This window comes from Acinonyx jubatus, chromosome X, assembly GCF_027475565.1.
Source record: "Acinonyx jubatus isolate Ajub_Pintada_27869175 chromosome X, VMU_Ajub_asm_v1.0, whole genome shotgun sequence".
Taxonomy (NCBI): Eukaryota; Metazoa; Chordata; class Mammalia; order Carnivora; family Felidae; genus Acinonyx; species Acinonyx jubatus.
The window spans coordinates 79,152,271-79,214,192 of record NC_069389.1 but is presented as its reverse complement, the minus strand read 5'-3'; the positions used below and the strand labels follow the sequence as shown (position 1 = coordinate 79,214,192).

The 61,922-nt window shown below is 36.0% G+C and overlaps 1 protein-coding gene across 8 annotated transcripts; it reads left to right on the top strand.

Annotated features, from left to right (window-relative positions):
- Window positions 1–1,342: 1,342 nt before the first annotated feature.
- ZMAT1 (zinc finger matrin-type 1) lies at window positions 1,343–39,369 on the top strand. Of its 8 annotated transcripts, none has more exons than XM_027053807.2 (8): window positions 1,343–1,669; window positions 10,367–10,447; window positions 17,453–17,559; window positions 24,770–24,871; window positions 24,966–25,140; window positions 26,722–27,003; window positions 35,576–35,675; window positions 36,878–39,369. In XM_027053807.2, the coding sequence occupies exons 1-8, from the start codon at window positions 1,393–1,395 to the stop codon at window positions 38,196–38,198; spliced, it is 2,445 nt and encodes an 814-aa protein (XP_026909608.1). In that variant the 5' UTR covers window positions 1,343–1,392; the 3' UTR covers window positions 38,199–39,369. The 8 variants fall into 8 exon arrangements, with proteins under 8 accessions (XP_026909608.1, XP_026909613.1, XP_026909612.1 ...); XM_027053812.2 differs by having other exon boundaries at window positions 1,344–1,669; window positions 26,722–26,787; XM_027053811.2 differs by having other exon boundaries at window positions 1,344–1,669; window positions 26,719–26,787.
- The last annotated feature ends 22,553 nt before the right edge of the window (window positions 39,370–61,922 follow it).

Below are 61,922 nucleotides of genomic sequence, written 5' to 3'. Positions count from 1 at the left end.
GCCCTAGGAACAACTAGTTTGTGACCTTGGCCGTAGGACTAGAGCATGTGCTAGAGCATGAGGAATCAAAATGAAAAATGAAAAATTCAAAAATCATACAAACTGTATTTTGTATCAAAAGGGTCCCAGGCTATGGAGAAGAGAGGCACACAATGCAAATATGCACAAGATATGGGTGCATCACAGAGGAGGGTGGAATTAAGTCGAAGTCGGAAAGGTCACTGGAAGAAGTGATGTATTATTATCTGGGCTTCAAAGAATGTATAAGAGCCCCTAATGTGGGGAAAGTGCATTTCAGGAAGAGGGAGCAATACATACAACATTGCATAATGAAATGACAGTCTTCATAGGAATCTGTAAGAAATTTAATATTGCTGAACCATAAAATGAAAGAGTGGTGAGGTAGGGGCAGTGGAAGGGATTGAGATCAGAAGACGGAAGACCCATAGATCAGAGGCCTTACTTCTAATGAGAGATAATGAAGACTTGAGACTGGGAAATGGAAGTGAGACTGGAAAGGAGAGCATACACAAGCGAAAGTTTTGCACAGATGCACCAGGACACATATCCATCAACAGGGAAATGAATGGGATATTGCACAGCACTCAAAGTGAATGAACTACATCTACATAGATGAATTTTAGAAACAAATCATTTAGCGAAAGAAACAAGTCCCAAATTACTACATAGAAACAGATACAAAGTGCTGTGAAATTTGAAAACAAAACTAAAAAACATTGTTTAGGCATGCATGTATGTGATAAGAATATATGTAAAAAGATCATGGTAATAAACATAAATCAAGATAATGGTTTCTTCAGCAGGGCAGTTTGGGGAAAATGTTGAGATTTAAATTATCAGTAAATATTCTAGTTCTTTGGCTGGGTACCAGATTCACAGGTTTCTACTGTAATTTAAATGGATAGATGGATAAATCGTCGTTTATGGCTCCATGAACAAAATATCATGACTACGTACTCTGCTTATTTCTGCTCTTTGTACTTAGGGCTATGAGAATTAGCATTTTGGAGGTGGAATCAATTGGTTTCCAGTCATTTTGTTTTTTACCTTAAATTGGTTTTAGATCAGTTCCTCTAAGGGAAGAGGCCTCACTATGTGAGGCCCACGTGCTTTTACATCCCGCTCTTTTTACCCTTTGCCCTTGGCCCTGCTTCCCCTCCAAAGGGAAGAGGGTGACGCCAAGCAGTTGGTGAAGGGGGAGGGGCAGCCCGTGGATCTAAAGTGTTCCTATTGGTGTGGAGAAGGAGCGAGAACGAGGCTCGAGCTGTAGCGTGGAAAAGAGGGGCGAAGGGGGCGGGGCTAAATGGGAGGCGGGACTAAAAGAGCTTAACGGGAGCGAGGCGCAAGTGCAATTGTCCGCGCTTCGCTGCGATGGCGGCGGCGCCGAGCACAGTCACACTGCTGGCGGCGGAGTCTTCCCCTCAGGAAGCTACCGTCCCTGCCGCCTCCTCCTCCTACACCGCCTGCGCGGCGGCGGCGGCAGTGGCGGCAGTGATTGTGCCTGCCTCCTCAGCCACCTCCACCCCTGCCAGCCCGCCTGCCGGTGGCTGTGGCGACGGCGGCGGCGGCTTTGGCGGCTCCACTATGGCGGCGGCGGGGAGGGGGGGCAGTAGTTTTAAAGTAGACACCCGCCCTTGCCTCAGAGAAGGTGAGTTCCCGTCCCGGGGTGTGGGGGCGGCCCCATCTCCTTCGCTGCCTCTCCAGCCCGTCCGCGATCAAACTGGGCGCGGTTCACCACCGCCCCACCCCCCCCCCCACCTGCTGTGGCGCAGTAAAGGCCAAGCTCGCCCCGCCCCGCCGTAGTAGCCCCGAGTGTGCAAGATAGACCGAAGTAGAGAGGGTCTTCCCTACTTCTCCCCACACCCCCGAAAAGGATGGGGGGGGGGTCCCCAGGAAAAGGAGCTGCAGGTATTCACAAAGCAGGAGTTTGAAGGGAAGAAAAATACCACTTAGTTTCTCTCCCAACCAGGGCGCCTTAGTATGCTCTGTGAAGTTGAGGTGTGATTTGGTAGAAAGGAGACAAGGTAGAGGTGCTGTGGAACTGGAGGGTCAGGGAAATGGAAGGGGGACTGATGGAGAAAGGGGGCAGAGATAAAAGAAAGCGCTAAAGAAATAAATAAGAGGGGGGAAACCCCCTTTGGTGAACTTCAGCATCCTGCAGTGTAGAAACTTTGAATAGGATATTTAGAGAGGAGATTAGGAATTTGGGGAGGTTAGAGTGTATACATGAGCTTTAAAGTAGGAGCTGTTAGATTTTAGGGTCATAGGGTCCGATGGAAGGGGTTGTGCTAAGAAGAGAGTAAAGGAAGTGTGGGAGAAGCACAGATTTCAGATACCACATTGGAGAGTTTTCTTTGGCTATTTGAGGGTGTGACCTTGTAGAGCAAGGTTTAGGGACCCATCTTTGAGATGGTTTTGATTTTAATAAGTGCTGTTGTACCTACCAACACATACTACTCCTAACATAAAAAAGAGATTTCTTGACTATTTCAGTATAAATGCTATTTAGTTCACACAAATACTATATACTAGTAAACAGCAAACTGTAAAATTTGCCGTTGAGATTCATTTTAAAGCAGTGTTTGGAAATGCTTCTTAGGTTGTTGAGACCAATTCCACTACAAAAGATCTTAGTAAAGTGTTTTGCCATCGTAAATTTTGTAATTAATTTCCATTATTTGTGTGTTACCTTATATTGCTAACTTGCCTCCAAAGTGAACGACGTGGACACCAAAATGGAGTTTAAGTTCCTTTTCTTTAGAACCCCCCATTAAAATTAGCCCCTAAAAATGATTTTCTCTTCACATTCTTAAGTGATATATCCCTGTGTGCTATTTATTACCTTTCACACCTTTCACTTTGGGGGAATGGCAAAGCAGTAAAAAAAATCCTTTACGATATTTGTCATAGGCACATGACATAAATGCCACTTACTAAATATGGAAGTTAGAAATACACTGCGATATGGTGATGTCTTTTTATTTATTAACTCTCTTACTGAAGGCAACCTTGGAAAGATTCTACTGTCTTCAGTCAGCCTGGATTTGTACAGTTGTTTCGGGATGAAAATATGAAACCTGGATTTTTGTTTGTTTGTTTCTGTACCAAACTTTCTATGTAACCGGAAAGAACGAGAGAACAGTTTTATAGGTGGTCAAGATCACAATTCAGTCTGGCTCTCATGGCCTTTTCACAGTAAGGTTTAGGACCAGTATCTCATGCAGCAAATGGCTTTTTGCCTGTCTCTGTGACTGGACTGGTTATAGTATTTTTTAATTTATGCAGGTATTAATGGCTTTAAGAGGTATAAATTCATAATGTAGCAACCATACCCTGTCTACACTATTACTAACTGACAAAACGAGGAGAACTCTAGCATAGAAGTCTGGTGCAGTGAACTTAGGTTCTGTTGTTTATCCATTAGATTTTGTGACCCTGAACAGATCACAAACTTCCTGGGTTTGGGTTTTGACATTTCTGAAATAGAGGTATTGAACCAGCCAGACTCTTAAGGTTGATTTCTGGTCTGACAGTATGAACCATGATTTTGCAGTTCTGCATTGATACATACTCTTAATGACATTTCCATGGCTGTGCACTAGAACAGTAATTCATAAGCCATAAGAAACTTTGACCATAGTTATCACTGGACATTCAGTGAGTAATTAAATCTGTGTTGTTAGTGTTGAGACAATTTACTAAGCTATGAAAAAAAAAATATAATTGCTACCTAAAAATTATCTCTTACTATTTCATTTTAGGTAAATATCCTTAATTATGTGTTCACTCCAAACCAAAACTTTTACCTTTCCACCTAACAAAAGATAAATATGTAATATAGTACACTGTCCAAAGCACTATTACATCGTAAAATATTTTTGTTTGGATATTTCTAAAGACTATAAATGGTTGCCAGTTATAAGATACTGGATAAAAGAGAAGAGAGAAAAATGTTTCTTGATGGTGTGCCAGTATCTTTTGCTTTGTTTTTTTTTTTTTAAGCCCTGGTTAGGAGATTACTCTAAAATGTGACAAAGAATTGTCAAGATTCCAGTTGTTATAAGTATACTCCAGATAGAACCATTAAAAGTCGTTTAATAAAGCATTTGGTGATCTTTTTTCAACTATAGCCAACACTCCTAAGGATCTCATCTGTCTCATCTGGGGTTGGTAATGAGCAAATGACAGTGGAGATTAAAAATTGCCAAGCAGGGAAAATGAGAAATTTCAAAAGTTACAACTGGGAAATTGGGCAATAAACTTAAAAACAAAACAACAAACAAAACAAATGCCAGGTGAATGGACATATGACAAAACATACCTGCCTAGAATTCATGGTAAAGGGAGTCATGAGATTTTGTAGGACACTTCATGTTTAATGGCTCAAAAAAGGAATTTTCACCCAATATTGATGTTCCAATGTAATCATAGTAAACATCAAAACAAAAATAAACAAAAACTCTCTTGTTTGTTTACCTCTTCATTTAAAAAATAAATTATTAAGTGAATTCTGTTTTAGATTGGAGGACATGCTGGCTTTTTCTTTAGTTAATAATCCATTTGTACAGTAATTACCTAACAGTTACCTTTGTCTCCGTATTATTCAGTGAAGTTTCAAGTCCATCATAAGAAAACCTAGTTAATGGCCTTTCCTTCATTTATTCGAGAATTGTTTATTGAACTCCTGTGTGTGTGTCACTATGCTCAGTGATGAGGATACAGTTGAATTAGACACAGCTGTGTCTAAGAACTCTAGATTAAAGAAGTCAATAGTATTGCTTGATAGTGAAATTATAAAATGAATAAATAAATAATTGAGGAAAATTCAATCTTAAATATCATTTGTCAGACTCTTAAACTATAGGGCCCTCCCATTGTTTATTATAAATCTGCATTCTACCCATGGTGTCTTATATATTATAGGTACACTAAAACACATTATAAATCTAATGTTGGTATCTAGGAAGGAATAATTAACAAACTGTTAGAATTAACATTTATTCTTTGCGTTTGTTAGGGTAGGAATGTCTGGAGAGAGGTTAATGACCACTTGTTAGTTTATGATCTTCTGTCTCTATGTGTCTTTAGGTGTCAATATGTGAAAATATTGAGTAAGCCTGCCCCTTCATGTATTAATCACATATTTGTTTGGATATGAACCTTGATTCTTTTCCATCGGAAACCAATCTTGGAGATCCATTCACATTTACTAACCTATTGGAATGAATGGCATGGTGACTTTCTGATGCAATGTAGCTGTCATGGGATCAAGTAAATTAGTGGATTTAAACAGGACTTGAATTCAGTTTGTAACTTCACAAGCAGGCAGGACTCCGGAGCTAACTAGCCACAGAGTGCTTATAATTATGAAGGTCACATATTTCATTTAAAGACAAAGTAAATATTAAACTTATAAGTAGTATTCCCAGTTATTTTATTAATTACATTGCATTTTGTAATTATTAATATGCTATAGGAAAGCCTTCATTATTTTTTATTGTGAGAATCTGTGTAAAACACCCAAAACTTGCTAAACTTATAGGTCAGGTACTAATCTTATAAACTGAGAAAATAAAGATACTAGATAGCATTATAACTGGGTGTTCATAATGCTTACAGGTACACATCTGCACTTCTAGCACAAATAATATTTCTGAAAACTCCTTAAATGGGTTGTGACATTTAGGGGAAACAGTGTTAAAATACCTTGGCAAGGTTAACATGGTCCATTTTCCACTATAACTTAGTGTTGAGCTCTGTTCATCTTTCCTTTATATGAATGGTATTAAAAGATCACAAAGGTCGGAGCTCCTGGGTGGCTCAGTTGGTTAAGCGTCCAATTTGGGCTCAGGTCATGATCTCACAGCTTGTGGGTTCTAGCCCCGCGTCAGGCTGTGTGCTGACATTTTAGAGCCTGGAGCCTGCTTAGGATTCTGTGTCTCCCTTTATCTCTGCCCCTCTCTCTCCCTTAAAAATAAATAAAATGTTTAAAAAAGTTTAAAAAATTGCAAAGGACAAGTCAGCTATTTAAAGAATGCTTGTAAATCAAGAACGCTTGAGGGAGGCTATCTCAAAAGGTGCGGTCATGGAGAATACAGCACGTATGCTCTTTGCAGAATTAAAATGATGATTTCTTGGATTTATTAATAGCTGACTTTAAATCTGTGACTGAGATTTATATTATTGCAGCCAACTCTTTTGAGTTTTTCATTCTTGTCACTTTATTAAAATAGGATGCAAAGACATGAGAAAGAATTAAATATGGCCTTTTGTAGCAACGTGGATGGAACTGGAGAGTGTTATGCTAAGTGAAATAAGTCATACAAAGAAAGACAGATACCATATGGTTTCACTCTTATGTGGATCCTGAGAAACCTAACAGAAGACCATGGGGGAGGGGAAGGAAAAAAGAAAAAGAGAGGGAGACAACCAAATCATAAGAGACTCAAAAACTGAGAATAAACTGAGGGTTGATGGGGGGTGGGAAGGAGGGGAGGGTGGGTGATGGGTATTGAGGAGGGCACCTGTTGGGATGAGCACTAGGTGTTGTATGGAAACCAATTTGACAATAAATTTCATATTTAAAAAATAGGATGCAAAGAGTTTTTTACAATGTTAGATTTTTTTTTGCATCAAGATCAGTTGGACTATGCAATTCCCACCTCAACAAAGCATTAAAGCAGTTAATAACTAGTTATTGCCATAAACATCTGATGGGTTATCTTGAGGAATAAATTTGGTGTTTGGTACAACTAAATCTAATTGTCATGCAAGTGAGATTCATTTTATTAAATGTAGCCATTTATAGAGTGATCTAATTTGAATAAGCTTAAATTTATCAGGGTAACCAAGTAACATTTAATTCTAGTGAAAGCAAAGTTCTCTTACTTAGAACTGAAAGATATTATAATCTTCCTTTCCTCAGAGATCCTGTGTGGTTTTTAATTTCGTTAGCAAGGGTGGACCAAATTGTAGGCATAGACTCATCAATTTTGTCTGACTCAAGCCGTAATTGTTTTTCTTTTATCACAAAAATGTATTTCATCCTAAGGTGTCTGGTGTTATCTAGTAGTATTAGGAAAAAGTTTCAAATAGGATAATTTTGATTTCACACTCAATTGCACTTTTGTATACAGAGGTTAATGATATTTTATAAAACTTTAGCATAATAATGCAGCTATTTGGAGTAGACACAATCCAACAATGGTCTCCACAAAAATGAGTTTCTAGGAAGTAAATCCTCTTTGCTTTTTATATCATCAAAGGCAGGTACTCTGGAACAAGCTGAATTGAATATTTTTATATCAACATGGGGGATTTTAATCCATAGAATGTGAATTATTCGTCCTTACATTTGCGTTTCACTTACTTAAAACATCTCTCAGCTATTACTAATGCCTCTCCTCAAACTTCTGGAACTTTTTCATAGTCCAAATCTACCTAAATCTAGAATCATATATTTTAAATTTTAGCTTTCCCAATCCTTTATTTCCTATAATCTCTCTGGGCCTTAGCTTCCTTATTTTGAAATGAGGACATTAGACTAAATCAGCTATAAACTAGAGGCAGTTTTGCCCCACAAGGGACATGTGTTAATATCTGGAGATATTTTTTGGTTTTGACAACTGGAAAATGCTGCCAATTTCTAGTTGGTAGAGGCTGGGGGATGCTGCTAAGTGTCTTACAGTGAATGGAACAGCCCCTCATAACAATGAATTATCTGGCCCAAAGTGACAATAGTGCCAAGAGTGAGAAATGTTGGACTAGATTATCTCTAAAATTACTCTGATCTGAAATAAACTGACTATATATAATACTAAGTAAAAATTTCAGCTTCTGAATTAGTAAACGAGCATATTTTATCAAGTGACTTTGTGTGCCGAACATTTTTTTTTAATTTTTGTTTCATTTAATATTCACCACATCCTGGGAGAGACAGTATATTTCTTTACTTTTTAGATGAAAAAACTGGCTCCAAGTGGTTAAATAATTTGCTGAAAGGTATATAGTTAGAGATCGAGATGGGATTTGGATATGTTTGACCAACTCAAAAGCTTATTTTTTGTTTCCCTACTACCCAGTCTTATAGGTCATAGTTTTTCCCCCCATTCCAAATTATTATGAAAGCTTTGCTTTCTCAAGTCATGTAAACACTTCTTGTAGGAAGGAAATAAAAAGACTAAACACTTTCACTAATAGAAATTTAGTTGATTCTCTCACTAAAGGCTAAAGTCATGTATAAATATAGTAAAATTGTAGGAGCACCAAATACATGAACTTTCTTCTCAGATCCTATTTATAATTTGTCACAAAACCACTCTTTGATTTAAAATAACCCTCATAGGGGCGCCTGGGTGGCTCAGTCGGTTAAGTGGCCTACTTCGGCTCAGGTCATGATCTCGCGGTCCGTGAGTTTGAGCCCTGCGTCGGGCTCTGTGCTGACAGCTCAGAGCCTGGAGCCTGTTTCAGATTCTGTGTCTCCCTCTCTCTGACCCTCCCCGTTCATGCTCTGTCTCTCTCTGTCTCAAAAATAAATAAACGTTAAAAAAAATTTTAAAAAGTAAATAAAATAAAATAACCCTCATAATTGTTATTCAAGAGGGGATCACTTAGTTATAGTAGCAAAACAAAGGTTTATTACTTACGCATTTTTCCTCTGAGTGATGGGTTGACTCTGGAGGGGAACTCCCCTTCAGGGAGAAGAAGGTGCTTTTGTCTTTTATTTTAACACTTTCAGCATTTTATTTCTTATTAAACTGCCGTTTTAAGCATTTTTAAGTGTGCAACTCAGTGCCATTAGGTACATCCACATTGTTAGGCAACCTTCACCCCTGCCCATCTCCAGAAATCTTTCATCATCCCAAACTAGTACTCTGTACCTGTAGGTCATAGTTTTGTTATATGACCAGCTTTCTCCAATCTAAAGAACTTTATGAGGTGTCTAATTCCTGTAAAATAACATATTTATAAACTATGCTTAATTTTTTAACAGTTGGCAACCTGAAGAAGTGTACCATTTATTGTGACCACAGAGGACAGCATTGCAAAGCAGTTTTACTCTCTTACACTTTGAATATAAATGGAACCATGCATTAAACATTGGTTTTATCTTTTCCATATCCTGTCGGTTTAAGCCTTTACTCCTTTATCAGCCTTAGGTTCTCTTCCCATTATGAACCTAGTTTTTGATAGTACTTTCTTATTCCTCATGGCTTTTTTTAATGTTAAAACACAAAGAAATGTTATCAGCATGAGAAGCTTCTGTATGTTTCAAAGACAGTATATCCCAGTCCATATTTGAGAGCACAGCATTGTATCATTAAGATCTCGCTATCAAGCTACCTAAACCGGGCTTTGATTCTGAGTATAAAATCTTGTTCCCCTATCCATATTTTTTTCCAAGTTTATGATGGCATAAAATCCAAATATGTCAGGTAATAAAGAACAAGTGAGAAGTACTATGCTAGGAATATTAGAACAACATGTCTATGATTAACTGGGAGGGATTTAAGTTCCCATGTTCAAAACTTTATTTGCTACAGATGAGGGATGAAATCACACATCACAGCATTTAATTTAGTCATTTGATATTCTAATGTGTAATCTATTTATATTTTTAGCCATAGCTTTCCTAACTTATAACTAAATGAGATTGAAAGATGCAGGACCATTTGCCATGAATTTGTTGTATTCATTGTCAGGAAAGAAAACTGAGCCACTTATACCTATATTATAACAAAAATAATACTATAATTTGCTTAAAGCAATTTGACATTAGTTATGATGACTAAAACATTATATTTGGTAATAGAAATTCTGTGTATGTTTTTGCAAAGAAATACCTTGGAGAGAACCAGTTTTAGGGTTAGGACAAAGATAAGGAAATGCAGATAATGGAGGAGTAGGGGGAAAATATTAGGACCTTTTGAATTTTTAGGCCCTAAACTCTGTATAACTATATAGCTGTTTAAAACTTCAAATCATCTTTTGTGTTTCCTGATAGACTTTTTATTTGGAAGCAGCTAAGATATTTGGACCCTTCTATAAGAATCCCACCAAAATTTTGCTTCTCTTTGTATTTCTCTCTAAAATACAACATTTTTTTTTTTTGGTGACTATCAACCCATATATGGTCAAGTACAAGAGAAACTTTAGAAATGGAAATCTGAAAGGTGGCATATGTTATTAATCATAAGCTAGTTAATAGCAGGGTAAAGACTGTCATGCAGTCTCTCTCATTCTGGTGCTTTTTAAAACTCTTACTGCTTTTGGAATTAAGAATCGGTGTGAAGCCCATATTTAACAACCAACCAATAAAAATATATTTGTTTCAAATTCTAAACAGTTTATGAAGAGAAAAGATGTGAAGAGAGTACAAAGAAGAAAAAAGAAAAAGGGGGAGATACAAATTGCCAAGTTTCTTCAGGTATTCATTCCTACCAGAACCAGTTCCAAAGACCCAGTTCTTTGTGAGAATACTTAACTTTAGTTCCTGGCATATAGTGAGTACACAATTCCAGTTCCAGTCATCTTCCTCACAGCCAACATCATTTGTTCACATGACTCCTAATTTAACATCTATTCCCTGATGTTTGCCTGCCTTCTAGGTCTTCCCCCTAAGACAGGCTGAAAAACATCTGCACTATCTATCACCAATTACCTCTCCCACTTTCAGAATTTGCTATAGACCATTTACTTCTGAGAGTCCAAAAATCATGTCTCAAAAGTGGGGATAAGGATAGAGCAGGGTCCAAAGGAACATTTATTTAGCATCTCTTATGAAGTAGACATGCATTTCTCATATATGCCAGACCTAGAGAGGAAGTTTCTCATTTAAGACTTTGGCCTTTTTAAAAACTAACTCTCAGGGATATCTTGGGCAGACTTAGATTGGAATCCTGGCTCTGATGCTTACTGTGTAACTTTGGACAAATTGCTTGACCTTTCCAGGCCTCAGGTATTACCTTTAGAAAGTAGATATCATCACATTCATATCAAATTTAGGGGAAATGCAGTTTGAAGAGAACTTGGCAGTGTGGGATACCCTCTGAAAAATAATACCCCATCATGTACAATTGTTGTCAGTAAGAAGCCACCTTCTACAAACCTCTTGTCTATAGTTTCAGGATATGAAAAGATCTTGAGAGGCCAGAATTATTGGTAGAATCTAACAAATGAAACTTAAATGAGACAAATCTAAGTGTATATTGGGTCTGGTTGGGGATCCATAAAAATTTCTATCTATATAACTATGTCATAGAGTGACAGTTTAACAGCTCCAGGTGAAAAAGAAGCTTGTATTTTTTTCTAAATTTTTTAATGCTTACTTATTTTTGAGAGAGAAAGAGAGACAGATTGAGAGTAAGGGAGGGGCAGAGAGAGAGGGAGACAGAATCGGAAGCAGGCTCCAGGCTTTGAGCTGTCAGCACGGAGCCTGATGTGGGGCTCAAACCCACGAACTGTGAGATCATGACCTGAGCAGAAGTCAGACACTTAACAGACTGAGCCACCCAGGTGCCCCAAGAAGCTTGTATCTTTTATTTTTTTTTTCTTAAAACTATTATCTTTATTCAAGTTAAGCACAAATTTATTATCATTGTGGGGATGGTTTATTTTTATTTTATTTTTTACTTAAATTTTAGTGAACATTCAGTATAATATTGGTTTCAGGAGTAGAATTGTTATTCATCATTTACATACAATACCCAGTAGAAGCTTGTGTTTTACAAAAGTTAGCCTGTCATGAGTCAATAGTATGATGTGCCCACCAAAAAAATTGGTGAGGCTATCTTAGGCTATATTAATAGAAGAGAAACATTCAAAACAGAGAGGTGAATATACTCAACACTACTGAACTCTACACTTAAAAATAGTTACAGTGGTAAGTTTTATATAATGCATTTTTACTACAATAAAAAAATGAGTGATGATCTCATTTTACTATTTTGTTATTGTGACCCCATTAGGGTGATTGTGCTTATGTTACACTTTATGAATTGCAGGGATTTAGGTAAACAGTGAGAGCACTGGACATTCAGCTGGATGACAGAGCTGGGATCAGTTCACTAAAAGGCTAAGGGGGGGATCAATAAAGATGTAATGGTTCTACTAAAATATTTGAGGATTGCCATTTTAGAAGAGGGATTATATTTACCATGCCTTCAAGGAATAGAACCACGACTAGTAGAAGCGCTAAGCATGGTCTGAGTCTGATCCCTAGACGAGTGTTGGAACAGTTTCACCCGTGAACTTATAAAAAACTGTACATTCTTGGTCCCCAACCCCAGAACAACTGAATAAGAAGTTTGGGGATGGGACCCCAAAATTAATCTTTTAACAGACTTTCCAGATGATTCTGATGCACACTAAAGTTTGAGACCCCCTACTCTCCAGGAAAACAAATTTCCCTTCAACGAAAATACACATGAAAATTTGGCTAGCAGCGATTCTCAACCTTCACTGTGCAACAGAATCACCTGGGAAACTTTAAAAAACAAAACAAACAAGAAACTATGATGGGAAACCACTCCCAGAGATTCTGGTTAATTGATCTGGAGTGGTGTCTGGGTATTGGTATGTTTTAAAAACAACCTAAGTGACTTTAATGTGTAGCCAGGGTTCAGAACTACCTTGTGGAAGGTTGAACAGGATCACTAGGTAGGCTGTTCAAGAGATTACTTGGGGACCCTACTTAAAACTCAGATGCTTGGGGCACCTGAATAGCTCAGTCAGTTAAGCGTCCGACTTCGGCCCAGGTCATGATCTCACAGTTCATGGGTTCAAGCCCCGTGTCAGGCTCTGTGCTGACAGCTCAGAGACTGGAGCCTGCTTCAGGTTCTGTGTCTCCCTCTCTCTCTGCCCCTCCCCTGCTCATTCTCTGTCTCTCTCAGAAATAAATAAAAACACTAAAAAATAAATAAAACTCAGATTCTTGGATTTCAACTCTGGAGATTTATATAGATAGTGCCAAGGAATACTTCTTTTCTTTCTTTTTTTCCTTTTTTTCCAAAATCTTTTCAGGTTAGACTAAAGCAGTTAGCTTGATAAGTATCATTGTAGATGACCTGTATACCAATCAGCTTAGTCACCAAATAGGTATTGGACAGCCATTACATGTAAGGATCTAGCCTGTACTGTAGAGCAGTGATTCCCAACATGATTGATTATCAGAATTATATGGATTGGACTACCCACAGAGATTTTTTAATCCAGCATGTATGATGTTGAAAAACTGTGCATGTGAATTTGATGTGATACCCTGATTGAGAATAATTTTTACATGAAGATTTGTTCCTGAAATTTTGAACGCAAATTTAATAGTATTGAATTGATTGGGAAAGCATGCTGTTTAACTAAAATTAGCATAAATCCTCCTACGTACATTTTAATGTGCATCAACACTGCAGTATCTTCTTTTTTAATTTCAGATTTTTCTGCATTTCAGTTTTGACTCACTGAAGTCAGAATATCAGCACACTCATATTACACTCGGAAATAATTTGCCATTGACAAGTAACTGTAGGTGAATTTATTGAATTTAATTAAGGCCAAAACTCCACTTCTTGCATCAGGAATAACATTGTATAAGCTTAAATGTGATAGATCTAAAAGCTCATCATATTCATAGCAAATTCTAATCTCAGAATTTAATGCCCTCTAGTTTTGACAGATATGCCTCTTATATCCATTCCTTCCTTTCTGTGCTTGCTGCCCCTCCTGAGGCTTCAAGCCTCAATGACCCATTCCTGCAACTGATTCCTAATTCATATGCCCATTGTGAGCCACTTCTTTTCCCTTTTTGAATGCAAAATTCAATCCAAATGCCCTAGTGAAGAATTTGTCTTCACTAGGGCATTTGGATTGAATTTTGCATTCAAAAAGGGAAAAGGGAAAGTGCTATACACTTACTAAAATTACTAAATTGTAAATTCCTTGAGATTAGGAATTATTTACTTGCTGTGTCACTTCCAACATGTGGATAGTTATGTACATATAATAGAAAAATTCAAGATAAACTTCAAGTTTTAGCTCCACCAAATAACAGATGTGACAAGTAATTTTGATTGTACTAAATCCCTATTTTCTAATCTTCAGAATATGTGAAATGCCACTTACCTCGCAGATTTGTTTTAAGGACTATAGGGGTAAGCTGTTGTTTTATTTGACACATAGAAGGCCTTCAATAGATGCTCATTCTTTTTTCTTATCTCTTTCCAGAATCTACCATAGTACTTTGAAACTAACTTCAATAAATATCACAAAGCTAGGGGCGCCTGGGTAGCTCAGTTGGTTAAGCGGCCGACTTCAGTTCAGGTCATGATTTCACAGTTTGTGAGTTCGAGCCCTGTGTCGGGCACTGTGCTGACAGCTCAGAGCCTGGAGCCTGCTTCAGATTCTGTGTCTCCCTTTCTCTCTGACCCTCCCCCGCTCACACTAGGTGTCTCTCTCTCTCTCAAAAATAATCCAAAAATTAATTTAAATAAATAAATAAATAAATATCACAAAGTTAAATGATGTCTAAAGGCACTGATGACCTGAACAAGGGTAGTGTTACGGGAAATGAAAAGGAAGAGATGGATATGAAATAATGTTATAAGCTAAAATTGATATGAAATAGTGTTTTTCTGGGGAGAAGAAAGGCTGAGATTTTAAGCCTGGAATATTGTGCCATTTAATAAAGAAAAACAGACCAAGAACTTGTTTGAGGAAATGAGTCAAAGGCAGTTACATCTAGGCAATACCATTCTAAAGAAAAAGGTAAAGGGGTGCCAGTAACTTCATGGGCTTCATGGAAATGATGTGGGGCACCAGTAATGAAAGTCTAGGTTAAAATACTCAGACTTGGTATTTCCAAATTTGAGTGTCAGTTTCGAACACTGAGTACTGAGACTTGGGGAAATCTGGAATTAAGTAATTCCAGATTTAATTCCATATTTAGGAGAGAAAAGAGTGTTAAATTTTAGGAATTATTGAACCTCTAAATTAGTAGTTTCCTTTTGTCTTCTTAAAAGATACATTCTCTCCATAAGTTATATTGCTGACAAATGAAATATTTACTAGTGAAAAATTTTAAAGGGAAATTTGAAATCTTACCAGCATACTCAGATTGCATATAATCGTTCATTCTGAAACAGGGGAAGTCCTGAAATGCATTTTAACCTCTTTATCTTGCTGAGTTTAGAGTCAGAGTTAGATAAATCATATATATTCTAAAGCAACCTAAAAAATTAAATTCAGAGGGGATTCTATCTATATATTACAGGGATAAATATTTAACTGTCAATCAAGGCATTTCTGACATGTTCTTAATTACAGTTATTCTTTATTTTTTAAAGTATAATTAACATACAGTGTTATATTAGTTGTAGATGTACTATATAATGATACAACAATTCTTTGTTTCTCAGTGCTCATCAAAATAAGTGTACTCTTAATGCTTTTTATCTATTTCACTCCTTCCCCCACCCACCTTTCCTCTGGAAACCACCAGTTTTTGAGCTGTATTTAAGAGTCTGTTTTTTGGTTTGTATCTTTTTTACTTTGTTCATTTGTTTTGTTTCTTAAATTCTATGTATGAGTGAAATGGTATGGTATTTGTCTGTCTCTGACTGACTTATTTAACTTAGCATTCTACTTTCTAGATCCATCCATGTTGTTGCAGATGGCAAGATTTCATTCTTTTTTATGACTGAGTAATATTCCACATCTGAATAAGATATCACATCTTTTTTATCCACTCATCTATGGATGGACACTTGGGTTGCTTCTATATTTGACTGTTGCAAATAATGCTGCAGTAAACATAGGGGTGCATGTATCTTTTCAAATTAGTGTGTTTGTTTTCTTTGGGTAAATACCCAGTGGTGGAATTAGTAGATCATATGGTAATTGTATGTTTAATTTTTGAGGAAGCTCCATACTGTTTTCCACAGTGACTGCACCAATGTTGCATTCCCACTGATAGCATATGAGGGTTCCTTTTTCTCCACATCCTCACCAACGCTTGTGATTTTTTTGTGTTTTTTATTTTAGCCATTATGACAGGTATAATGACACTCATTGTGGTTTTAATTTCCATTGCCCTAATGATTAGTGATGTTAATTACAGTTATTCTTATCTTGGACAGTTTTTTTAAATAAGCCTTTTTAGTGCATACAGTGATACTGAAAATTAAGCTTAGTTGAAGATATCCAAAATAACTTCTAAAATAAGTATATTTAAAAGCTTTTTTAAGTTTATTTATTTTGAAAGAGAGAGACAGAGAGAATGGGTGAGGGCTAGACAGAGAGGGAGAGAGAATCCCAAGCTGGCTCCATGCTGTCAGCATAGAGCCCGAGGTGGGGCCAATCCCATGAACCACAAGATCATGACCTAAGCTGAAATCAAGAGCCATATGCTTAACTGACTGAAATAGAAAGGCTTACATGTATTTTGCAAAAATTAAAACAAGATAATTGAAAAGAATAAAATGTTAAATTTTCTCCCTTTGTTCCTTTTCTAACCCCATTTCCCAAAATTAACAACTTTTAAATTTAATTTATAACTTGTCATATTTTTTCTATGTGGTGTATATTTAATTTTTGTTAGTGTTGGGAATTTGATATATTTATTGTTCTACAATTTTTATCTATTTAATGTATTATTGGCATTTCTCCATAAATACGTGGTATCAGCTTATTCATTTAAATACCAAATAGCAAGTAAAATTTGATGTTTTGTGATTTATACCCTATAGATAAGCTAATAAACTTTGTCAGAATACATTGCAGCTGTTAAGAACTTTTGATAGAAGTGTGAACCTCAAGTGTAAATGCAGAAAGTTTCAATATGTGTTATTAATACAGTGAGAAACACTATAGTGTAATTTCTAGATGTTATTATATGTACATTATTTTATAGCTTTGAGGGGCTTGTGTGAGACATGTTTGGCCAGATGAACATGCTAGTTTAAAAAAAAAAAAAACAATGGAGGATGTGTGCCTACCATCAGCAAAGTTTGTGGTCCAAATGGTTTTTAGGTAACATTGGAGCCATAGCTCTAGACAGGTGATAGTCTTAAAACAATGCTTTTCTAATAATTATCTGCTGTAAAACAAAATTCCAAGGCTATTTTTTTTAATCCTGCCTTTCATTATTGGTGCCCTAGATCATTCTACTAATTTCATGAAGTTACTGATACCCACATAAATATAACTTTCCTTTTGGAATGGTATTGCTTAGACTTATCATACTAAATAAGTAACTCTTGCTGTATCAGACATTGGAAGCATACTTAATATACACATTTTATTTAAATTGCATACTCGTTAAGCAAAAAGCTATTACTGTAGCCTCGCAAGTATTCAGATTTGAGGTGACATGTGAAATGAATGAAAATGATAACTTTAAGTATTAATTAATGTGTCTCACTTCCCTTTATTTTATTCATAGATATGACTTGGAATGAACAGGAAAAGACTGAACTTTTTACAGATAACTTTTGTAATATATGTGGAGTGGTGCTACAGTTTGAATCACAAAGGATTTCACATTATGAGGTAGGTTAAAAATAATGGGAATAGAATCTAATGTAGGCTTTTAAATGTGGCAGATAAACTTCATATTTTATCGTTTTTGGCTTTTATGAAAATCCTGTGAAGTAGGTGGAATTATTTCCCTTTGATGGATGATGAGACTGGCTCAGAGAGGGACAGTAACTTACTAGCTTAAGTTTGGGGAATTTGAGTTTAAAATCTTTTTGATTCCGAGCTTCTTTTCTTTTCTTCACACCATTCTGCCTCCCTTTGTATTCATCAAACCACTGTCTCTTCAAGTCCTTGTAGTAAATATAAGGGAGGCATTTTAAAGCTTGAGTAGGTAACTATTAATGTTAATCAAGGCATATTATAAAACTCCAGAGTCTTTGTGTACAGTAAATGAAGGCTATAAAAACAAAATGAACCTGTCTTGCATTTGACTTAGCCAACAGTTTTTTTTAATGTTTGTTTTTATTTATTTGAAAGAGATAGAGAGCCCGTGCACACACGCATGCACACAAGCACAGAAGGGGCAGAGAGAGAGGGAGAGAGAGAATCCCAAACACGCTCTGTGCTGTCAGCGCAGAGCCCAACATAGGGCTCAGTCTCAAAGTATGAGATTATGAACTGAGCCAAAATCAAGAGTCAGATGCCTAACCGACTAAGCTGCTCAGTTTCCTCTTAACCAACATGTTTTTAAGCACAGAACCATAAAATTCTAAAACTAGAAGAGGGAATATTTAATGATCTTACTCCTTTGGTTTACTGATTAGAAAACTGAGTACCAGAGGGATCATGATTTTTTGTAGCATCATTGGCATGACTAAGCTTAACAATGATTCCTTCTTTCATGTCCAGTGTTCTTTTCTCTCATTTGGTGTTACCTCTCATTTCTATACAGTGAGCTATTGGATTTATTTCATATCTAAGGTCTGGGTTACTAAAAGTACTAGATAAATTTACTCTAAAAAATATAATGGCAGCTTTACTTTTTAAAACACATCTTGTCTTAGGGATGCCTGGTTGGCTCAGTCAGTTGAGCGTCTGACTTCGGCCTAGGTCATGATCTTGCTGTTTCCGAATTTGAGCCCTGCGTTGGGCTCTGTGCTGACAGCTCAGAGCCTGGAGCCTGTTTCAAATTCTGTGTCTCCCTCTCTCTCTCTGTCCTTCCCCCACTCACGCTCTGTCTCTCTCTTCCTCAAAAATAAAAATAAACATTAAAAAATTTTTTTAAAAAGGTCTCATTTTTTCCATTGCTAATATTATTGGTAGCTATATTTCCTTCTTACGTTGACTGGGATTCAATTACTGTAATGACAGGGAAATTTTGTTAGATGTGGATTGAGAGGACATACATTCAAGCTTTAACTCCATCACTGCTGTGTAACCCTGGGCAAGTCATTTTACCTCTCTGAGCATGTTCCTTGAACCTGCAAAATAGGGGTGGTAAAATCTCTCTTATTAAACATGTGAGAATTAAATGAAATCAAATATGTGAGAGTGCCTAGTACATCTTCAGACGCCAGAGTTCAAAGATTCAGAGTTAGTAAAGAGAGACACACAATCAAGGGGCTCTGTAATAACTGTGGTTAGAACCATTTGAATTTAAATGTGAAAAAAACATCTTTTTATGGGCTTACGAAGTACTATTCAGCGTAGAAAATACACAAAATCATGAGAAAATCTCATTCAGTTATAATTCTGTCACTTGTAGGTAACCATCACTTAACTTCTCTTTTGCTGATATGATTCCAGTATGCTTTCTGAACGTGCATACACACACACACACACACACACACACACACACACACACACACACACATCTTAACAAAAGAGAATTGTATCTGTTGGTTTTTACTTGTTTTTTCATATAAGAGCATATTCTGGACAATCTGCCCTATCATTACATCTTTTTATTTTTTTCTGTAATATTTTCATGGTGATAAGGCATTATGTAATGTTGTGGCTTTTTTATTAACAAATATTTATTGAGAACTTCCAGTATTTCAGAGCTTGGATTGTTAGGGGGATTAAATTATAAATAATATACTTTCCTTATTTTCATAGACTCTACAAATAATGCAGTCAATAAAAATGCACTGTAAAAAATGTATTATACTAAAAAGCAAACAGATAAGTTTACACATTGTATGACTACAAAATGTTTGTTACTAGCCTATAATAAAAAGTTGGCACTTTATAAAATGAGATTGATATTTAAAACATTGCCAATTATAGTACTTTGAAAGTTTATACATTTTCAAAAAGACTTTTTTTAATAAGAACATTTTACAGAATTCTGAACCTTTGAAAAGCTATTCTACTCTGGAAAGTTTTGGGGAAAGCAAAGCTAAATTTCCTAAGAGCCAGGTTTGCTATTCACTATATTATGAAATAAGTACTTTTGAATGAATTTTTTTTCTTTAAAATTCCAAAATACATTTTTGAAACCCAATATAGTTTTAATAAGAATAGAAAATTGTCTACATATGTCTCTTAAAATTCCATTTATTATCAATTTTATTCTAGATTTTATAGGTTATGATTTTTTTCTTTTTTTCAAGTTTTTGTTTAACATATAGTGTAGTATTAGTTTCAGGGATAGAATTTAGTGATTTAACATTTACATACATTTGGTGGTCATCACAACAAGTGCACGCCTCAGTCCCCATCACCTATTTAACCCGTTCTCAACCCACCTCCCCTCTGGTAACCATTAATTTGATCTCTATAGTTAAGAGATCTCTCTCTCTCTCTTTTTTTTTCCTTTTGCTTGTTTGTTTTGTTTCTTAAATTCCATATATGAGTGAATTCATATGGTATTTGTCTTTCTCTGACTTACTTATTTCATTTAACATTATACTCTCCAGCTTCATCCATGTCATTTCAAATGGCAATATTTCATTTTTTTTAATGTCTGAGTAATATTCCATTGTATATATATACCACTTCTTTTTTATCCATTCATCAGTCAATGGATACTTGGGCTGTTTCCATAATTTAGCTGTTATAGATAATGCTGTTATAAACATCTGGGTGCAGGTATCCCTTTGAATTAGTATTTTTGTATTCTTTGGATAAATACCACTAGTGCAATTGTTGGACCACAGGGTACTTCTGTTTTTAACTTTTTGAGGAACTTCCATACTGTTTTCCATAGTGGCTGCACTAGTTTGCATTCCCACCAACAGTGCAAGAGGGTTCCCCTTTCTTCACATCCTCACCAGCATCTATTGTTTCCTGTGTTGTTGATTTTAGCTATTCTGACAGGTGTGAGGTGATATCTCATTGTAGTTATGATTTGTATTTCCCTGATGATGAGTGATATTGAGCATCTTTTCATGTGTTTGCTGGCCATCTGGATATCTTCTTTGGAAAAAGTTCTATTCATGTCCTCTGCCTATTTTTAAAGGAAAAGTTTTAATGTTTATTTTTGAGAGAGAGAGAGAGAGAGAGCGGGGTAGGGGCAAAGAAGGAGACACAATCCAAAGCAAGCTCCAGGGTCTGAGCTGTCAGCACAGAATCCAACATGGGGCTCAAACTCACAAACTGTGAGATCACGACCTGAGCCGAAGTCAGATGCTTAACCCACCAGGCCACCGAGGCACCCCTCCTCTGCCCATTTTTTAATTGAATTATTCATTTTGGGGTGTTGAATTTGATAAGTTCTTAATATATTTAGGTTACAAACCATTTATCAGATATTTTATTTGCAAATATCTTCTCCCATTCTGCAGGTTGCCTTTTAGTTTTGTTGATTGTTTCCTTTGCTGTGCAGAAGCTTTCTGTTTTGATGAATTTCCAATTGTTTATTTTTGCTCTTGTTTACCTTGCCTCAGGAGACATATCTAGAAAGAAGTAGCTACAGCCCATATCAAAGAGGTTACTGCCTATGTCCTCCTCTAGGATTCTTATGGTTTCAGGTCTCATATTTAGGTGTTTAATCCATTTTGAATTTATTTTTGTGTGTCATGTAAGAAAGTGGTCCAGTTTCATTTGCATATTGCTGTCCAGTTTTCCCAAAGGACTCCACCTAAAAAACTGCTGTAACTGATAAACAAATTCAGTAAAGTCACAGGATACATAATCAATATTCAGAGATCTGTTACTTTTTACAATTTTTTAATGTTTACTTATTTTTGAGAGAAAGAGTGTGTGCGGGGGAGGTGCAGAGAGAGAGAGAGAGAGAGAGAGACAGAATCAGAAATAGGCTCCAGGCTCTGAGCTGTCAACACAGAGCCCAGTGCGGGGCTCAAACCCACGAACTATGAGATCATGACCTGAGCTGAAGTCAGATGCTTAACTGAGCCACCCAGGCGCCCCAAAATCTGTTACATTTCTATACACCAATAATGAAACAGCAGAAAGAGAAATTAAGGAATAAATTCATTTATAATTACACAAAAACCAGTAAGATACCTAGGAATTAATCTAACCAAAATGGGTAAAGACTTGTACTTTGAAAACTATAAAATACTCCTGAAATGAAGAGGACACAAAGAAATGGAAAGACATTCCATGTTCATGGATTGGAAGAACAAATATTGTTAAATGTCTATACTCCCCAAATCCATCTACACATTTAATGCAATCCTTATCAAAATACCAAAAACATTTTTCACAGAACTAGAACAAACAGTCCTAAAATTTATATGGAACCACAAGATACCTGGAGTAGTGAAAGCAATCTTGAAAAAGAAAAGCAAAGCTGGAGGTATCATCACTATTCCGGACTTCAAGTTATGTTACAAAGCTTTAGTGATCAAAACAGTATGGTACTGGGGCGCCTGGGTGGCTCAGTCGGTTAAGTCTCCGACCCTTGGTTTTGGCTCAGGTCATGATCTCACAGTTCATGAGTTTGAGCCCCACGTCAGGTTCTGCGCTGACAGCTGTAGAGCCTGCTTGGGATTCTCCATCTCCCTCTTTCTTTGCCCCTCCCCTGCTCTCTATCTCTCTCTCAAAATAAATAAATAAACATTAAAAAAGAACAGTATGGTACTGGCACAAAAATGGACACATAGATCAATGGAACAGAATAGAAAACCCAGAAATAAATCTACAATTATATGGCCAATTAACCTTTGACAAAGAAGTTTTGAATTTTAATGATGTTGCAGTTATTAATATTTCCCTTTTTGTATATACTTATTTGTTTAAGCAACCATTTCTTGCACTTTTGTCATATAGATACTTCCCTCTATTTTCTTCTAATACCTTTAAAAGTTTTATTTAATATGCTAAAGTGTTAATCCATCTAGGATTGATTTTTGCATGTGGAGGAAGGTGTTGATGACATTTTTTCCATACAGAAAGCCAGGTGTGTCAGCACTGTTGATTTCACAGTCCATTCTTGCCCCATTGATTTGTAGTGACACTTCTTTCATATTCTAAATTTCATATATATGTTTGTTTTGTGGCTATTATTCTGTGTTATTGTATTGCTTTGTTTGCCTTTCTGTACAAGAGTTTTGCCTCATTGCTATAGCTTTAAAATAAGGATGTAGTCAGGAAAATTTATATGAAAAAAATCATAAAGGTAAAAGACATCACATATTGAGTGGTATTTATAGCCCATGTAGGTAACAAAAGATTAGTGTCTAGAATATATAAAGGACTATATATCAGTTAGAACAAGAAACAACCCAGTAGAAAAATGGGAAAGTAATATGAACAGGCTATAGAAGAGATAGCTTCACTAGTGATCATACAGGAAATGTAAGTTAAAGTGATGAGCTGTGTTATCAAAATCATCATGTCAAAAATTAAAATCTAATAGCACATAACACTTCAGGAGAATATACAAAGACAGATACCTTTAAATTCACTGCATTTGGAGTTGTAGGCTGCTGCAACATCTTTGGGGGCAAATTTTATAATACATATTATAGTTGAAAATCCTCAAATCTTGTAAGTCAAGAGAATTCTACTTCTAGGTATTGACTTTAAAGAAAGCCTTTGACATATATATTAAGAGATGTGTTTACATGTATTCAATGGAGAAATGCTTGTAATAGCCAAATAAACAAATATAACTGCCTTCAATATATGACTAAATGGGTAACATATAGAGTAGAATATTATGCAGCATGTAGCAGAAATGAATGAGAAGTATCTGTACCAATATGGGTAAATCTTAAAAATATAATAGAGAGTTATAAAAAGCAAGTTGAAAAGGATATGAATATAATGGTTCTATTTTCATAAAAATTTTAAATGATGATAGTATATAATACCATTTATGGGTACATGCATATGTGGTAAAAGAGGAAAAGCATGAAATAAAATGATATAGATCAACTCTAAGACAGTGGTTACTAATGGGGAGAGAGTGAAGGAGGAAGAGATTGTGGGCATGAGGAAGTAGAACTACATATGTGGTGGGTATGGGCTTCAGCTATATTATTTCCTGTGCTTTTCTATAAAATGGATATATTTCATAATTTAAAATTCTGTAGATAGTGATTGTCTCACAGCATGTGCTCAGGAATATTAGTTTCCCTTCTACCACAACACCAATACTTTTGTTATTCTTATATATTTTGTTACACATTTTTAGAGATTTTTCTAATCTCTAATATGCTTAACTAACCTTGAAGGGTTAAAATCTTCACATAAAAAAATTTGAGAGGTATCCAGTGCAAAGCTGATATGACAGTTCCATGACATCATCAGGGACCTAGGTATTTTCTGTCTTTCTGTTTTGATGAGCTAGCTTTTGTCCTCAAGATCCCCCATAGTCCCAGATGACTGTTCGAACTCTGACCTTTCCATCTTAATTCCAGAAACAGGAGGGAAGAAGGCTGGAAGAGGGGCTCATCTCCCAGACTGTTAAGGAGGTTTCTCAGAAGTTCCACCGAACAGTTCAGATTATATATTTTTGGCCAGAATCTAGTCATATGGTTACATTTTGCTGGAAGGGAAGCTGAAACATGCAGTCTTTTATCTGGGTATGTTGCCCAATATGTGTAAGTAAGCAGAAGAAATTTGATACTGAGAAGCAACCAGGAGCCTATTAAAAACAAGAACATAAAGTTATTGACCTCTAAATTATAGTATTATTTTCATTTTAACTGAGATTTAGAGATTTGAAAAAGCATGTGAAGCTCTTTCATAAACTTGGTACACACCACATACATTACAACTCACAAATGCCATCCTGAAATTCAGAGAGGTGTAAATTTGGGGTGCCTCTGTCATTGAATGTACAAAGTCATATTATATCTTTTTTCAGAGTGAGAAACATGCTCAAAATGTTAGGTTTTATTCTGAAATTCATGGGGAACAAAACGAAGTGCCTGGTAAGAAAATGAAGATGGATGTTAAGAAATTTAAGGTAAGTGGCCTATATTGATGTCATAATTCTAAACTTTGAGTTATCAAATCATTCTAACAAGATTGTGCTTATTTCAACATTGTGCTTATTTCAGGTGCATAGGAGTAATGTAGTGGACAGAAACAAATTTTGTGATCTCTGCAACATGATATTTAGCTCTCCAGTTGTTGCTCAGTCTCACTATGTGGGAAAAGTCCATGCTAAAAAACTGAAGCAATTAATGGAGGAGCATGATCAGGTATCTCCATCAGGATTTCAGCCAGAGTTGGGTAAGGTTATATTCACCTCTTTAGCTTCCATACAGGGTCTCCCTGTCATTTTTTTTCCAACCTGCTACCCATTTTTTAATTAGAGAGACTTTCACTCTGGAGCAATAACTGGATTCTTGTTCTTCTGCCCAGTAATCTCTTTCTGTGTCTTTGTCATTTAATATGGAGATTGTAATTGCTAGATGAATTTTAAGAAATGTTATGACCTTTCCTTTTCAGTTTATTAAATATAAATGAAAACAAGTTATTTGCTATGCTGCTATAAAGAAACAATAAAAAGCAGCCTGAGCTGTCCAGGTTCTAATCAAATCACAAAATCTTAGCTCCTTCTTACTTCTTCCCCTTGCCACCTATCACAGTTTTTTTCTTTAGTACTTTCTAAAGCATTCTCTCACATGTTCAGACCAGTGTCTTCATCATAATATAGTTATGGTGTAGCATTTTCTTACTGTAACTATAAGCAAAAGAAATACATATGTTATGGACTCTCCTTCAACCTTGATAGTTCATTGCTTTTTTCCTCTGAATATAAATAAAAAGTACCACCAACATTATCAATCAGTAATGAGCACTTATTTTATGCTAGATCCCAAAGATACAGAGAACTATAAAACATTCCCTCTTTCCTCCTTCCAGTGATGTTGAGTCACCAGCGCATGAGAAATCTATCACAAAGATCTCACTTCTGGCCTAAAGTGGAAGAGTATACCCTGGAAAAATCAAACTTGTGTTTTGAACAAAAAATGAGAACAAAAAATGAGATGATTAATCCTCTGCAATAAATAAGTTACCACACTCACACTAGCTTCAACACTTTAGGAATAAGGCATGCATAGCATGGAAAATTTAACAACGTTAATTTCCAACTCATATTGTAGGCCTCATACAGCATTAAAACATACTTTTATCTTAACAAATTAAATCAGAATTATTTTTAAACTTATTCTAGTCTCTCTAATTTTTGTATATTTGTTTTTCTTCCTGTCGGTCCAAAGAGGGTTGGAATCAGTATGTCCTACAATAGAAAGTATCATGTAAAGTCTTATTTTCAGTCCCCACAATTCATCAAATTGAGCTCAGAGAGGTTATGAAATATAAGAGCTCTGAAATAACTGTAATTGTGGAAACATTATTGTATAGCCTTAAATAACTGCATAAATTTTATTTTGATACAAACACCACAAATCTGGACTGAATAGGCTTACTGTGCTACTCAGGAAAGGCACCAACTTAGAAGTTGGCACCCTCTGTTTTACCCTCACTAATTTCAAGAATCATCCTAAACTCTCATGCTTTCGTTTATTTTTCAAATTAATGTAATAAGCTAAAAGCTAATGCTGAATATTCTTCCTTCCTGTACCTTTGTTGGAGAAACTTGGTGCCAGACTTGCATCCAAATTTTTGTTTTCACAGAAGGAGATTCTTTTTAACCTGAGTACCTTTATCCAACAGCCCTGTGAGGAAAAAGCCCAAAGATAGCAAGTTTTCAAAGAATTCTGAATTTCCCTAATACTTTATAATGCATGCAGATCTGATAGCTGAATACATGTTGATCACTTCTCATTACAACTATTTCAGCAGGTGTGCCTATTACTACTTCTGCAGAATCAACTTTTCTGAAGCCTCTTGCTGTCAAGCTTCCTCCAGGTGGGATTAAAGACAAGACTATGCCTTCCTCTTCCAGCAGTGCTTTGGATTTGAATAATCCAAACAAGTATTGCAAGCTCTGTCCTGCTTCCTTTAATAGTCCATTAATGGCCCAACAACATTATGTTGGGAAAAAACACAAAAGAAATGAAGCTAGGAAGAAGTTTGTAGACAAGATAAGAGAGAAACCTCTTCCAGCAAAATCAGATGCAAATGGTAAACAGTAAAAATATACCAAAACTCTTTCATAGAAAATTTATATTTTATGAAACATATTGTCTTAATGTATATATTATTTTACTCATATTGAGTAGTAGGTTGATAGTACTCATGGGATTATAGAATCTTAGATGAGTAAGGACTTCAGGGTCCATCTGTTGGTTTCTAGAAAATGAGACTCAGAAAAGTTTAGATGACCTTCATTAATTATAGAATCAAGTACAGGTATTCCCATGGTCTCATGTTATGTCGTAGGTACATAAGGAAGTATTTTTAATTAGTGACGCTGTAGTTATATTATTTAGTCACTAAGTATGGTTTAAGTGTCTCTAAGGTACTAGGCTACTTATTCTTGGGAATACAAATGAGGGTATACCATTTTCCCTGAAGGAGCAAGTGTGTAAACTAGTTACGTTAATGATACTTCATTGTAAGAGCTACAGGCATGAATTTTTGTGTACATATTTTTGGTAACCAGGGGAGTAAAACATCATGGTTCAGAAAATGTTCGTAGAGGAAGTGTATGATTTAGATTTGTAGAAGTGGGAAGGAGAGAGTATTAACAAAGGAACTAGAAAGAGTGGCAAGAATTCAGGCACAATAAAGATTCTGATCCTGACTGAAGGAATCCACTTGCTCTTCTAACCATATTTTTTTTTTCGTTTTTCCCCCACAGGCACTTTCTCACTACTAGTGTATTTTATTCGCGTTTCATATTCTCTCTTCCACCCACTTCTCTTCTTCCACTCGCTGTTCTTTTTCAGTTCTTTCCTTACTAGACCTTTTTGCTTCATGTGAAAATATTTATTACTCCCTCCTTAAAGCCCTAATCTTTGTCATATGTAACTCCTAAGGCTCTGCTCTTCTTGTGTGTTTCTGTTTCTTTTCTGTTTTCTTTGGGGGCTCTTTTTTTAATTCATTACCTAAATGTGGGTGTTCCTGTGGCTCCATTTTGCCCTCACTATACAAATATGATCTGATCTGTTACCCTGATTTCATCTTGCCTGTATGCTTATGACCTTTCTGTCAAGCTTTGGACTCATATCCAACTGGCAGCTACTGCTTTACCTGGATACTTCATAACCATTTCAATTCCATTCGTTCAAAGTAGAAACCTGTAGTTGACTGTGACTCCCCCAACATTACCTTCTTCACTTCTTTATCTAATGAAACACAGAGCTCTGACTGTTTTACCAGTTCCCTTATCTCGAGCCCTGCTTTTTCCACACTAGATCAGGCCCTCAACATCTCTCCTAGAGCTTTGCTACTCAAAGTGTGGTTTGTGACCAGCATCATTAGCATCATTTGTGAGCGTGTTAGAAAAAGAATCTCAGTCCTCACTGAAGATCTACTGAATCAGAAACTGCATTTTGACAAGATCTCTAGGTCATTTGTACTCACAATAAATTTTGAGAAGCATTGTTCTAGAACATTGCCACAACCTCCTAACTACTCTCCCTGCCATCAGTTTTGTCTCCCCAAATCTACCCTTAATTTAACCACTAGAGTGTTTCACCTAAAGTGCACATCTTTCAATGCCATTCCTCACTTTAAAACCCTTGATTGTTTCTCTATTTTCTGAGGATAAAAATCTAAGCTTCATAGCTCCTTGCCATCTTGTTCCTTCCTGCCTTCTCCAGGCGTATCCCCTCCTACTTCCTGCCATGATCTGTGTTAGGTCAGCACCTGCAAACTGCTTTTGGTTTCCAGAAACTATTACCCTATTTCTCATCTCTCTGCCCTTGTTCATGCTGCCATTTTGTCTGAAACATCTTCTCTTCAATTCCTACTCATTCATTAACATGCTACTTCCCTGGAAGCCTTTTCACTTCCTTCAAGACTTATCTTCTGTGCTTCCTTAGCCTGTGTGTCTAATTTTCTCTGTATGTGTCTTTATCCCCCACTAGAATATAAGGTCTTTGAGGGTAAGGACTTCACCTAACTTGTCTGTATTTCAAGTGTTAAAGATAGAAACTGGCACAGATTAGGCCTACTTCAGTAGAGATTAGTTTAATATATGAATCCATGCACTATTAATTTTGATATGTTGAGTGCTAACCCTATGCTTATAGTATTTAAGTTTCCTAATTAATATGATTCAACATATCCCAAAAAGTTACACAGAGATCTGTGTTTCTATCTAGGATTTTGAAGAATGTTGTCTTAGACAAGTGTAGAAATAGAAGTGGTAGGGCTTCAGAAAGTAGTAGATGTTTGGAGAAATGCCAAACTTTTACTTGTTACAGTATTTTTCCTATTGCTGGGGTGATGATATCTGAAATAAGTACCTTCTAATTTAATGGCTGGAATTAGGTAAAACTGGAACTGAGTCAGTTATGAGAAGTGTGTGTACTCTGGTCACTTCTAAAGGGAGGGTCATGTTAGCACTCTCAAATTTCAATGTTATTAGTATAAGAGAAGAAAGATTTTGGTGAAATTTTCATCTGGCCAGGGAGGGAGTGCTGACCACTAGCATAATAGAACAAATTTTCCTTACTACATTGACTATTCCATTTTAAGAAGAGTAAATATTTGAGGATTTAAAAACTGGCTGAAGAATTTAAATTAGCTAGTGAGAATTTCAAAGAACAGAACAGAAACCCATATTATAAGCAATCAAGCAGTAAGGCAAAAACAACTTGACATGTGACACCTTAATTATTTCACTTATCACCCATTTCACCCTTCTTTCTGTCTCTGCCTTATTTTCCATCCACTTTGTATGTGTTCGTACTATACCTAATCTCTGTCTTTTTTCATCATTCTCACTGCTTTCCTCATGTCCCTCATCCAGCCCAGATCTTATTAGCACAGGGATGGCTACCATAACGATATGGAACTAAAGTATGTATGCATTTTTTACTTATTGTATTTGTTTTGTTTATTTTACTAATTTGTAGCCTCATTATTGCACTTAGATGTCTCACCTTCACCTGTATCTCAACATATCTAAAATGGAATTAATAATCTTCTCTAAAACCAACTTTAATTTCCCAAGATTCCAGCCTTTACCAGTAGTACCACTACTTATTAGTCACCTACATTTGAATCTTTGAGGGCATCTTTGTCTACTGAATTTTGCTACATCCTGTCCATCAGCAAGTCTTATCAAGTCTTATTAGAACTATTTTTCCTTCCTGTACCCTTCCATTACGTTTTCACTACCATCATTTCACACTCCCAATTCTGTAACAACCTTTGGGAAGGCTTTACTTATACCTCATTGTTATTCTCTCCCTAGTAGCAAGAATTCAACCCTAGATCAGTTCCGCAGTCCACCTTTTCTACTTTTATATTCAGAGTACTGGGTGATGCTATGGAAAATTATGTAAAGCTACAGATTGGGTACCTTGAAAGTCTTGGAATCCAATCTCTACGGACTTGAAGTCCTACTTAATCCTTTACCTTCCTCTTCACTCTCCTCGCAATGGTATTAAAACCTGCCCCACTCTCCAAGACTCTCTTCCACTCTTCTACATTTCCCCTTCTCACACCCTTCAGGTAAACTTATATCCCATATTCAATCAGTCACTAAGTTATGCCAATTTTAATGGTATATTTCACCAATCTCCCTGTTCCATGTATTCTAGCCCATGCCTTCCTTATCTCTTGCCTGGCCTAGTATATTTACATAAATGTGGTCTCCTTGCTTTAAGGTTTGTTCCTCTCAAATTTATCCTCCATATTGCAGCTAGAGGAGAGATTTGTCTAAAACACACAGCTGACTGTGTCACTTACTACTTAAAGCATTTCACGTTTTCACAATACACAGGATAAAAAGTCTAGGCTCCTTAGCATAACATATACATCTCTCTGACCTGACACACTTTTGCCTCTCCATCTTTCCTGTTCTATTTTATTCTACAACAATTCCAAATTTTAAGAAGCTATAAGCACTTATATGCTTCTTTCATGCTAGTCCCTCTACGCACAATAATCTTCTCAACTCTTTTCATCAAGTTAACTAATTTTCATCCTTCCACGTTTAACTAAGGCATCATCTCTTCCAATAGCCTTCTCCAGACTACCACACTGTGCTTAAGTGCCTCTACTTCTTTGAGCTTCCATACCCCTTAAGCATACTTCTTACCTTTTACCTAATTAGAATGAAATCCTTTATTTAAATATCTGTTTTTCACTTGAGTTTGTGAGAAACCTGCCCATTTTATCCATCTTGTACACCTAGAATCTAGTATGATGGTTGGTGCCACATAGGCCCTCAGTGTTTGTTGAACAGATTATTTGAAATCAACACATCATACTCATTTCTATCTCTGCCATATCTGATACTGTTTTCATCCCCTGGAATGCCCTTTTCTACCTTCCTTATGACTCAAATTCTTCTTGTCCTCCAAGATCCATCATAACTTCCCTCACTACTCTAGCTATTCTCCCCTTGACATTCATCCCTCTGACATTCTCCCCTTCCTGTGATTTCTCACAGATTTCACTGTTCATTGGCAATTGCATTAATTATAGCTCCTTAACTGAATTAGCCTCCTTAAGACAAAAGATTATATTTTATTCTGCAGTATCCATCTCAGTGCTTTATATGGTAATGAGTATATATTTTTTCTCAATATTTGCTAATTGTTAATTGAGAGGCAGTGTCACATAGAAGGATAAACATAGATTTGTTTATCCTTAGAAGGAGATATGTTTGAAGTCATTTACCCAATTGTATCTCAGATTCCTCAGGTGTAAAATGAAAATAGGGCTACTTCACAGGATTGACAAAGGATGAAATGAAACAGTATGTGTAGTACCCATCACAGAATAGGTTCTAAACAAATGTTACTTTTTTTAAATGTTTTGTTCTCCTGTCATAATTTTAAAACAGGTAAATTGGACATTGTCAATTTTTCCTCATAAACTAAATCCCACATTGAGTTGCATTTTTGCTTACATGCAACTCTCAATTGATTACTTTTCATTTAAGCTATTAGACCAATGGTTCTCACCTTGACTACATGTTAGAATCATGCAGGGAGCTTTTAGAAATTTCAATGCTCAAGCCATCCCTCAAATAAGTTAGAATCCCTAGAACCTATACATTAGTGTTTTGTTTTATGTTTTTTAACTCCCCAAGTAATTGGGCTATAGAGCCAAGGTTGAGAACCACAACATTAGACTATAAAGACATGAATTTCCCCCAATCTATTCTTTGAAAACAAAGATCTTAGTCTGGGGAGTTATGAGATAGGACTGTGATTAGGAGAAAAGTGGGCCCCAAAAGTGTTAGGTTATGGAAGATTCTGAATGGTATGAGATGCAGAGAAGCTTGAGTTTCTGGGTAAAGTCAGAAACAAGGAGTCCTAGCAGAGCTGAAGGCAATAAAGCTGGACAGGGCCAAGGAGCAGACTCAGATAGGAGAATAGAAAGTATAAGAAATACAGTAGATAAGTAGGATTTAGAGTACACTTATCTTGATGAGCACTAAGTAATGTATAGAATTGTTTAATCATTATATTGTTGTCTGAAACTGATATGGCACTATATATTAATTCCACTTCAATTTAAAAGAGGAAAAGAAAAAGAAACAGGGGAGTCAGGTTTCAGAGAATTAGACCAGGAATTCTGATCTTGGAGCCAATAAATAGGCTTCATATCTTCACAGAAAAGGTTTATACCATTTAGTATATATTTTTATGTATTATTTTTTGAGATATATTTTTTGAATATATTATTTTATGAGATGTCTGTATCTAGGAAACAACAAGAATATCAGTGTATGAAAAAGACAAAGGCTAAGGTAATAGTAATCAGACTACAGTTCCAGAACTGCCTCTGTATCTTTTATATGTGACCTGAAGCTTCTCTAAACCCCTCTATTATGTATATTATAGTCTCCTGATATAATCTGTGAAGAAGCAAAGGAGAAACTGAGGATAACATTATGTATACTATATTCTTTATAAGCACTAAACAAATAGGTAAAACCCCTAAAATATAATCTGAGTTTATAATCATAATGAAGATCATCAGCTTGATAATTTAGGGGAGTGGTGCTCAACAACAGTTGTATAGAAAAACCATCTAAAACACTTTCTATTTTATTTACTTTTGTTGTTGTTGTTGTTGTTGTTGTTTTTAATATATGAAATTTATTGTCAAATTGGTTTCCATACAACACCCAGTGCTCATCCCAAAAGGTGCCCTCCTCAGTACCCATCACCCACCCTCCCCTCCCTCCTACCCCCCATCAACCCTCAGTTTGTTCTCAGTTTTTAAGAGTCTCTTATGCTTTGGCTCTCTCCCACTCTAACCTCTTTTTTTTTTCCTTCCCCTCCCCCATGGGTTTCTGTTAAGTTTTTCAGGATCCACATAAGAGTGAAACCATATGGTATCTGTCTTTCTTTGTATGGCTTATTTCACTTAGCCTAACACTCTCCATTTCCATCCATGTTGCTACCAAGGGCCATATTTCATTCTTTCTCATTGCCACGTAGTACTCCATTGTGTATATAAACCACAATTTCTTTATCCATTCATCAGTTGATGGACATTTAGGCTCTTTCCATAATTTGGCTATTGTAAAACACTTTCAAAAAGTAAGAAAGCCTGGTTCTGCTCCTGGAGATTCTGATTTAAATGGTCCAATGTGGAGCTGTAACATTAATATTTTTAAAGTTTTCCACATGGTTCTAATGTGTAGCTAACATTGAGCACCATTAACGCAGACGAAACCAGGATTCCTGCTTATCTTGCATAACTTGGGTGTTCTCAAAATGTATGGTGTTGGCCAAGCAAATCTGAGCTTTAATTTCCACAGTTGTTAAGTAAGGGTATTGATAATTTTTTTGAAAAGGATTGTTGTGAACATGCAGACTCCTGGATTTAGTTCTTAGCTTTGCAGGAAGTCCAAAATCTTCAGGGTTGACCAGCCTCAAATCAGGGACTGACGAGACCACAAACTTAGAAAACACCAATAAATAATCAAGGAACTAGAAAGGTATTCTCTTAGTGTATTCCCCACACATTCTCTAAGAATAATTACCTGGAGTATTGTTAAAACATGAATTCCCTGTCCCAGAGACAGAGGATCATGTTTTACAGGGAGAGGCTTAGGGATCTATATTTTAATTTTTTAATGTTTATTTATTTTTGAGAGAGAGAGAATGACAGAGAACAAGTGGGGGAAGGGCAGAGAGAGAGGGAGACACAGAAACTGAAGCAGGCTCCAGGCTCCGAGCTGTGAGCACAGAGCCCAACGTGGGGCTAGAACTCATGAACTATGAGATCATGACCTGAGCCGAAGTCGGATGCTCAACCAACTGAGCATGTGCTCCTTAAGGATCTATATTTTAAATAATACTTCAAGTAATTCTGGAGTCTGGGAAACATTGTAATTTAAGTTAATACATTGTCATTCTGGTATTGATTTATGGTAGGAGAGGATAATATCTTTTTTCAGTTCCTAAGGCTTTTAAAACCTGGATATATCATCCAGGGTATTCCTTTTTTGGTATCAAAGAATATGAGAAGCCGAATTATAATCAGAAATAGACTTGATTAGCATGAAATCAGACCACTGGGAGAGAGGATAGTTACAAGGAATCATTCATTCAGTCTTTGGCATAACCTGCTGAGCTCTCCTTGGCCCACTAGAGTTATGTCAGTAGTAAGCAGAGTCCTCATGTTATTCAAAGTTGCATCTTTCTTTCTCATTAACAATAGTCTTCTGTTTCTATGAATAATATTTGCTTGGACAAGACCAATATCCTTGATTAATTTAGCATCATTTGAATGATTAAGTTGCTGTTTGACTTAAAAGATGACCTTGCTTCATCTTAAAATTACTGCATCCACCAATTTATTGCCTCTTCTTTAGTGTGGGATTATTTTATATTTGGCTTATGAAATTTATTAATTTTCTACTTCTGACCAAAGAGAAATTGGAAGGATGATGAGGTTAAGAAAATAAAGATTAATTTATCCTCTGCTTTCAGCTCTACCTAAGAAGCAGAACAGAGAAATAGCTGGCATACCTATTGTATAGTTTTTGACTCTTTTGAAGTAGTAACTAGTAGTTGTTTTAGAATTTTTCTTTCAGCTTTTATCCTGAGAGTGGGGCTCACTGAACCTCTCTCCTTTCTAATATCTGTCTGTGGGAATTACTTTTGGTAAACTAATGCACTACAGTGATTTCACATAAGAGAGTAAAACTTTGCTTTTGTTTAATCTTTTGGAACATTTCAGGTTTTTGTTGGATGGCAAGAAAAAAAAGGTTGATTAAGGGATTAAGAGGCAAAGGTTAATTGGGCATACTAAATTTGAAGTGTCTACTGCACTTCCATGTAGAAACAATAGGCAGGCAGATAGTAGTCTCAAGAAAGAGGCCAAGGCTAAAGAAGCAGTGTGGTGTAGTGTAGTGTAGTGTGAAGAATTCTGGGCTTTAAATTAAGAAACGTGGGCTCTGAGAGGTTAGCTCTATTACTGACCTGCTCTTTGACTTTGACAAAGTCATTTGACCTCTCTGGGCCTTATCTTTAAATTGGGAAAGTTCTGTAGATGATCTCTAGTAAATTCCTGTCCATATTGACCTCCTTAAATTTGACTCTTTTTTCAGCATTTAGTATGAGGACCTACGTTTGCCATATTTGTAATATTACCTTTACATCTTTAGAAATGTTCCGGTCCCATATGCAAGGAAGTGAACACCAAATTAAGTAAGTATTTTCTGCCAAAATGCTCCTATGATACCAAAGAGTAGGGCTTCTGTCAAGTACCCTTGCATGTATTTTACAAAACTTTTGTAGGCATTCACTTCCCTATAAGGTGATACAGTTAATGGTATTTGTCACAAAGTGCATGGTAGTGGAATCTCATAGGGAGTTCTGTAGCCATGATAGTATACTTGCAGAGCTGGATAATTGGCACCTCTTGTGACCAAACAGCATTGTTCTTCTCATTCTCATTGAGCCATGAAAATTCAAATAATTCCTGGAAGGTTGGCTTAGTTCCAGGGATACAGTGATCTGGTCATCATCCTTTCAGCAAAGTATAGTGGTTATGAACAAAGGTCTTGCTGTTAGACCTGGACTGGAATATCAGATTTGTCTTTCTAACAAGTGTATAACTTTAGACATTTCCAATTTAATGTGGTTATAATGAAATACAAAAATATGTGTAAGGTTCCTGGCCTGGCACACAATAGCACAATAAATATTTATTCCATTCTATTCTATTGTTTCAAGGAGGAGAGGATTAAGTAGACAATTAGGGACTTGATCAGTCAGATAGCAGGACAGAGGGGCACTTGGGTATTGTATTTTTGGTTTGTTGCTGTGAAAATCAAACCATAGTGTTTCTGTTTAATTATTTTATTCTAGTTGAAAATATTTCTACTTTGAGTCTGAATACGTAGGAGCTAAATTGTGCAATTCACAAAATTAACCTTCATTTAGACTCTTTTTTAAAATCTCACGGTTCCAGAACAAATATCCATTACATTTATAGCTCTATACAAAGAACTAACTAAAACTTTTAAAATAATGTGACATTCAAATCAGACAATCCTCAGGGCATTAAATATTATTTGTTCTTTCCCACATATCCCAACATGTCTTACATGTTTAGTACTAAGGCAGTATCAGCTATGTCTGCATGTTTGTACCCATCTTCCCTTTCATCTCAGCCCTGAAAATTTTTTTGTATTTAAAAAATTGTGAGGTACCTGAGAAATATGACTGTTCCTGCTGCTTCTTTTTAGCATAAAAAGTGATGATTTACAGCGTTTATATTGAAGTAAGCTTTTAATATTTGTTTGGACTTTTGTTGTTGTTTTTTCCAGACTAATCTTTTTAAAACAAAGAAAGTATTCAGAATAAAATAGCCTAGTAATAAGAACTTTCTACTGTTTTCTTTGCAGAGAATCCATTGTTATCAGTCTAGTGAAGAATCCCAAGAAGACACAAGACTCTTACCAAGATGAATGTGCAGATTACATCAAAACGCAGAAATCCAGAGGACCAGAGCCCAAGATTTGTTTCAGAAAGATGGAAGAGAGTTCTTTGGAAGCCCGTTGGTACAGGGAAGTAGTTGATTCTAGATCCACACATACAATGTTTGAACAGAGACTCCCATGTGAGACTTTCTGGACATACCCAGGATCATACAGTATTTCACAAACAGCAGAAAACCATTTATCTCATTGTTCACCAGCTCATTCAAAGAAGACATATGACTCTTTCCAAGATGAACTGGAAGATTACATCAAAGTGCAGAAAGCGAGAGGACTAGATCCAAAGTTTTGTTTCAGAAAGATAAGAGAGAACTCTACAGAGACCCATGGGTACAGAGAAGTTGACTCTGGACCCAGACAACAAATGTTTGAGCAAAGATTTTCACTTGAAACTTCCCAGACTTACCAACAACCATACAATATTTCACCAGTGGAAAGCAAGTTGCATTATTGGTTACCAGTTCATTCAAACAGAACTTATGATTCTTTCCAAGATGAGCTAGAAGATTACATCAAAGTGCAGAAAGCCAGAGGACTAGAGCCAAAGACTTGCTTCAGAAAGGTTAGTGATAGCTCTATAGAAATCCATAAGTACAAAGAAAAGGTTGATTTCAGACCCAAACATAGAATTTTTGAGCAAAAAGTCCCATTTGAGACTTCCCATGCTTATACAGGATCATACAGTATTTCCCAAGTAGTGGAAAACCAGTTACCTCATTGCTTACCAGCTCATGACAGCATACAGAAACTAGACTCTATATCCTCCTGTCAACCCATCAGAGACTGTTTTCCAGAAAAGCCAGTACCCCTGAGCCTTAGTCAGCAAGAAAATAACTTTGGCTCATACAGTGTAGAATCTGAAGTTTACAAGCACCTCTCAGAAAACAATACCAGTGACCATAAAGCAGGTCATAAACGAAGACATCAGAAGAGAAGAAGGCACCTGGAAGAAGGTGAAGACAGGTCAGAGAAAGAGCAATCGAAGCATAAAAGGAAAAAGAGTTACGGTGATACAAATCTAGACAAGGACAAGAGCATCCGACAAAGGAAAAGAAAGGGAGATCAAGTCAGCGTCAGTTCAGGAAAGCTTAAACATCGAAAAAAGAAAAAAAGCCATGGTGTGCCCACTGAGAAAGAAGAACGTAAGCACAAGAAAGGGAAAAAGAAACCTGTTGAAGAAAAGACAGAAGAGGAAATGCTTTGGGATGAATCTATTCTTGGATTTTGAATTTTTAGTTTTGTTTACCCAAGGATGAATTGAAGAAATCAGTTATGGATTTAGACAAAGACAAGAACATCCAGAAGAAAAAGAGCAGTGGATATAGTCAGTGTCAGCTCCAGAAAGCTTAGTTTTTGTGTTTATAATTTGAAATTGAATTGAAAGAAGAAACAAACAAGCTTAAATATACTGAGAAAGAACATAAGAAGAACATAAGAACACAACCAGAACATGAGAGAAAAAGAATTCTGTTGAAGAAAAGACAGAGTCAATCTTTTGGGATGAGTCTGTTTTAGGAATTTCATTTTGTTTACCGAAGGATGAAATGAAGAAATCAGTTTAGAAAATGGATTTAGACAAAAACAAGAACAGCCAGTGAAGAAAAGCATAGGTAGATATGATCATTGGCTATTCAGGAAAGCTTAGTTTTAGGGGCTGTAAAAATTGAAATTGAATTGAAAGAAGAAACAAGCATAAATCTAGAAGAACATAAGAACACAAGAACAGAAAAGGAAATCTGTTGAAGAAAGACAATGCTTTGGGAGGAGTCTGTGCTTGGATTTTGAGCTTTTTAGTTTTGTTCCCTTAAGGTCGAATTGAAGAAATAAGTTGAAAAGTTTGATTTCATAAAATTTATGTTACTTGAATGCTTCCTAAGTGAGCAGTTAACTTTAACCTCCAACAAAAGCCAAGTGGAGTAAAAGTATTCAATATGCCTTTTCCTCAAGTTAGTTTTTCTCATTTTCTTTAAAAAATTACATTTCTTATATAAAATGTAATTTTGCTTAATGAGGTTGTCTCTACTTCTATTCATCAAATTGCTGTGGTGGTGAATTATTTGCCCATGAAAGGTTAATTTATTTTAAATGAGAGAATTACCAGGCATTACAAAATCCATTCCTTGTTTGGGTTTGTGTTAGTGTTGGTATTTTATTGTTGTTATTGTGTGTTTGTTTTTCTCTAAGAAAAATGTATGAAGCAATTTAGATCAGTTTTTTTTTGTTTGTCAAATCTAATTTGCAGTGTATTTTTGTATTTTCTAGTTCTGAAAGTGGAAAATGAAACTGTCTGTAATAAGTTTAGATGATATATAGTTTTAAAAAGCTCTCAAAAAGTACTGATACAAAATCAGTCTATATTCTGGAAATGTTTATATTATATTAAAGTGTTTTAATTTCTACATATTGTTTTATGTAAATGATCATTTCCCAGCCAAAGATGATTTTACTTTGGGAGTGAGAGTGGAAATAATGAAACCTCTCAGGACCTCTCAGGAGATCACAGTGTAAAGTTGTAACAACTCCATTTATTCTACATCTTGCTTATGAGAAGCTGATATTCAGACTGGAGTTCAGTTTTAAGTTTAAAAATGTGACCAACTAAATACTTGAAACTGAAGAAGAAAGAATTTATAAGTGGAAAGGGCTGTGAGGGTGCATTACCTTGAAACTCTTTCATACTTTTTTTTTTTTACTCTGGTGCTCCCTTTTATATGATAAGCACTTCCTGTAAGCATTTGAGCATCACCATGGTATAGTAGAAAGAGTAATCCTGGGAATTCAAATCCCAGGATTCTGGTCTCAGTTGTACTATCAAGTTGACTGTGTGACCTTGTGGGAATACCATCAGAATCCAACATGGAGTCATTAGAAATAGGAAAAATAGGCTATACTATTCATATCCAAAAGAGGAATCTTATTCAAAAAAGTAAATAAATTTAGACGGTGTTGTATCTGCACATAGGTGGGACTTTTAACAGTGTTTTTTCTTGAGATTTCACTGAAATGGTAAATAGGAACTGAAGCATAATATAATTGTTTGGGTTTATACCAGGTTGAATGAATAGTCTGAAAGGGAGTTAGATCCCAAATTAACTTTTATTCCATGAGACTGTTGGTATAAGATTATTTGCTACTACTACAATACTACTGCCCTTCTTTTTAACACATCTGGCATACTAGCGAAAGGAGAAGGAAAAGAAGAACCAAAGTAGCAAATAGACTGGAATTAGACACAAAAATGGCTAAATTTCTTTTCTGAACATGGCAAAAAAATGCAGCTTATTTTCACAGAAAGTAAAAGATCAATTGAATTGTAAGCATTTTTAGAATTGATAAATTCTTTTGCATAAGTCCATTTTGTGTTGAAAGGTGGAGGGTAGGAATTCAAAACTATATAAGAATATTTACTAAGACACCAAATTACCATGATCTTTTCCAAATAACTTAAATAGATAAATGATTTATTAAAATTAGCAGCACCCAATCTCATCAACACTGTGTAAATCATGCAATATTTTAACATTAAAATCATTTAAATTAGGTGGGGTGGCAAGTTGGGGGAGGGATAAGGGTGTGGTGTTAACTACATTCTTGGAGAAGTTACTAGTGACTTGCTCTAGAAAGTGGTTTTGCAAATTTTTAAAACAAAAACTATTTTGACAAAACACACTTTTTGTTAACCCTATCATAAAGTTAATTTTCTATTAACTGGGAAGTATTTTCTAGGTGAAGGCAAGGACCTAGAATCTGACTTTGGCACATTTGCTATGCTCCCAACTTCTGCCTCTGAGCACAAGGAGGTTACAGTATGTCAAGATATTTAAATATATATATACAGGATCCAAAATTAACTCTACTTCTGGATTTGAGTGCTGAATCTAGTAAGATTAAATTTAATGGTATAAACATTAAATCCTGCATTTGGATGTAGAAGATAATACAAAAATATATTTGAGGAGACATAGTTTAAGATATTGCATGTGAAAACAGTGTTGAGATTTTTATTACATGCTTAGTTTGAAAGACAGATATACCCATCCAGACATAACATCACATGTGATCTAAGCAAATTACCAGTCAGTATTCAGACAAATTAATAGCACCTAGCCTCATAGGTATATCCCCCATTAAATAGAAGATCGAGGCAAATTATGGCTGAATTTGGAAAATAATTTTCAACAATTGCAGTCTTAGGAAAAAAACAGAATTGACTGCCTTTTTATATGCATGCCTTAAACAAATAAGAGCTGGCTATCACCATTGAGCCAGTAAAGAACCTGAGAAAAAAATGAACAGATTCTATTCCATAAACAGCTCACAATCTAACAGAGTAAATAGACCAATAAATAGGAAATTGCAATATAAACTTGATAAAGGCTACAATAGTACTGAAGGATGCTCTGGGTTGGAGGGTAACAAAATTAATGGAATGAGAAGTGGGCATTCAGGAAAGGCTTCCAAAGGAAGTGACATCTAAATAGACCTTTTCCTCTTAATTCAAAGACATTTCTTTGATACATTCACTTGGCTATATAATAGGTCCTTCAAACTTAATATAACCACACAGAGTGCCTGCTTCTGTCATTACCAATCATTCATCTCCCAGTTTTCCCCATTTCTATAAAACCATCCAATTGCTCAAGCCCAAAACCATTTTTGAGAACCTCTTAACTTTTACATTAGTCCATAAGCAATCCTCCTTAATTGTATCACCAAAATATCTCTCTTAATGTCCAATTCTCTTCATCTTCACTGCCACCACTCTAATCTGAGATATCATTTCTTCATAAAACTGAAAAAATAGGTTTGAGAGCAACTGAAACATTCAAAGAAGACATCAGAGGTTCTGAATTACAGGTAAGTGGGTAAAAACTACAGAGAATCAGCAAGAGATCAAACAGTGCTATGGTGAACTAGGTCCTTGATTTCAGAATGATCCAGCATAGTGTTTTCCTCCAGAAGAACAAACCCACATACACAAAGAAAACTGCTAGTTTCAGAAACAAAATTGAATAGTACAGAGCACTGGGTAAGGGTAAGAGAAAGTAAAAATAGTAGTGGATAGGGGAAGAATCCAGAGAAAGCAGATCGAAGGAAGTATTATGACAGCAAAATAAACCTCTAAAGGTGTGAGTAGCACCTTGGAAGGCCAGACCTGCAGAATGTGAACACACCAGAAAAATGAAGATAACAAAGTAAATGAAAACTATCTCAGTATTTTAAAATGAGCTGAAAGAAAGAAAACATTTAAGGGCTTTGATATACAGCATAAATTCAGAAAGAGAACCCAGAAATAGACAACAGAAAGATGTGAAACAAAAACTGACAGAACTAAGTAAATAAAAAATAAGGGAAGATTAGATTGCAAGGAATACAAAAGAGAAGAGACACTGTGGTAAAGAGGGAAATAATTGAAAAAAATTTTAATTCCATAGATTGATAGAACAGATAAGAGATAGTCAGTGGAGATAAATTTGTTGTAATGGATGCTATGTTGGTGCTACCCAGAACCATTCCTCACCCCTGCCCCAATATCTCAGGACAAAGGCACCTATTTCCCCAACTTTTGGGTATTGACCTTGTCTGAAGGGAACTGTGTTTCCTAAGATCATGCCCTCTCCTAGGGGCAGGCAGCAGCCATTTGTGGGTTTATGTAGTTAAATACTAAGGCCAAAGCCTCCCGTTTCAATTTTGGGCAACTGTAAAAGGCCATCTTCGTTTCAGAGCTCCCCACGGGATCAACTGAGACCTTTGTTATACCTGTATCACAGTTCAATTTCTCTGCTAATCCTGCTTCCCTAACTACCTCACAGTGTTATTCTTTTGAGCATACCCCTATAAATTACCTACAAACAAATCTCCATCTCATAATCATTTTCTCCCAGAACCTTACCTAAGACAGGTGTTATCAGGAGTAGTCCTAGGAAACAGACTCCAAAAACAGGGTTTGGGAAGCACAAAATGAGGATCCTGTCATTCACTGGTAGTTGGTAAAATACTGGTAGTAGGTAGTCCCTGGCATGCTATAGTAGTACAATTGTTAAAACTTTTACCAGTGATACTAGTGAAAAGGAATGTATGTGCAAATGTAATATCTTGAGTAATTGAGAGGATTTGGGGGACATAGCAATTATCTAGAATCTGCTGATTCTTGCTGAGTACCATTGATGTATGGGAGAGAGAAAATGAAAGGCTAAGAGAATGAGAATTAATTACCAATTTAAAGCAAAATACGAAAGTCAGAAGGCATCCTTGGTAGCATATAAAGGGACTTCTATCTCTGTGTTGAGATCCCATCTCCCCCAATTCCTCTATCTTGGAAAGGTGGACCAATTCTAAGATTGCCAGGAGAAAAAACACAGAATGCCTAGATAAACTTGAATTTCAGAAAAAAAGAGCTATTTTTGAGTATAAATATGTCCAATGCAATATTTGGAACACAATTATATTAAAACAAATTTCATTGTTTACCTGAATTTCAAATTTAACTGGATTTTTGTTGTTAAATCTGGCAACCCTACCCATTTCTCCTAACTCCTATCTTGCTTGAAGATGATATTTATCCCTCTGCCTTGCAAGACAAGTCCCCTTCCATAGCATCTATCCACATGATTCCTACTGGTCACCAGACCAATAACTATAATCAAATCACAACTTAACCTAGCTTGAGAAGTGTTAGTCTGGAAAAAAGTTCTACGGAAAGAAGTAAAGTACTAGGAGGAGGCCTGGTGGGACTGAGCTCAGAGGCCTATTTGTGGCCAGACTTTAAGAGGGCTAGGTGTTTCCAGGAAGAGATCCATAAAGCAGGGAGGTTAGAGATAGAGAGTAAAGACAGAGAACACAGCTCACTTGAGGGTGTATCAGACAGAATATGCACAGAGAGAGTAAGAGCAGTCCAGGAAAGCTTTACAGAGAAGGTTAAAGTCTTTGCCTGTTAAGTAACAGGAATCATTGAGGATTTCTAAGCAGGAAATGAGAGGGAGTGGGACTGGGTGGTCTTAAATGAGTCTAATATGTTCATTAAAAAAAAAAGTTGTTAGTGTGAAGTTGGAAGTGTGGGCAGTGAAGGAGACCAGACACAGAATCTATATGGTAATCCAAATGCGATATCAGGGACTAGGGTAATGTCAGAGAAAACTGGGAGTAAGAGACTGATGGAGAAAGACTATGAAGTTCTCTTGTAAAGACTCTTAAAGACTAGGCCTAGTTCATAGATGTCTGAGAGAAAAGCAAAGCCCAGTTTCAGATAGGCTAATTTCACAATGACTGATACCAAGAAAGTCAACCTATCATCATGATGGCATTAAAGGAAAGAGCCTCCAGATTGAAAGAAGTCTATTAATTTAATTACAGGCTCAAGTTTCTTGGGACTTTTTAGTTGAGTCCAGGGGGATTAAAAACTTTAAGTATATAACAACTGACCCATGGGACTTGTCAGTAAAATTTCACTGTGCACCTTAATTTAAGATAAGCACTCAGAAAACAAATACTTGGGAGTAGCAATAATAAATCACATTCTGGAAAGTTAGAAAATTATTTTCCACAGGTTTGCTATTCTAAAAACAAAATAAAAATTTTAGTATAGCCTTGCTAAAAGTTTGGTCTATTTATGTTCCCTTCCTTTTTTTTTTCTTCCTTTTGTGTGTGTGTGTGGGTATATATATATATATATATATATATATATTAGGTAGATTATAGCAAAATTGAAGAGGGAGAATTCATGAAATCTTTAACTGGCTCACTGGGGGTAGAATAGTGTATTAGGGAAATCTACCTGTGTAATTCTTTTCAAAAGATTAGTTGTACATCTATCATACTGCACCTGTTATATATACAGGGCAAGGAGATTTGTTAGAAAAAGGAAGTATAGCTGGTACTCCCCAAAGAGATAGAAAAAGAGGAAGTATGAAGTACTCTTTCCCCTTTGTTTAAGAAATGCTCTAAGCAAGAGGTTTATTTGGTTCCTCGAATTTTCAGCCACCATAAAATGGGTGAATCTATAAATTCTATAAAGGGACAGCTATGGGGAGAAGTGAGGGCCCTGGCTTATAAATCTCTCATTTATCCTGAAATACTGCATGAAGTAACCAAGAAATTTACTTCAATGTACTCTACATTGTGTTTTTCTTTCCCATAGCTGATAGAACCTTTAAGAGGTTGGGTGGAACAGGGCTCATTCCCATCCCAGAAAAGAAGGAAATCCTAGCTTTACAGATGTCCTCAATGCACACCCAGTGAAGTCAGGAGGTGATCCTCAAGTTTTCCCTGAATTCACTTCAGTGTAACATCTGTTATTCAATAACTGGCAGCAACCTATCAAGTGTCCAACTAGCTTATAGTGCAACAGGAGGAGAAAAATCTTACATATTATGGGAGATGACATGGAGTAGTACACGCATTGTATACAGATTCAGAACACCTGGGTTTGAAAGACCACTCTCACACTCCTTTGCTTTAAGGTAACTGGAAGCCAGTCATTTAACCACTTGCAAACTTACTTTTCCTCATCTGTAAGATAGAGATTTAAAGAAACTCATCTCACAAGGTTGAGGATGAAATTAATGTGTCAATACAGTTTTGACACATATTGAACTCTCAATATATAGTGATTAAATTAGAATATCAGGTAGAGAGTAATAGTTGGGAGACCATGACTAAGTGTTAAATTACAAAGTGGTGACCCCAAGAAAAGTCCTTTCCTGTGGTCATAGCCTGAGGGTAAACTGGCTACTCTCAAAAGGTACTGAATACTGGCAGTGTTCAAAGGCTGGCTGGTGTTTTTTTTAATTATTTTTTAAATTTACATCCAAATTAGTTAGCATATAGTGCAACAGTGATTTCAGGAGTAGATTACTTAATGCACATTACCCATTTAGCCCATCCCCCCTCCCACAACCCCTCCAGTAACCCTCTGTTTCTTCTCCATATTTAAGAGTCTCTTATGTTTTGTCCCCCTCCCTGCTTTTATATTATTTTTGCTTCCCTTCCCTTATGTTCATCTGTCTGTGTCTTAAAGTCCTCATGTAGGTGAAGCCATATAATATTTGTCTTTCTCTGACTGACTAATTTTGCTTAGCATAACACCCTCCAGTTCCATCCACGTTGTTTCAAATGGCAAGATTTCATTCTTTTTGATTGCCGAGTAATACTCCATTGTGTGTGTGTATACACACACACACACACACACACACACACCATATATATATGTATATGTATGTATGTATATATGTATGTATGTATATATATACATATATATGTATATGTATGTATGTATATATATACATATATATGTATATGTATGTATATATATACATATATATGTATATGTATGTATGTATATATACATATATATGTATATGTATGTATGTATGTATACATATATATGTATATGTATACATATATACACCATATATATGTATATGTGTATATATATATGTGTGTGTGTATATATATACATATATATATATATATATATATATATATATATATACACACCACATTTTCTTTATCTTTTCATCCATCGATGGACATTTGGGCTCTTTCCATACTTTGGCTATTGATAGTGCTACTATAAACATTGGGGTAAGGCTGGGTCGTTACTAAGCTAGGTTGTGTGGGGAGCTCACTCTCATTCTTACTCATAATTTCACTCATTTTTTCCTACCTTAATTTCCTTTATTTACAATTTCATCACTTAAAAAAATCCTGTCATCAAACCTCTATCTTTGTAAGCTGCCTTGACATTTTTTTGAAATAAAGCCTGATATAAACAAATTTCACAAAACTTATATGCGGAATTGCTAGTAATTAACATTTTTGTGGTTTCATTTTTTGTACTAAAAGAGATTTTGTAGGGAAGGTGTGCCTTCAGGGAAGGTGAGAAGTAAATATAAATCACAAATTCCTTGTATTGACACAGATTTTAGGTTATTGCTTTGTGGGTAGACGTTTTGCCATTAGTTATGATTTTATAATAGTGGATATATAAATCAATAATTACACTGCCTCCCACTGGTTAAGTTCACATTTTTAAAATGTTTTCATGCAACACCTAGTGCTCATCACAACAAGTTCACTCCTTAATCCCCATCACCTATTTATACATGTTTTATTTTTTTAATTTGTTACTTTTGTAAACATAAAGTTATTTAAAAAGCCTCAGATCAAGAATACAGTGATCTGTTTCCTAAAATAAAATAAGATAATAATAAAGTTTTTGCATGCCACTTTCATTATCCCAAGTTCACAGATGACCAAAGTAAGGTTTTGAGTCATGTGTCTCAAATCACACAATTCCTTACCTGTAGGTAGTTAATATCTGTATATCCACTGTAGTGTGTCTAATTTGTCAAACATCATATCCTCTGAGGAAGAAGGCACCACTCTGCAAGATTGGAATACCATCATCTACCAGAGATCTTCCCTTACCAAAAGCACATGCCAATGCCCAAACTATCTGAAAAAAGAAAAAATAGTCTCTCTTTCTAAAGTGCTCTTCTCCCAAAAGGAGTGAGACTTTCAATTCCATCAAAAAGGTTTAAACCCTATGGGCTAAAACGTGTCCTTTGTAAAAATGCAAACACTACCCAAGGGGTAATTTTTTCAGCTATTAACAGCCACTAATTTTCCCTGTGGAAAAGTGACAAGAGAAAATAGGAAGCTCAAGGAAAATTTGAAAATGAGAGAAAATTGGAACTACATTTGAGTACCAGTATTGGGCTAGGCACTTTCACATTTTTTATGTTTGAATTCTAAAATTAGTTTTGAGAAGCAAGTGAGAAAAGATAGAAAGTGAATCTCAGAGAAGTTAAGTCTATTGGTCAAGATCATAGTGTTAGGGGCAGAGCTGGGAATTGAATCCTCATTTTTCTGAACTCTGAAGCTGATCTGAGCCAGGAAGTTCACTATCCCTGGAGAAGCACTGACCCAGAATGCCCTCTGGGCATGAAGACCCTAGGTAGGCCCAGGGTGATCTTATCCATTAAGAACAGTAGGCACAGTGCTTAGGTATCATGGCACTTTTAGGGATCCATGAAAATGGCTTAATTTAGGGAAGTGATGTCACTCAAAATGGCAGAGTAGATAACTCCAGGGCCTGACCCATCTACAAAAACAACTAAGCTGGCAAAGCTCATTAAACTCAACTTTCACAGAATTCTGCAATCTAGTCAAAATCTTAGAAAAACCAGGGGAAAGCTTAATTAAGAAAGAAGCTGCCGTGTTTTAGTAAGAGAGAATAGTGGCATTTTAAATACCTCTCCTACTATTCCCATTCTCCAAATCAGCAGCAGCCATGAAGACTACTGGTACAGATTACTAAGTGGCAGAGGGAACAGTACTGACCTTATTCTCAAAGAATGGTGGTTATGTGTTTTGGCTAGACTTGAAGCTCCTTGAAAGACCATCTCAAAGGCTTATTTTTGTTTCTTATGATTTGAGTTCCGAGTTGGAGTGACTTCCCAGGCAATATTTGTTGACAGCAGTTGTGATGGTTCATTTTAGGTACAAACGTGGCTGAGCCATAGTGCCCAGATATTTGTTAAAACATTATTTTGGATGTTTCTATGAATATTTTTTGAATGAAATTAAGATTTAAAATCACTGAGTTTTGAGTAAGGCAAAAAACCCTCCATATTGGTGGGCCTCATCCAATCAGTTGATGGATTTAGTAGAACAAAGACTAATCTTCCAGAGGAAGAAGGAATTCTGCCAGTTAACTGACTTTGGATTCAAACTCTAACTCTTCCCTGGGTCTTCAGCCTGCAAACCTATCCACATATTTTTTACATACCATTGTATGTAAAATACATACAATGTACATACCATATGTACATTTTGTACATACCCTACAAAGCTTCCACAATCACGTGACTTAATTCCTTAAAGCAAACAAACAAATAAACGAACATCCTGTTGGTTCTGTTTCTCTGGAAAATCCTAATACAAATTTTGGTACTGAGAAGTGAGGTGCTACCTTAACAAATGCCTAAAAATGTGGAATTGGCTTTGGAATTGGGGATGAGTAGAAGCTGGGAGAGTTTTGAGATGCATGCTAGAAAAATTCTAGATTGCCATGAAGAGACTGTTGGTAGAAATGTATACATTAAAAGGTGTTTCTGGTGAGATTTCAGAAAGAAAACAGGAACATGCTATAGGAAACTGGAGGAAAGGTGGCAAAAGACTTGGCCAAATTGTGTTCTAGTATTTTGTGGGAAGTAGAAATTATAAGTCTTGAATTTGAATATTTAGCATAGGAGATTTTGAGCAAAATGTTGAAGGCATTGCTTGGTTTCTTTTTAATGATTATAATAAAATGTAAGAAGAAAGAGGTAAATTGGAGCAGGAATTGTTAAGCAAAAAGCACCAGAAGTTGACGATTGGAAAATTCTATCCATCTCATTTTGAAAAAAATGAGGAAGTGTGTTCTGGAGAGAACACCAAAGATGTGATTGGGCAATCACTCCATAGGAGAGATTATGGGTATGACTCATAGTGTAACCAGCCATCTCAGCAGAAGCCAAAAATAGAGGTGGGGTTATACCAGCAGAAACACTTCCAGCTTTTACTGAAGAAGACAAAGATGGGACATAATGAAGAAAAGCTATTAGACTTCTGGGATTCTATAGGACAGAACAATAGACCTATCCAGCTCTGAACATGCGTTATCCATCAAGAAAAAAAATAAGGATGACCCCAAAGATGGGGCTGTCTCTCCCTGGGTTTCAGAGGGCAGGGCCACCTCTTTGGTTTTAGTTGGCAAAGCCTTGGGCCTTGGGGGTGGAGCTGCCACTCAGGGACAAGGGGGTGGAGCTATCACCTCAGTGTGCTCAGAAAGTGAAACTTATATCTCTGTGGGCCTGGAAGACAGAGCATCAAGTCGAAGAGAATTATTCTTGAGCCTCAAAATGAAGTGGAATTTTCCTGCTACGTTTTGGACTTGTTTGTTATATGTAATCCATTTCTTCTTTCTGATCTTGTCCCTTTTGGAATAAGAATGCCTGTCCCACCATTGTATTTTGGAAAAAGATTAACTTATTTTATTTCACAGATTCACTACTTAACAGGACATTTGCCTCAAGATGAATCATCTCCTGAGTCTCACGCATTTTTGATTTAGATAATATTTAGGTGAGATTGGGGACTTAGAGTTAATGCTGGAATAGGATAAGACTTTTGGTCTGTTGAGATAAGGGTCAATGTATTTTGCATGTGAGAAAGAAATGAATTTTGGGTATCCAGAGTGTGGGTTGTTATGGACTGAATCATGTGTCCTCAAAATTTATATATTGAAGTCCTAATACCCAGTACCTCAGAATTGACTGTATTTGGAAATAGGATCTTTAAAGAGGTGATTGAGCTAAAATGTGACTTTTAAGACAAGCTCTAAACTTATTTGGCTTGTGTCCTTACAAGAAGAGGAAATTTAGACACACACAAGAGATACCAGGTATATGTGCACACAGAGTAAAGACCATGTGACGACAGAGCAAGAAGATGGCCACCTGTGAGCCAGGAAAAGAGGCCTCAGAAGACACCTTGATCTTGGACTTCTAGGTTCCAGAGCTGTGAAAAAATAAATTCCTCTTATTTAAGCCACCCAGACTGTGCTATTTTGTTATTTCAGCCCTAACAAACTAATACAGCATACAAAAGGAAAGTATTGACTGCATTAGGCCAGACTAAAGGGCAAAAAACAGACTGATAAGGCTGCGAGAAAAAGAGGCTGGGAAAAAAACATGTGAGGAAACAAGGGCTTTTAAACGCTCTTGTGTATATCAAGAAATCCAGAACTTTTTCTAGTGCCACTGGCATCAGCACTGTATTTTTTTTCCAATCAAAAGAGGGCTAGTTAATATAATCTAAAATGTTAATTCAGCTTATAGCTTTCCACAACCTGTTGAAAATTCTAGAGATTTATTTAGTATCTTTAGTAAAGACCCACCTACAGACATTTTCACATTTCATGCTTTATGCTTGTCTTTTAATTTTTTCAGGAATATGTAGTGATACTTTCATAATTACCTGATAAAATATTCAATTAAAAGGAAGAAGTAGCCTTATCATCATTTCCTCAACTCTCCTGTTAGACCACTCTCATTCTCACAAATATACTATTCCTTCCTTACTGCTGAAAATCTATTTGTGTAGATGTTTCATATATGCACCTGTATTTAAAACTAAGACTGATCCACCTGAACCCTGGGTTTCTAGAAAGGGACTGGAAAACCATGTTCCCATCCATATGTATTAGGAAGTTATGATTCCATTGAAATAGAAACAAATTAGCAGCACAACAGGATCTTATAATAGCGTACATTTCTTGGAAAATTTCTTGTGAAATTACCTGAAATGGTAAGAAGGTTATGAGAAGAATATTTTTCACCATGAGTCAGACATAAGTTTAGATCTATCATACAATAAACACCATGCCTGACACATAACACATACCTAAAGATCCTGAGATTCCTTAGAAGTGGGAACATGTCATCACAATCTTGCCATGCATTTATAAAAAATTTAATTAATTCACTCAACAACTATTTCTTGAGCACATTCTAAATACAGATAATATTATAGGCATTGAGGATATAGTAGTTAACAAAAAAGACAGAAATCTCAGTTTTTATAAGGGATGAAGACAGAAAATAAATTAAGTACAATATTAGTGGGATAAAGAGTGATAAATGCTAAGGAGAAAATAAGGAAGGAGGAGAGTGAGAGTGGGGGTCAGGGAATGAATAGGGAATCGGGAAGTAATAAATAGGGAATATGAATAAGGAAGCTAGGAAAGGCTTCGGTGATAAAACGATGTTGAAGCAAATATCCTAAGAAGGTCAGGGAGAGAGCCAAGAGGGTATTTTGGAAATAGTATTCCAGGTAGAGAAAATAGCAAATGCAAAGGTCCAGAGGACACAGCATAATTGGCATATTCACAAACCACACAGAGGCCAGGTTGGCTGGAATAAAGTGAGAGAAAAGAAGCATATTAAGGATGAAGGTCAAGAAGGAAACTGGGGATGAACTCATGTTGAACAGTGTTGAAGGTGCTGGCCTGAAATCATGTTCCGGCACTTCAGCCACTCACCTTCCAGTTTCCTCAATTTCCCCACATCCTCCTTGTTCCAATCAGTGATCAGAAATTCCCATCCAACTGTATGTTTTTTTGTCATAGAAAACTTGGAAACAGTGATTTCTGCCAGGTAAATTCCAGAAATGGTACAGTTCAAAGGGTCTATAGTTTAAAATAATTAAATGAGAAGGAATGAAATATGGCCTTTTGTAGCAACGTGGATGGAACTGGAGAGTGTTATGCTAAGTGAAATAAGGCATACAGCGAAAGACAGATACCATATTTTTTCACTCTTATGTGGATCCTGAGAAACTTAACAGAAGACCATGGGGGAGGGGAAGGAAAAAAAAAGAGAGGGAGAGAGCCAAAGCATAAGAGACTTTTAAAAACTGAGAACAAACTGAGGGTTGATGGGGGGTGGGAGGGAGGAGAGGGTAGGTGATGGGCATTGAAAAGGGTATCTTTTGGGATGAGCACTGGGTGTTGTATGGAAACCAATTTGACAATAAATTTCATATATTAAAAAAAACACTGAGAAGAAACTGAGGGTTGATGGGGGGTGGGAGGGAGAGGAGGGTGGGTGATGGGCATTGAGGAGAGCACCTGTTGGGATGAGCACTGGATGTTATATGGAAACCAGTTTGACAATAAATTTCATATTAAAAAATAAATAATAAATAAATAAAAATTTAAAAAATAAAATTAAATGGAATAATATCCTTTCTATTTTGTGGTATGATAATTTTCCCAATATAAAAAAATCCTGGGTGCCTCAGTGGCTCAGTCAGTTGGGCGTCCAAGTTTGGCTCAGGTCATTATCTCACAGCTTGTGAGTTGGAGCCCTAGGTCAGGCTCTGTGCTGAAATCTCAGAGCCTGGACCCTGCTTTGGATTCTGTGTCTCCCTCTCTCTTCCCCTCCCCACTCACACTTTGTCTCTCCCTCTCCCAAAAAAATAAATAATAAAACATTAAAAAATTTTAATCCCTATTTGGTATGCACATGATTTATAGCCAAATGAGTATGTTACAGAGACAAGAACAGTGGTTTGGGTTCAGAAGGGCCTCAACTCCAATATGATTTTCTAGATTACAGCTGAACTTGGTAGTGTCTTGGGGGGAGTACGGGGTTGGCAATCAGAAAGGCATTTGTTACCACCTCTGTCTTTCTTTTCAGTGGCTATATGACCATAGGCGATATACTTCTTGTTTCTCAGTTTCCTCATCTAGAGCATGGAGATGATGATTATCTTCCTCATAGGAATAAATGAGATAACTTATAGAGGGCACATGGTCAGATATTCCTTGGTTCCCCACGGGGCAGGAACTAGGGGACCCACCTACAAGTAGCCATATGCCAGTGGACATTTAAATAACAGTAGTATTGATAGCAATGAATTACTAGATCCAAGCCCCTAAATATGTGTAAATTTTAATTATTGGTATAAACTTAGGCAATAATTTTAATGTTTCTATAAAAATAGGAAAATATAAAGAAGCAAATAAAAGTCATTATAAGTACCTCTAATTAGAGATAATTTTTCTTTTAATTTTTATTGATTGTAAACTTGACAATAGATATTACTTATTGCCTACTAACTATGGCGTTGTGCATGAGCATTTACAAAAACTACATGATCAACTTAATGGAAGCAGAAAAATCTTTGGACAAAATCCAACACCCATTCAGGATAAAATCAAACCAGAAATAGCAAAGAACTTCCTCAACTTGATAAAGGGCCACTTCTATCAGAAAATTCTAAAACTAACATCCTATTTAGTGGTGAAAGACTGAATATTTTCCTTTATTATTAGGAACAAGGCAAGGATGTTTGCTCTTATCAGTCTTATTCAACATTCTACTGGAGATACTAGCCACTGCAAAAAGGTATGAAAAAGAAATGGAATGCATATAGATTTCAAAGGTGTAAATAAAACTATTTTTATTTGCAGGTAATAAAATCTTGTTTGTATAAAATACTAAGAAATCTATAAAAGAAATACTAGCACTAATACACAAATTTTGAAAGATAAATATAAAAAATATGTCTGTATGCTAGAAATGAACAATCAGAAAATGAAAATAAGAAATCAATCCCTAAAGTAGTATAAAATAGAATAAAGTACTTAGAAGTAAATTTAACAAAATAAGTGTAAGGCCTATTCACTGAAAATTATAGAAGATAGATGAGAAAAATTAAAGATCTAAATCAATAGACAGATATATTTAACCATTGGAGGACTGCACTGTTCTCTCTCACACCTTCTGGGATTCCAATTAAATGTGTTAGAATTATTCACTGTATTATCTTTAATTCTTGCCCCCTTTCTTTCCGTATCTTCCATCATTTTGTCTCCCCAGGCTTCATTCTCAATATTTTCTTCAGACTATCTTTCATTTTTTTCAGGTGGAGAATTCACTATGACCCTTAAAATATAATACCACACATTGAGAATAGTTTGAAATTTCCACTTAGAACATATAAGGGCGGTGAGGGTTACACACATTAATTAACTTGTCCCAGGTCACCCAGCCTCAAAATATCAGAGCAGGGATAGTATCTCACTATGGCCCCTCAGCCCAAGCCCTTCTTGCTGTGCTTGCTCTCTCCTGGGTGTGAATTCTCCCCACCTCTCATCTCCCAGGAGGCACAATGGAGCCTTTCAATCTTTGAAGCACTGTACTGTATTTCTTTTTTGATTTAAAAACCAGTGATATTTCTTCATTAGCCATGACAGTGTCCCAGGATTTTGCTCTTGGTAATTGGAATAGTGATGTGTTTTCCTACTTTGTGTTTTATTTTGTTTTTTTTTTACATTTATTCATTTTTCTGTGTTTTTTTTTTCAATTTCAGACCGTGATACCAAATTAACTTCTTTCAAAGAGCAAGATGCTGTGGTGTTTTCCAAGCAAGGTAGGATAAATGGTTTGAACAAAGAAGTTCTGGGATTCATTCTTTACCCCTCTAGGAGCAAGATGGAGATACAACAATGAATGATGTCAATGAGCGCCCCTGGATGGGATAGTGAGTGATTGAAGTGTGCAGGGATAGTTGTGAGTTGGGGAGATTAAGGAAGTAAATAATGTGAATTTACAGGTAATTTGTCTTGCTTGTTTATATCATTCATTATCACATGCAACACTTCTCTCTCAGCACATATAAGCCAGCTAGTTGTTTTGAACAGTTGTGCATTACTTATGAATTTCATGGACCTGTTTCTTTATTTAAAGACATTTAGGTACCAGGATTTTTTCCCATGACACACTGTGCCACAGAACTCATTCTGGTGCATATGATACAGTAAATGTGGAGGCATGTTTCTGTTGCATAGATCAGGAAATGGCACTGTGCAGTTAGAGTTTCTCTACTTTGATCCTAATGGTTTGAAGTGATAGGCCCAGCTCACCCAAGAAGCCAAAGGTTTTCTGGTAGGGGTGACATTAATTCACCCAGACGACTGGTTTTTCTGTGTTTTTGTCCCACCCAGGATCCCTGATTATCTTGATAATGAAGAGTGGCATTCCATGTTATGTCAAATACCTGCAAAATGCATTCAAGGCAGGTATTATGTTGACTAGTCTACTGAGGAAGAAAGGGAAAGTCAGAGGGTCAGAGATTCTTGGGGAATAGTGGGGTCAAGAGTCAAATCTTGGACTCTCCTGAAAGCCCAGACTGTGTGTGTTCCCTAGGACTATGTAAACCGGGGTGGTGTTCTGTGCTACTGGTATATTAGTCAAATGTTTTTATACAAAGAACAGTATAAATTCTTACCCATAAAAATGTATTCAAATTTTAAAACAACTCCCTTGGCAAAAAAAAAAAAAAAAGGATTGAAGAGCACATGGAAAGATGATGAGCTGAGAAGAAAAATTGCCCGCATATAAACCTGACATAGGAGGTTGTTCTTGCATTAATATCCTTGATATGTAAAAAATCGATGGAGAGAAAGGAAACTGATATCAAACTGAATTCTTATTAAAAGCAATAGTAATTACCAGCAAGAAATGGATAATAATTAAATGTGTATTAAAATTAAACATATATATTATAACTAATATATAATTCATGCCTAATCTTATGATCCAGCCGATAACTTTGTCGTGAATTTAAAAATTATTAGGAAAAATTATTGTACTTATTTTATTAATGAGGGTGTATGCTCAAAATATTTCATAAGCAACTTTCTCTTAAAAACAAATCTGTTTCACTGAAGTTGACTTTATTTGTGAGAAACCCTAGGTGAAAGAAGGAAACTGCACCCAGCTGAACTCCTAAGAACACACAAAAGGGTACACACTCACACACACCAAACATCTTTAAGCTCCCTTAGTTCACAGTGCTTGTTATGCCATAGCCATCTATATCTGCTATTAGAACTTTACGTCTGATTCAGGTAACCTGTCTTCAACCACTTTAGGGAAACTCACAAATTGTAACCCTTTAGACACTCACTTTTACCAGCAAACGTCACATCTTTATCAAGTAAACTTCCTTAAGTATTGTAATATTTACATAAAGAATCATTTAATAGGTCTGAAACAGTGCTACTTATTAGGATTCTATTTTATTTTTAATGAATCAGTATTTAAAAATCTCCTAACAAAGCCCAGGGCCAGATGCTTTCAATATTGAATTCTATCAAACATTTAAAGAATTACCAATTCTTCTCAAACTTTTCTAAAAAGTGGAAAAGGAGGAAACGTTTCTTAACTCATTCTATGAGGTTATTACCTGGATACCAATGCCAGACAGACACCACAAGAAAAATGCAGACCAAGATCTCTTAGAATTATAGATGCAAAAACTCTCAGCAAAATACTGACAAACTGAATCCAACAGCATATTAAGAAGACTATACATCTAGACAAAGTGGGATTTGTGCAAGAATAGTTCAACATTAGAAAATCAATCAAGGTAGTACACCATAGTAACAGAATGAAAAACATCCTTGCATCCTTAGAATGAACCCTACTTGGTCATAGTGTATAAGTTTTTATATGTTGCTGAATTCCATTTGCTTATATGTTGTTAAGGATTTTTGCATCTCTACTCATGGAGGATATATAGAGGTTTTTCTTCTTCCATCTTTCTTCCTTTCTTCCACCTTCCTTCCTTCCCCCATCTTTCCTCCTTCCCTTCCCTTCCCTTCCCTTCTCTTCCCTTCCCTTCCCTTCCCTTCCCTTCCCTTCCCTTCCCTTCCCTTCCCTTCCCTTCCTTTCCTTTTTCCTTTTCCTTTCCTTTTCCTCTTTCTTTCTTTCTTTCTTTCTTTCTTTTCTTTGTCTGATTTGGGTATTAATGTATTCATAATGAATTGAGAAGTATTCCCTTCTTTATTTTCTGGGTGGAGATTTTGTAGAATTGATGTTACTTGTCCGCTTAACGTCGGATTCTCCAGTAGTATAATATGGGCTTAGATTTGGGGGAAAGTTGTTAAATTATAACCTCAATTCTTTTAATAGGTGATTATTCAAATCATCTATTTTATATTGGGTGAGTAATAGTAGATTGTGTTTTTCAAGGAATTTGTCACCTTTCTCTAAGTAGTCAGACCGATGTGTGTAGAGTTGCCCATAGCATAGTATTCTTTGATTATCCGTTTTATATCTGCAGGTTCTGAAGTGACATTCTCTTTTATCCATGATTTTAGTAATTTGTGTCTTTTTTCTTTTTTAGTGGTTTTGCTGGAAATTTGGTAATTTTATTGATCTTTTCAAAGAATCAGGTGCTTTTTTCATTAATTTCCTCCATTATATTTCTTTTTTAAATTTCTTCAACTTATACTCTTTATTATTGTCTACCTTATTTTGATTTTGGTTTATTTTGTTATTCCTTTTCTAAATTCTTGAAGTAGAAGCTTGGATTATTGATTTGAGAGATTTTGTTTGTTTGTTTGTTTTCTAATGTATGCATTTGATGCTATAAATTTACTCTCAGTGCTGCTGAATCCCACAATTTTTTTATATTTTTTAATTTATTTATTTTTTCATTTACACCCAAGTTAGCATATAGTGCAACAATGATTGCAGGTACAGATTCCTTAATGCCCATTACCTATTTAGCCCATGTTCCCTCCCACAATGCTCCAGCAACTCTCTGTTTGTTCTCCATATTTAAGAGTCTCTTATGTTTTGTCCCCCTTCCTGTTTTTATACTATTTTTGCTTCCCTTCCCCTATGTTCATCTGTTTTGTATCTTAAAGTCCTTATATGAGTGAAGTCATGTGATATTTGTTTTTCTCTGACTGACTAATTGCGCTTAGCATAATACCATCTAGTTCCAACCACGTAGTTGAAAATGGCAAGCTGAATCCCACAAATTTTGATATTGAACTTTAATTTTCATTCAGTTTAAATTTTTTTAGATTTCCTTTTACATTTCCACTTTGACCCATTGGTTATTTATTTATTTATTTATTTACAGGAGAAAATCTAATTTAATAGGCATATGTGTGAAGGATCCATAGTCATGTAAATTCCAAAGACAGTCAAGCAAAATGAGGTAGATATGTCACTCTGAACTAAAGAGAAGAGATTCAAGGACTGAGATTTCAAAGGAAAGGAGTGCACTTCATAGGGTGATACCAGGTGCACATATTTGGTAATTAGGTGTTTGCCGTACCATACAGATGGGTCATTCAATAAAATTTATTTCTGTTAATAACCCTTATTCTGGTGGAGTCTATCGGGTTATCCATGTTTAATATTATGTCATCTGCAAAAAGTGAAAGCTTGACTTCATCTTTGCCAATTTTGATGCCTTTGATTTCCTTTTCTTGTCTGATTGCTGATGCTAGAACTTCCAACACTATGTTAAACAACAGCGGTGAGAGTGGGCATCCCTGTCGTGTTCCTGATCTCAGGGAAAAAGCTCTCAGTTTTTCCCCATTGAAGATATTAGTTGTGGGCTTTTCATAAATGGCTTTGATGACGTTTAAGTATGTTCCTTCTATCTTGACTTTCTTGAGGGTTTTTATTAAAAAAGGATGCTGAATTTTGTCAAATGCTTTTTCTGCATTGATTGACAGGATCATATGGTTCTTTTCTTTTCTTTTATCAATGTGATGTATCACATTGATTGTTTTGTGAATGTTGAACCAGCCCTGCATCCCAGGAATGAATCCCACTTGATCATGGTGAATAATTCTTTTTATATGCTGTTGAATTTGATTTGCTAGTATCTTATTGAGAATTTTTACATCCATATTCAGCAGGGATATTGGCCTGTAGTTCTCTTTTTTTGCTGGGTCTCTGTCTGGTTTGGGAATCAAAGGAATGCTGGCCTCACAGAATGAGTCTGGAAGTTTTCCTTCCCTTTCTATTTTGGAACAGCTTGAGAAGGATAGGTATTATCTCTGCTTTAAATGTCTGGTAGAATTCCCCAGGGAAGCCATCTGGTCCTGGACTCTTATTTGTTGGGAGAATTTTGATAACTGATTCAATTTCTTCACCATATGGTATGGGTCTATTCAAGTTTTCTATGACTTCCTCTTTGAGTTATGGAAATGTGTGGGTGCTTAGGAATTTGTCCATTTCTTCCAGGTTGTCCAGTCTATTGGCATACAATTTTTCATAGTATTCCCTGATTATTGCTTATATTTCTGTGGGATTCGTTGTAATAATTCCATTTTCATTCACCATTTTATCTATTTGGGTCCTCTCCCTTTTCTTTTTGAGAAGCCTGGCTAGAGGTGTATCAATTTTGTTTATTTTTTCAAAAAACCAACTCTTGGTTTCGTTGATCTGCTCTACAGTTTTTTTTAGATTCTATATTGTTTATTTCTGCTCTTATCTTTACTATTTCTCTTCTTCTGCTGGTTTTGGGGTGTTTTTGCTGTTCTGCTTCTAGTTCATTTAGGTGTGCTGTTAGATTTTGTATTTGGGATTTTTCTTGTTTCTTGAGATAGGCCTGGATTGCAATGCATTTACCACTCAGGAGTGCCTTTCCTGTATTCCAAGGCATTTGGATTATTGCCTTTTCATTTTCATTTGTTTCCATATATTTTTAAATTTATTCTCTAATTGCCTGGTTGACCCATTCATCCTTTAGTAGAGTGTTCTGTAACCTCCATGCTATTACAGGTTTTCCAGACATTTTCCTGTGGTTGATTTCAAGTTTCATAGCATTGTGGTCTGAAAGTATGCATGGTGTGATCTTAATTCCTTTATATTTATTAAGGGCTATTTTGTGACTCCACCAAAAGTCTGCTAGAACTGATACATGAATTAAGCAAAGTCGCAGGATACAAAATTAATGTACAGAAATCAGTTTCATTCTTATACACTAATAATGAAGCAACAGAAAGACAAATAAAGAAACTAATCCCATTCACAATTGCACCAAGAAGCATAAAATACCTAGGAATAAATCTAACCGAAGATGTAAAAGATCTGTATGCTCAAACTATAAGAAGCTTATGAAGGAAATTGAAGAAGATATAAAGAAATGGAAAAACATTCCATGCTCATGGATTGGAAGAATAAATATTGTTAAAATGCCAATACTACCCAAAGCAATCTACACATTCAATGCAATCCCAATCAAAATTGCACCAGCATTCTACTTGAAGCTAGAACAAGCATCCTAAAATTTGTAGGGATCCACAAAACACACTGTATAGCCAAAGTAATATTGAAGAAGAAGACCAAAGCGGGAGGCATCACAATCCCAGATTTTAGCCTCTACTACAAAGTGGTAATCATCAAGACAGCATGGTATTGGCACAAAAACAGACACATAGACCAATGGATTAGAATAGAGACTCCAGAATTGGACCCACAAAAGTATGGCCAACTAATCTTTGACAAAGCAGCAAAGGATATCCAACGGAAAAAAGAAAGTGTCTTTAACAACTGGTGCTGAAGAACTGGACAGAAACACGCAGAAGAATGAAACTAGACCACTTTCTCACACCATTCACAAAAATAAACTCAAAATGGATAAAGGACCTGAATGTGAGACAGGAAACCATCAAAACCCTAGAAGAAAAAGCAGAAAAAAACCTCTCTGACCTCAGCCTCAGCAATTTCTTACTCGACACATCTCCGAAGGCAAGGGAATGAAAAGCAAAAATGAACTATTGGGACCTCATGAAGGTAAAAAGCTTCTGCACTACAAAGGAAAAAAACAAAACTAAAAGGCAAGCGATGGAATGGGAAAATATATTTGCAAATGACATATCGGACAAAGGGCTAGTATCCAAAATCTATAAAGAACTCACCAAACTCCACACGTGAAAAACAAATAATCTAGTGAAGAAATGGGCAGAAGACATGAATAGACACTTCTCTAAAGAAGACATCTAGATGGCCAACAGGCATATGAAAAGATGCTCAACGTCACTCCTCATCAGGGAAATACAAATCAAAACCACACTCAGAAAGCACCTCACGCCAGTCAGAGTGGCTAAACTGAACAAATCAGGAGACTATAGATGCTGGCAAGGATGTGGAGAAATGGGAACCCTCTTGCACTGTTGGTGCGAATGCAAACTGGTGCAGCCACTCTGGAAAACAGTGTGGAGGTTCCTCAGAAAATTAAAAATAGATCTACCCTATGACCCAGCAATAGCACTGTTAGAAATTTACCCAAGGGATACAGGAGTGCTGATGCATAGGGGCACTTGTACCCCAATGTGTATAGCAGCACTTGCAACAATAGCCAAATTATGGAAAGAGCCTAAATGTCCATCAACTGATGAATGGATAAAGAAGTTGTGGTTTATATACACAATGGAATACTACTTGGCAATGAGAAAGAATGAAATATGGCCTTTTGTAGCAATGTAGATGGAACTGGAGAGTGTTATGCTAATGAAATAAGTCATACAGAGAAAGACAGATACCATAGGTTTTCACTCTTACGTGTATCCTGAGAAACTTAACAG

Excerpts from the sequence above, each read along its gene's own strand:
- ZMAT1 (XM_027053806.2), top strand. The coding sequence starts at position 1,393 with ATGGCGGCGGCGCCGAGCACAGTCACACTGCTGGCGGCGGAGTCTTCC. Across the intron at positions 17,560-24,769 it reads AAAGGATTTCACATTATGAG|AGTGAGAAACATGCTCAAAA; the intron begins GTAGGTTAAAAA and ends ATCTTTTTTCAG. Across the intron at positions 35,676-36,877 it reads GGAAGTGAACACCAAATTAA|AGAATCCATTGTTATCAGTC; the intron begins GTAAGTATTTTC and ends TTTTCTTTGCAG.